This window comes from Crinia signifera, chromosome 5 (genome assembly GCF_055691185.1).
Source record: "Crinia signifera chromosome 5, ASM5569118v1, whole genome shotgun sequence".
Taxonomy (NCBI): domain Eukaryota; kingdom Metazoa; phylum Chordata; class Amphibia; order Anura; family Myobatrachidae; genus Crinia; species Crinia signifera.
In genome coordinates, this window is record NC_139221.1 from 304,547,560 (window position 1) to 304,619,648 (window position 72,089).

At 43.1% G+C, this 72,089-nt stretch overlaps 1 protein-coding gene across 1 annotated transcript; it reads right to left on the reverse strand.

Moving 5' to 3' along the window:
* Nucleotides 1–15,065: 15,065 nt before the first annotated feature.
* On the reverse strand, nt 15,066–52,796 carry COL1A2 (collagen type I alpha 2 chain). The gene is made up of 51 exons (XM_083189443.1): nt 52,584–52,796; nt 50,068–50,072; nt 48,694–48,729; nt 47,351–47,434; nt 45,860–45,913; nt 45,374–45,418; nt 41,687–41,740; nt 41,542–41,595; nt 40,865–40,918; nt 39,115–39,168; nt 38,282–38,335; nt 37,730–37,774; nt 36,868–36,921; nt 36,662–36,706; nt 36,355–36,408; nt 35,431–35,529; nt 35,289–35,333; nt 34,725–34,823; nt 34,576–34,629; nt 34,389–34,496; nt 34,000–34,053; nt 33,812–33,910; nt 33,446–33,499; nt 32,760–32,858; nt 32,574–32,627; nt 32,158–32,211; nt 31,775–31,828; nt 31,304–31,357; nt 30,555–30,599; nt 30,235–30,333; nt 29,228–29,335; nt 28,619–28,672; nt 26,227–26,280; nt 26,085–26,138; nt 25,938–25,991; nt 25,736–25,843; nt 25,438–25,491; nt 25,285–25,338; nt 24,499–24,660; nt 23,401–23,508; nt 22,181–22,288; nt 21,242–21,295; nt 20,655–20,762; nt 20,320–20,373; nt 20,109–20,216; nt 19,545–19,598; nt 19,324–19,431; nt 18,800–19,049; nt 17,695–17,879; nt 16,633–16,875; nt 15,066–15,729 (listed from the first exon to the last, which is right to left on the reverse strand). Exons 1-51 carry the CDS (start codon nt 52,651–52,653, stop codon nt 15,583–15,585), a joined length of 4,062 nt encoding a protein of 1,353 aa, XP_083045569.1. The 5' UTR covers nt 52,654–52,796; the 3' UTR covers nt 15,066–15,582.
* Nucleotides 52,797–72,089: the final 19,293 nt, after the last annotated feature.

Here is a 72,089-nt window from a genome sequence, read left to right on the forward strand (position 1 = left end):
ATCAATGGGGGGGATAACCATATGATTTTCCCCCATTGTTCCCCTCAAAAAGCAACTGAATAGGTTTTTTTCTCGCCCATTAAGGAAAGGATCACGGTGCTTAGCTCAGCCTCCAATCCTGCCACAAAGCCCCGCCCCAAGCTCTGATTGGTCTGCAGCAATGTGTATAGGAAAGAAGAGGCGACCATGCAGATTGCTGTACACCATCAATGGCAAACCCTTCATTATTGTTAACGATGGTGACCATCGATGGCAAACCCACTGATGGCCATCCCTACTGGGTAGAAATGCAGAAGCAGTCAGTCCCTTGCATGATGTGTGGGGCATACAAGATTGGCGCCCTCTTGTGCTTCGAGCAAGGACAATGAATATTGATTTCCACACTTCAGCATTAGTAGCTGAATAAGTCCCGTGGAGCACATTGGGGCAGATGTATTAAGCTTTAACAAGAGATAAATGCAAGGGTGATAAGGAGAGATAAACGTCCAGCCAATCACCTGCCAACTGCCATGTCACAGGCTGTGTTTGAAAAAAGTCAGTAAGGAGCTGACTGGCTGGACGTTTATCTCTCCTTATCACCCTTGCATTTATCTCTTGTTAAGGCTTAATACATCTGCCCCATTGTCTGGTATGTATGCAGCTGTAGTTTTCAGAGAGTTAGCCAAAGTGGATCGCGGTGGACCTGAGAATGTTGAGTTAAGATGGAGGACGTCTATGCTGATAAACAGGCAAACAAAATGTGCGCAAAATATTAGTAGGAGTAAGCAGTGCTGCTGGAAGGTCTGTCAGGCCCTGTTTAAATTTAGTGGGCATGGCTGAGTCGCGGGTGGAAATGGGGGGGAAGATTGAGTAAAAAAATCTTATACATAAAGTGGTTTATTCTAGTTCATTCTTTCTGACAAAATCCTTCTTAGATGGACAAAACCATGTGCACTGCAGGGGGGCAGATGTAACATGTGCAGATAGAATTAGATTTGGGTGAGTTATTTTGTTTCTGTGCAGGGAAAATACTGACTGCTTTATTTTACACTGAAATATAGATCTCACTTTGAAGAAAAACCCCACCCAAATCTAATTCTCTCTGCACATGTTACATCTGCCCCACCCGCAGTGCACATGGTTTTGTCCATCTAAGAAGGATTTTGTCAGAAAGAATGAACTAGAATAACCCCCAAACTGTTCACTTGCAGGTAGGCAGGTGAGTGACAAATTGATAACTTTATGTAAAAAAAAATAGCGTAAACATTGTGTTTACAAGTCTCAGCAAGTCTCTCCCAAATACTGGTATTTGGAGAAGCACATGTACCAGCATGCGGTGAATTAAAGGGGCCGCTGCTACTTGCAATTCTACAATCAAACAAATATTCAAATAAACACACAAACACCCTGAAACAATCACACCTTGAATGTAATTTTTTTTTTAAACACTCATACAAACTTATAAACATCCTTAACTATCTTGATGCGCATCCTTTTGGCCCCACTTGTCCAGTAGAGTCCATAAAAATACTGACCCAAATTCAGTGTAGGTTGGTCCTCTTCATTCCCTGTAGGCATCCATGGCCTAATTTAAAAAAAATGCGATTAGGACTCCCTGGGACTGCAGGCGTGGGCCTGCAGTCCCAGGGGAACTCCCAACATTTTTATGGGAGCACATAAAACGCTGGGAGTTCCCCCTCTGCCGCTCCCTTTCCAGTGTGAACGGCTCGGCGAATGTGACATCAGGGATGGGGATGAAATTTGACCCAAAAGAACTGGGGCCCTCTGTCCTCACTGGAAAGGTGGAGGGGTACCCACTTTTCAGGGGTGCTGGAAAGTTGTGTGTCTCTTGCATGGTCCGGGAGAGTAGGCAAATATTCCTATCTGCATTTATGAACCTGTTTTTATATATGTATCTATCTTTATTTCATTGGCTCAAAATTTGAGACCACAGTAAAATACGTGGAGCAGTACAAGCCCTAGGCCAAAGTCTACACTTTGCATAGAATTTTTTGAAGTACATTTCCTGTAGTAAGATTACAATAAAAATGAAGTGTGCAAGTTTACATTGTTGGTTACTTAATTCCTTGTCTAGTGTGTTCCTAGCCATTTTTGTCTGTATATGGCTGAAAATTCGTATTTTCTGAATTTTTCTATGGCCGATACATGGTCATTTGTATTCTTTCGACAGGTGTACATGTGCATACACCATCTGTTTGTAATATAGCCGGTAATTGACCCAAAAATACGGCAGGTAAATACTCCTCATTTTCCAGCCGTATTTGGCAGAAACCTGTCAGATCCATGCAATCTTCAGTGTGTAAAAATAGATTAATTAAATAAACAATTTTAAAAAACTACGTGGGGTCACGTCTGGAGCCTATACATTTTTTTTTTTTTTAATTCAGTATTTCTTTATTGAAAAAGATTTTTTCTTTTTTTTTTTCCATTAAAATTTACATATATAACATTTACAATATATAAAACATTGGACAGTTTACAAACATCTTCATAGATCTAGTATTCCAGCACATTTTTTACATATATATTTTCTTTCTGAAAATTCATCACAAATTGACACTTTTTATTTAATTTGTATCTAGGCATATCTATTACTTGTCTGCTTGCAATTACCCCCCCGCCCCCCCCCCCCCCCCCCCCCCTCCCTCCCTAATCCCTTGGGCTTTTTACAATTTATATTATAGAATAGCGAATTATTGGCAATGTTAGTCCCTTAAATCTACACCGTGTCTGATCCTTTTTTTTTTTTTTTTTTCAAAAATTATATTAAAGTGCAATAATATTTCGATTTCAACCATTTATCCCACTTCTTCAAAAATTTACTCAGCTTATCCTTATTATTAAAGTGCATATGTTTTTCGTGTATAATAGTGTCGTTCACCAATTTAATCCATTCTGCTTTTTTCGGGCAATCATTTGCCATCCATTTTCTTGCCATTAAAACCTTGACAAGTGTAATCAAACATTCAATCATATCTCCCTCCATCCCTCTTAGGTGGTTCATTTTTATACCCAAAATACATAGCCTACAATCTATATCCTGTTCTCTACAGCCTATTTCCTTTAATATATCTATTACCTCCTTCCAAAGTTTTTTTATTGCGTTGCATTGCCAAATCATATGAAAAAACGTTCCAGGGCTGTTCTTACATTTAGGGCATATGGCACTCCTGTTCCCATCATAGAGGTTAATTTGAACTGGAGTGACGTATGCCCGATGAGTAATGAAGTACTGAATTTGTTGAAATTTTATGGACTTGGTAGCTCGATTAAGTGATGATATTGCTTGGGCCCATTCCATATCGGTGAATCTACCCATATCTTGCTCCCATTTAGATCTAATATTTTCTATCTGTGGGACTGGTAAAGCGGTGATAAATATTTTATACAGCTCGGCTATTTTTACTTTCCTCTCCCTGCTTAATAATTTTTTAATTGGTGAATCCTGAATAATTATTTCCTTGGAGCAGTACAAGCCCTAGGCCAAAGTCTACACTTTGCATAGAATTTTTTGAAGTACATTTCCTGTAGTAAGATTACAATAAAAATGAAGTGTGCAAGTTTACATTGTTGGTTACTTACTTCCTTGTCTAGTGTGTTCCTAGCCATTTTTGTCTGTATATGGCTGAAAATTCGTATTTTCTGAATTTTTCTATGGCCGATACATGGTCATTTGTATTCTTTCGACAGGTGTACATATGCATACACCATCTGTTTGTAATATAGCCGGTAATTGACCCAAAAATACGGCAGGTAAATACTCCTCATTTTCCAGCCGTATTTGGCAGAAACCTGTCAGATCCATGCAAGCTTCAGTGTGTAAAAATAGATTAATTAAATAAACAATTTTAAAAAACTACGTGGGGTCACGTCTGGAGCCTATACATACTTATTCTCACCTACCTTGTCCCGAAGGATCGGTCCACTTCTCCAGTAGAATATCCATATGGGTATCTGCGGAAGGAAATTATACTCACCAGCTCCTCTGGCGAAGATCGCATCCTCTTTGCATCCGACACCAAAACGGACCGAGGAGCACCAAGTGTGTTTACACAGTGTGTTAAATTTTTAACATTGCCGCCTATGGAAGGAGCCGCTAATTGATCCTGACCGCAAAGTCAAGTGGAGTCCGCAAAGTGAAGTGACTTTCCCCCCATATGTTTGTGTTCTGTGTGCATGTGTATATATGTAAATGTATTACCTAAGATCAGGGCTTGAAGTGGTCATGCAGAGGTGGGGGAACTCATTTCTCTATACCACCTAATTACCCCCCTTCCCCTACCCCCATTAGGTAGAGACAGTGCCAGTGGTCGGGTTTTTGGCATCCCCCTGCAAACTAGAATGCTTTTCTATGAAAATTACTGTGCAGGGCCAATGTGGAGGTTAAAATGTTCCACCTCACCATTAGAGGTGGTGGAAATCAGTTCCAGCCCGTTCCCCATCACTTTAACCCCTGACTAAGATGACCATCTTTTACACTTGTATGTGTTAAATGTAGCTTTACCGCCATCTACTGGCTAAAATGATTGCAGCTTAGTTATGTTGATTGGACATGCCATATACTATATGGCATATAGTATGAAAGAGGAAAATCGGTACTTATGTAATATCTGGGCTCCCGTTTTTCTTATGAGACCGCGTCCCCTCGCGGGGCTCGCTGCGCTCGCCACGCTTCGGGCACGGTGGCTCGCTGCGCTCGCCACACTATATAAAATCAACTCCATGCGTAGTTGGATAGTAGGGGTATGAAAAAATGGGGTGCATTTAACATGGGAGCCCAGATAATACATAAGTACCGGAAAATCTATTTAGTTTAAAATGAAATGCTAAATGTGAGGTTGTTGGCAGTTGGCATGTAGATGTGTTTGTTCTTCTTGATGCAATAATGAACTTAATTTTTTTGTATCCAGTTTCTATTCTTTTAATCATGTCAGCCTTCATCATGGGAAGGGATTACTAGCCTACACATTTTAGTGCTATGATCCGCGGTGTAAATAAAATTTTGAAAAATCCTAAAAGCTCCCCCCCCACATTGTCAACAAGCAGAAAAAATAACAACTCAGACGTTGGCCCCCAAGCGGCCTGGTCCCATAGCAGATGCATCCCGTGTACCTTCTGGCTATGATTGAATTGTCTCCCGACCTATTGGAAAGGCATCATGTGACTAATAAATTGAGTAAGACCAGGATAATTAGCCCACACAATAATGAGGGCAATTAGGAGAGACTTTATTTCAGATAAGGTACTTTTTATAATACTTCAGCCAATGTAAAAGGCAGTAGGCAATGTTAGCGATTGCCTATTGTATGGGAATTATGGGTGACTTCTGGCTCGCACCTGAACAGTCCTGAAGATGGGAAGTTCTCAGGACCATCTTAGCAGCTGAGTTAGATCATACTTAAGGTGTGCACACACGGTGCAATTTGGATGCTCAGCAATTTTGTCTTAATATCTCTCAGCGACCATATTGCTCAGTCTACCGTTTTCATCAGCGACCAGCTATCTTGGCTGAAGCAATTCTGTCTTTAAAATTAAATTTTGACCAGAAATCGCTGGTGCACAATGCACTGTGCACCAGCAATTTCTAGCCATCATACTCCTGCGACCAGCAACCATTAAGGGCTGGCTGTGGGAGCGTGCTCCTTTGCGATTTACCTGTGGTGGAACAACGCCCCCATTTCCCCACTGCTGCCCCTCTGCCTGCAGGGAATAGACGCTGTGCGCATAGCGTCTATTGACCGCTGACAAGTGGGTGGCAGCAGGGACACTGCTGGCCTCGGGTGGGCCATGGAAACGTCCACAAAAACCAGGACGTTCCCATGGTAAACAGAACAGTTGGGAGCAGCAACAGACTGGGCCACCGAATCGGCCATGGCATTTGTGCATGCGGGCAACCTTTGTCACGCATGTGTACACACCGGCACATGCACCGCGCTTGTGCATGCTGCCTCTCCTGGCTTGCTGGAGAGAGGGGAATAGTGGCGTGGGATGCCCCCTCTCTCCTGGACCACAGCGGCGCACAGAGAGAGCCGACGCACCCACCGTGGTTCCAGCGGCTCTCTGTGCGTCGATCGGGAAGCAGAGCCTCCACCTTGCAAGAAGAAATTGGCCCACATGGCTATCGGCCCCTCTGGCATTTGCCAGGTGCCAGATGGCCAGTCCAGCCCTGGTTGGGAGGTATGACATAGGCAAAGTCCAGAGAGGGCATGCTGACAGAATTGTGGGTTATGCAGAGTTTGAAAGAAATATGTATTTCTGCAGAAAACTAAGCTTTATATGTCCACAAACCCCCCCCCCCCCTATATCTCCCCTGCTGGCCTGTGATTGGCTGCAAGCCACAGCAGCAATTAAGTCCAGGACGTACCTGTGCACACCTTTGGTCACATGGGTCAGTGCACAGGTCAGAGTGTCAAGGTCACAGGAAAATCATTAAAGAACAGAGTCATGTAATTGCAGGTGTCATGGCAGCAAGCAAGCGGGTAAGGAATGCAGGCGCGTGCGCAGATGCGAACGCACACCACCATTTCTGACACTACCTGTTTTCGGTTATAGTACATGCAAACCAACCTGCATGTGCAAAACCCACACTTCTCTGGTGGCAGCCAGGGCCGGCGCCACCACTAGGCAAGTCTAGGCATTTGCCTAGGGTGCCGGCCACTGGAGGGCGGCATTTCGCCCCCCATGCCACGGGGTACCTGTTGTGCCGTCTGGGGAGGAAGGGGTGTCTATTCCGGGATCTGACAGGAGCCTGCGCGGGTACCAGTCCTGCGACGCTTTGTGTATAAACCTGGCGGCGGCGGGGGTCCCTGCAGTGAATAATAAATGACTAGCTCTATCCGGATTCCGGCGGCGCGGGAAGCGCTTCTATTTTGAAAACACTTGCCGCACGCTGATTCAGCCAATCAGAGTGCGGCAAGTGTTTTCAAAACAGAAGAGCTTCCCGCGCCGCCGGAATCCGGATAGAGCTAGTCATTTATTATTCACTGCAGGGACCCCCGCCGCCAGGTTTATACACAAAGCATCGCAGGACAGGTACCCGCGCAGGCTCCTGTCATATCCCGGGAATAGACACCCCTTCCTCCACAGACGGCACAACAGGTACCCCCACACACACACACACACACCATGGCACCGGGGCGCCCCCACCCCGACTCGCCTGGGGCGCTCCGGTGCCTTGCACCGGCCCTGGTGGCAGCACATAAAAGCCATCTAGGCAGGGCTTGAAATGGTCATACAGAGGTGGGGCAACTCATTTCTCTATGTCACCTAATTACCCCCCCTCCCCCCATTAGGCAGATACAGGGCCAGTGGTAGGATTTTTGGCATCTCCCTGCAAACTAGAATGCTTTAATGTGAGAATTACTGTGGCGCTCTTTATTTGTACTCTATTTTTGTTATTTATTCAATGTTATGCCAAGCTTTGTCTCCCTGTATTGTTCCTTTGTATGGCGCTGCAAAACACTTGTGGCGCCTTTATAAATAAAATTATAATAATAATAATAATAATTACTGTGCAGGGCCAATGTGGAGGTTAGAATGCTCCACCTCACCATTAGAGGTGGTGGAACTCAGTTCCACATTGTTCCTCCTCATCTAGGGTTGACGATTGGACAGGGATGACTTGGCTTCCCACAGGAAGGTGTAAATCTACTTAGATGGGAGGTCTATTTAAGATGGAACGTTGCCCATAGCAACCAATCAGATTAGACTTCTTATTTATTTAGCACCTTCTAGAAGATACTAGATAAAATCTAATTGGTTGCTATTGCCAACATCCTATCTTCAGTAGAACTCCCATCTTAGTAAGTGTACCCCGAAGCGAGCTATATGCTGGACTGTCAGCCTCCCAATGGGACTGCTTGTCCTGTGGGTGACTGGCAGGTAGCACTGCCAATGGGAAGTCTCTGCCAGTAACAGACTGCAATTGGTTCAGCTGAGCTCACTGAGGTGGCGTGTTGTACTATGGGGGCTGCTGTGGCCATTTTCCAGTGATTCATGCATGTGCAATAGAGGTGGCCCTGGGAACACTGCTTGGCGCCATGTTCCCAGAGACGTGCTTATGGGCAGTATACTCATACAGCACAATAAGCCCAATCAGGGCCTCCCTACTAGACATAGAACACTGTGTGTAATTCCACACAGCTCTGGAGCATACTTGCCTACTTTTGAAAACTAGTTTCAGGGAGATTATAGTTGGTAATAGAATTTTGCCCAGTGCTCCATTGAGGGGGGGGGGTGTCATGCTCCTCCCAAAGGGCGTGTCTAGTTCCATATATGGAGAGATTGTGAAAAGAGATTGTGAACTTGGCTCCTAGAAGCGTGGGTGTGTACGGCTACATCTGAGAGGAATCTTTTAAAATGACTTATATACAAATGTAGATGAGCCCCAAAGCAGTTAGTAAGAGCTACTGTACTATACTTGCTAAAGTGCTGGCAAATGGTACTGATTTTATTTATTTACAGTTTCGTATATAGCACACCCATATTCCACAGCGCTTTACAGAGCATGTTTGAACATTCACATCCGTCCCTGCCCAGTGGAGCTTACAATCTATATTCCCTATCACATGTACACGCACACACAGATATTCTAGGGTTATTTTTTGTTTGGAGCCAATTAACCTACCAGTATATTTTTGGATTGTGGGAGGAAACCTGAGTACCCGCAGGAAACCCACGCAAGTACGGGGAGAATATACAAACTCTGCACAGTTAGAGCCATGGTGGGAATCGAACCCATGACCTCAGTGCTGTGAGGCAGTAATGTTAACCATTACACCATCCGTACTGCCCAAAATGATGATTCAATGTAAATGTATCTATCTCCCATTCCTTTTCCCCCCAAAATTTAATAGTGTAATGTGGGCTAGGTGAAATGAGGGAGATTGCTAGACTAATGAGGGAGATTGCTGCTATTTCAGGGAGTCTCCTGCAGAATGCAGGAGGGGAGGTAACTATGGTGTAACAGTGTAATGTGGGCTAGGTGACATGAGGGAGATTGCTAGACTAATGAGGGAGAGATAAAGATTGCTGCTATATCAGGGAGTCTCCTGCAGAATGCAGGAGGGGAGGTAACTATGGTGTAACAGTGTAATGTGGGCTAGGTGACATGAGGGAGATTGCTAGACTAATGAGGGAGAGAGAAAGATTGCTGCTATATCAGGGAGTCTCCTGCAGAATGCAGGAGGGGAGGTAACTATGGTGTAACAGTGTAATGTGGGCTAGGTGAAATGAGGGAGATTGCTAGACTAATGAGGGAGATTGCTGCTATTTCAGGGAGTCTCCTGCAGAAGGTAACTATGGAGGCACCAGATGCTCTCTGCTGGTACGTTAAGATGGCCTTGTGGTTCTGGTTTAAAAAACATTTCTGTAGGACACGATTAGGAAAACCAGGCATGAGCCCAACTTGCTTGTCACAAACCCTGGATCAGGCATTATTATAATAATGCCCTTATATGGGCACATAATACTGCTTCTGCTCAGGCATGTCAGGAACCGCTGGGATACAGAATCTTGTCAGAAAATTAAATACCTGCCTATCTTGTCTTCCCTGTACGGGTGCCTTGCGGGTTTTGTTTCATTATGACTGTATGTTCTTAAGACCCTGGGCTCTTTTAGTGATTGATGCATGTGCGTTTTCTTTATACATTTCCATACGGAACATTTTCAAAATCAGGGCCGGATTAAGCCTTGTGGGTGCCAGGGGCACTCAAGTCAGTGGAAGGTGGTGAAAATGGGTAACAGTATATTAGATTATGCATATCTCCCAACATGACGCCTACTAGTTCCAGCTCAAGAAACCCGATACTCTTGTCTCTCTGCTTGCACTCCATACTGCAGGGTTATCTACCTTCCCGAAAATCGAGTCCCCCTACCAGCTCCCAGAACGGTGGGCAACTCTCCCCGGTACCGGTGCCCCACCATCTCCCCCGTGGCAGCGATAATTTCCTTTGATTCGCTACTTTATGGGGGAGGGGTGGGACTAAACATGAAAACCATGTCATTTAGTGCCGCCCCTCCTAGAAAACACGTGAATTGCAGGATCTACAGTACTGGAGGGCAGGGCTTGATGACGTCTACATCAGGCCCCTCCCCCCAAAAGTGCTGCAGACAGTCTCCTCTCTGGGCTTCTTCATAATGTCCTCCTCACATATTTACTGCCTTACTGTGCTGCTGTATAAGAACGACAGCTATGGTTGTTGATGCAATTCAGCCAAGGGGTTCCTGAAAAAGGGACGGCCCAAGTTACAGTTTGGGACGGCCCAAGTTACAGTCTGGCTATGCTCCCAATATAAAGTGAATGCATAGCGGGACTGTACACATAGTGTACTTGATGCGCTGCAATGGGCATGAACCGCAGACACCATATAAAAGGACACGTCTGTACTGCACAGGTATTTTTTGTGTCACAGCCACCACTACTGTGAGCTGCAGCTGTTATGGATCCTCCTGCGACACCCTAATCCGCCATGGTGTACAAGTTGTACGATCAGTTGTATCTGAACCACCACGACGGACAACATAGGGTTGCTCAGAATGTCCGAAGTTAAATCGCTGCAGGTGTCAGTGGAACTACAATTTTTGACATAGTCCCGGTCACTGGCATGCCCTGAACGCACTGCATTGACGGTCACTCTTGTCACCACCCTGGAACAAACGCCTTTTGGAAATGCGTGGATTTCCCTGAAATGTCTCTCACTGGCTCGGACATATGCACAAACATAACACATCAGACACTTACGTAAATCATTAGTCATGGCTATGGAATATCTAGTTGTGGTCATCTACCTGTATTTGCCATATTTGAAAAACGAGATCTTTTAAAAAGATCTTCTTTTGTTTTTTATCTGTATTGTTACTATTTATACTGAAAATGCTGCGTAATAGCTGCCCAGACAATATTATCCTTTGCATATGCAGAACTTTCTTATATACTGTATACCCCCCCCCCCCCCCCCGCATAGGGGTTTGAATCATCAAAAACTGAGCCAAATTTGGACCAGTACGAATGGGTCTGAATTGGCCCCATTGAGAGCAGCCTTCTGAGTTCCTTTCTATCTGACTCCGTAACATTAGCAATTTTCTTGAACTTCTTTATAATCTCAGCAACACCGGCCAGGTAAATATCCCATGGATCTATCCCATACCCTCCAACATGGCCCATTCCATTAGGTACAAAATGCTCTGTTTCTGGACTTCCCTGCCAGTGGCAGTTGCAGAGGTGGGGCTGCAGCACAGTCCAATATTCAAAGAGGGGAGCCACCCCAAACATCACTGTCCTAGGCTCACTGGCAGTTGATGTGACTCCCCCCTCTTTGAATTTTAGACTGTGCTGGAGCCTCACCTCTGTAACTGCCACTGGCAGGGAAGTCCAGCAACAGAGCATTTTGTACCTAATGGAATGGGTCATGTTGGAGGGTATGCTATCCCCCTTTCTGTAAAATAAAGTCATTCTTATTTGGACTTTTAGTCTTCCCCCTCTAAGTGGTACATTTAGTAAAGCTTCTAAAAATGAAAAGAAGTGATGTTTCCCATATCAACCAATCGGATCATTTTCTAGTATGCAATGTAGAATTTGCCCCTAAGTGTGTCCCCTCCTACTTTCCAGACCCTACAATTAATGTATATACAGCATTGTCTGTCTGTATCACTTCGGTCTCCTCTCTTTCCTTCAAGTTTTATAAATCCCTCTCTTGAAGTACAGAACATTTTGTTATGCAGATTCTGGGGGAAATTTACTAAGATGGGAGTTCTATGGGATGTTGCTATCGGCAACCAATCAGATACTGGGGCAAATTTACTAAGGAGAAATGGCTACGAATACACCTATTTACTATGGCCGGTATATGTTCATTCGTATTCTTTTGACAGGCGTATTTGTTTTCCTATTCAGGCATACGAATGGATACACCACTGTTCTCCAAGGAGTCTGGGATAAATCCCCAAAAATGCAGTAATCTCCCGTAGATTCAGAGAGCATAGGCAAATCTGGAATAGCCTCCCCCTTTAGTGATGGTTGGGGCTGAGAATTTGGATTAAATGTGTCAAATTGCGTGTTTCTGCTCCGATTTTGGTCTGATGCACAGTCCGGTACAATATATTTATCGAATCCCGCAGCGCTTGTATGACAATTGAGGGCAGGGCTGGCGCCACCACTAGGCAGCTCTAGGCATTTGCCTAGGGCGTGGGCACCTGGAGGGCGGCAGTTCGCCCCTCACCCCCAGCGAGCTGTGGGAAAAACTTGCTGGAGCGGTCAGAAGTGTCTGTGCAGCAGTGGTACCTGCGGTCAGGGGTGTCCGTGCGGCAGTGGTACCTGCGGTCAGGGGTGTCCGTGCGGCAGTGGTACCTGCGGTCAGGGGTGTCTGTGCGGCAGTGGTACCTGCGGTCAGGGGTGTCCGTGCGGCAGTGGTACCTGCGGTCAGGGGTGTCCGTGCGGCAGTGGTACCTGCGGCGCCGTCATGTGTATAAAGCTGACTGCGGCCGGCGGGGTCCCTGCAGTGAATAGAAAATAACTAGCGCTATGCGCGCGGCGGCGCAGGAAGCGCTAGTTATTTTCTATTCACTGCAGGGACCCCGCCGGCCGCAGCCAGCTTTATACACATGACGGCGCCGCAGGTACCACTGCCGCACGGACACCCCTGACCGCTCCTGCACTGCAGGGACACCCCTGGCAGGGATGCCGCCCCCCCCCCCCGGCACCGGGGCGCCCCGACCCCGACTTGCCTGGGGCGCTCCGGTGCCTTGCACCGGCCCTGATTGAGGGACCTAATTTATTCAACTGCGGACATTGTTCAAATATCATTTATGTAGTGTAAAGGGTTTCCTAGTCTTGCAAATGCTGCTACAATACAGTAATACATGCCTACTCTTACCAAATGTCTGCATGCTTACCAGGAGAGCATGGAAGCCTTCTGGATCTCACAAGACGAGGCTTGATTCGACAAATTGCAACACAACGCAACCTACTTTTGCCGCCAGGCCGCAAACCATGGCATATGTGAACACATCTACACAATCTCATGGGGGGGGGGGGGTCTAATATTTTTGCCACTGTGTCTTATCTATAACCCCTGTTCACCAAGTACTGTAAGTCTCTTCTGACCTCTGTATTTTTCCTTCCCAGTTCTGCTGTCAAGACTGAAAAGTCATTGGGGGAAATTTACTAATGGAGCCCACACACGCACCGATCCCGGCGTGCGTTTTGGGCTTAACTAGCACACATAGCATCGCATCGTATGCCTTGTGCATACGATGTGCATGTGATGCGATGCTGTGCTAGAAAAAGCTAGTACAAAAAGTATGTGCAGCACATACGTTTTGTACTGTACGATGAGGTGCCGCGGGAGCGCGCACCCCATCGTACAGCATCGCACCGCCGGCAACGGTGCATGTGTGGGCTCCTTAAGATGTGTATTGTACTTCACATGTGATGTTGCTTGTCCTCAAGGCACACCCATAGTGCAGGTTTTAGTGATATCCAGGCTTCAGTACAGGTGACTTAATTAGTACCCCAGTTATTTTGATTAAACCATCTGTGCTGAAGCCTGGATATCACTAAAACCTGCACTGTTGGTGTGCCTTGAGGACCGTGGTTGGGAATGCCTTCTCTAGAAGATAGTAGACAAGATCTGATTGGTTGTCCGTAGCAACATTACATGTGAAGTAGAATACACAATTTAATTTCCCCCATTATGTTTTCTATTCAGTCATGGATGCCTCTTTTAATAAAATCCATACCCAAGTTTATGTCTGTAACATGCAAGTGATTATTTGTAGGTAGGGTAGGGGCCCATACTTACAGGCTTGGCCCTCCACTTGTGAACGGTTGGGCCCCTTGACACTGTAAATAGCATATACTGCTAGTACATGCATTATAATGTAGCAGATTATTAATAGCAATGGACTGTAGCATCGATTGCCAGATCTGGCAGTTTTCCAGCATTTCAAAGCAAATGGTCAACTGTCATTTGCTCTCATCAATTACCAGGTTTTTGTTCCAACCAGCCAGATCTGACAATTAATCTGTAGATGTATGGCAATCTTAATTCAAGAGCACAGTCTGGAACCGGATCCCTAGAGGAGGGGGAGGCCCCCCAGATAGCAGGCCCCAACGGAGGTTTGACCCGTAACCCTGTGGACCAGTCCGGCACTGCACAGTGTATCCTTAATTGTTCATTACAGTGACCATACAGTATACGGGCAGTAGTCTTCTATTACCCAACTCCATTCCTCAAGTTCCCCCAATAGGTCACGCTTTGAGGATTCTGGCAGTGGGAAATTTACTGACCCAGAAAAATAGATTAATTCATGTACATGAGTTAGGAAATCCAGAAAACATGACCTGTTAAGGGTACATGAGCAGTTGGGTACCCCTGCTCTAACTCATCCCTGCTCACTTTAATTGTTAATAGGATTTGATGCTGTGTCTCCACTGGTTGAGGGCAATAAAACAACTGGTATTCTTTTTAAAACTGGGGATTTAAAAATGGTTTTATAGATTGATATTTGAACAAAATCCTCTTTCTGCTTTAACACGGTAACTTTGTTCCATACTTGCTGACTTTGAGGCCGCTTCCACCAGAAGGCAGCCAGGTCGGCATTGCAGGGGTGTGGCTTGTCATATGAGGGCCATCACAACTAAAAAAAAATAGCTATTATCCATAGCATCTATTTTCTTTTTATAATTAAACTCGAAAAAATGATTTAAATCATTATTTTTTCTATAAATGTCCCCATCAGCAAACACGCGTTTCACCGCCATTCATATATTATAAAAACCAAGCAAGCAACTAGCCCGTTGAAAGCGAGAATCTTTACTTGCCAACATGATTTGGTGGTGGATATTAGACATGTTTTTTTTTTTCACTCACAATTTATTAAAATATCTCACATATACAAAACAAGTACAGATTGTCGAAAGAATGATGTATCTTTAAGCCCAATTGAGATGATCATTTTGAGATACTGCAAAAACACAGCGAACACCGGATTGAAAGCAAAGGCCCCAGATTCCACATACCATCTGTTTTGGAGACGTTTCCTCTCCAAAAAACCACAATACAACGTTAGATGGAAAAATGAGTATTACGCTTTATTAGCACCATTTTAATTTTGTTCAAGTACCTCAATTAGCACCACTGAGAAACCGCCTCCTTTTCTGAAAGCCATTTTTATTTGAGTACTCGCTGGCGAGGTGAAGACACTTTTGAATAAGCGTATGAGGTAGTTAAAACCTGTGGAAGTCGTGGTTTTAAACTTCCTCCGTGGAAGGTATTCAGAGGCCACAAATGGTGCAAGCTTTCACGGTTTTTATTTAGATTTTTGGATTTTTTTTTATTACAAAAGCTGACATTTTTTTCCCCATATTTGGTGGTTAAAATCGTGAAAAACTTCCATGTCCTCTCATTGCATAGAACAATGCTCCGTATTGATTTGTCTTTTTGTTTTGCCCAGGATTTAAGGACGTAAACGAATGGAAATAAAAAAAATGGAAGGAGTCAGCTTTTTTGTTTTTAAAAATAAAGAAAGGGCAAAGAGACGATGTTTCTTAAGTTAGTTTTTTGTTTTTGTTTAAATTGTTCATCATTTGAAACAGACTGGGCCAATGTCCAATCCGAACTCTTGATCTGCACCACCAATGTCCAAAGGTGCAATGTCCAGAATGGGTAAGCGGGATGGCTTGTTTGTTCTATATTCGATGACGGTTTTTCCCCATTCACCGGTGTGTTTCTGAAATGAAGAGTGACATTGATTAATTACGGCCTAAAAGTCTTCGTTATCAGCTTCTCAGAGCCAGTATAATTTCATATATTTATATATTTGTTTGGAAATGCCCTATTTTTCAATCATGGCCAACTGCCCCATAAGATTCTTCTTCTGCAGTATTCATAATGTATGTATATGGGTCTATTCAATTAGATGTGAGTTGTTCCATGAGACTTCACACAAATGCACGCACTTGAGAATTCTTCAGTACGCTTACAATGCAAATCGCATGCCAAAGATGATATGAGACGACTGCACGAAAAAGTGGGGTGACCTTCCTATACCCTCAAAAAGTGTCAATTTTCTTTGCAGAATCATACAGAATACTGTTAGTGTGCATGAGGAAAGGTTGTTAAATGGCGTATTGAACAAAAACAGTGATAGAAAGCAAACTTTCCTATGGTAAAAAAGAGACAAAAAAAGTGACTTAAAAAATATATTAAAAAGTTGATTGGGGTCATTTGAAGCTTTTGTTTTAAAGCCCAAAAATAACATGTAATTATAGGACAAAAATTTAATAATTGGAAACCTCATATAGCCTAATTAGGTGCGGGGGGGTGGGGGGGGGGGGGTACAATGGGGTTTTCATATTTTAAGTTAAAAATAAATATTTTCCCTACCATCTCTTACTGTTGAGGAAAGTGTGAAAGAAAAAATGCATTTCTGTCTGGCTTAATGCAAATTTCTAATTGGATTGCAAAATTAATTTGCAATGTGAATTTGCAGAGAAAATCACAACTCGCAATCTGCTGCCCACCGTAATTGGATTGCCCACATTGTGTTGTGTTCTGGAAATTATTGGAGATAAGATACTTTAAATGACTTTAAAGAAATCGCAGTTCAGAAAGTTATCAGCCCGTTACTTACCGTGCAGCTGTCCTCAAGGACGCTGAAGGTGAATCTGCTGTTGCCCTCTGCCCTCAGTTCTACATCGTTAGATCCCTGCAGAAGGATGGCCTTCTTCAGGTTGCCAGTCTCTCCGTCCATGTAGGCAATGCTGTTCTTGCAGTGGTAGGTGATGTTCTGAGAGGCATGGTTAGCCAGGAGGCGCATGAAGGCAAGTTGAGTGGCCATGTCCTTGGAAGTGATTCCTTCATCATTGTATTCAAACTAGGGAAGGAACCGAACATGACATGAACTTTATATTCTAGAGGAACATAGTTTACTTTAATAATAATTTTAGCGATGCAATTATTTTTTTGCAGCAGATCAGTGATCACATATATAATATGGTGGTGATGACTTTTCTGTTGTATTTGTGAGTGAGAACCTACCACATCCACCCTACGAAACTGGGTGTACATGGAAGAACATGAAAAAATATCAACAGCACCCACTAGTAGCCAATCGAGTATTAGAATATTGACAGCAGCATGGAGTGTCAGTCAACTCCTACATGACCATGTTTAAGCGAGTTTGAAGTGGGAGGGGCTTGGGCAAAATGTAGCCAATCAGGTCTTAACATTAACAGCAGCACAGAGTCCTATGGATCTGCTGCAGGAAGGCTGCACTGCCAGTGGCGTAAGTTCGTTCCAGTTGCACGGAGGCAAGATATATATTGGTGCCCCCCCAAACACACACACAACCCTATATAACCTTATAAAAAATATATCTTTATTTTAATAAATATAGATAGAGATAACTCAGCCACAGAAGCAATATTGTTGGCTTTTAAATAACTTATTTAAACTTGCAGGGGGAGGAGAGGTGCCCCCTTGGGAGCAGGAGCCCTGCAGCAGATGACTCCATTGCCTCCCAGAGTTCTACCTCTGTGCACTGCCAATTAATGCTCTATATGAGTTTCTTTTAATTAATGATAATTAGAATATGAGACTATTTTGTAGAGGAGCCAAGTATGAAAGACATATTTTGGGTTCCCTTTTTGGGGGTTGGTTAGAAGATGACAAAGATCATTGCAGGACTAGTTACCTGTGTGCCACCGTTAATGGTTTCTCCGAACCAGACGTGCTTCTTATCATTGCTAGATGTGTACCAGTTCTTCTGTGAAATGCTGTCAGGGTTGGCGTGGATGCAAGTCTCACCAGTGGAGAAGTCGCAGAACACTCTGATGGCATCAGAAGTGGAGCCTTGGTTGGGGTCAATCCAGTAGAATCCTAGAAAGACAAAATAATAACAATTATAAAAAAGAATCCTCATCTATATATTATTATTGCAGTGGTTTCTCAGTGCCCTCCATTCATTTCGGTTTATTGCTTCTGTGGGAATGGCACGTGGTGGACATGTAGTACACCTACGGTATTATTGGTAGAGCCTAAGCCTAAACTAGTGTCTAAATAGTATTTCAAATACATTTATTTTCTATTATACATCGTTTTATTTTTTTTAGAGAAACAAAAAGTATAGGTTACAAGTCTGAAGGTGCCCATACACGGTGCGATCCTTTCATGTGTTTTAGACTACATCGCATGCAATTTGTGTGCGATGCGATCCGAAGCTGTGCGATGGGATGTGCACACAAAAAATGCACCATGTATGGGCACCTTTAGGAGAAAGCATGAAGAAAGAAGACAATCTGCGGAAAGATCTGTCTCCTCTTCCAAAAAAAAAATGGAAGGTCAATGTACAGTATAGACTAAATGTGCTACCCTGATGTGATGGCTATCAGTGTGGTCTCCATCGATGGTCACCGTCAATGACGTTGGTGTAAGTGACCATCGATGGCAGCATGCTATGTAATGGATGACCATAAATGGTCTTTCCTTTTCTTTGGCTAGGTCACTGTTTTTCTTGTTTTGCTCGTTTATATATTCATATAAATATAGAATAATGATAATAATAATAATAATAATATACAGTGTCATAAAACAGAGAGTTGGATGCTGAAGATTAGGCTCTGGTTCCCAGTATTGTTGCATATGCAATACATTATATTAGGATGCTCCCCTTCTGAGGTCTTGAAACCATGGCAATTTGGGTGCTGGGTATCACCAGCTGTATATCTAGCTATATGGCATAATTTTCTCCAATGGAACGGCATTAAAATGAAAGATTTGGTTTGGAGAAATGTTCTCACCGCTGCTCCATTCGGGGTGGCTGAGTCTTAAGTCACGGCAGGTACGGGCAGGGTGCTTCCTTGAGCCTTCTGGTGTCAGGATGGTCTCAATTTGGTTATTCAAAGATTTCAGGGTAGAATCGACTTCATAGTCCTTGGGTCTGCGAGCAGGCTGGTCAGCTCTGTAGTATTCACCACCCTCATGACCAAGATCATATCCACCTCCAGAATTACCAGCGTGGCCAGGAGGACCAGGAGGACCGGGTGGACCCTATACAGTGCAAATGGTGAACAGTAAGCATGTGCACAAACTTCCAAAATGTCAAATAAGCCTTCAGTCAAAAGTAAACTTCTAATATATGTAATGGGCAGTAAATAATGGAGCTGTGAAATAAGATTAAAGATCTGAAGATCTGCTGAAGTTAAACCAATGTCCACCTTGTAAAGTTATTGTTAAACTTGTAAGTTCTTCACAAGCACCAATACGAAAATATCCGCACAATATGTTTAATGAAAGATACATAAATATTTTCTTTGTTACTTACGGCGGGACCAGTGAAACCAGGGGGACCGCGAACACCAACGGGACCAATGGAGCCAGGGTGTCCAGAGCGACCCTCTTTGCCTGGAGGACCAGAGGGACCTGATGGACCCTGAAACACAATAATAATTTCTAAATGATCAATACCACCGATAAAATGCCTAATGCCACATTAAATAACAATTACATTTCCATACATAAATAATAACAGAAAAATTTACTTACACGTGGACCGGATGGACCAGTTGAACCAGCTGGGCCAGTTTCTCCTGGAGTACCCTGGATGTAAAAGACAGAAAATTCTTCCAATTAATATCTGCTTATTTATGAACATAAATAACTACTTACAGCTTTCACGCTCTGACATGGACATCTAATAAAAACATGCTTTGGTATGATAGAGACTAGATAATGACATTGTCATCTACAGATAACATCTTCATTTTAGGATAAGGATTATCGTTATTGTGCCGTTTAAGAGATTGCTACACATTTTTGTAAATAACTAGTTTTGGTCTGTGTCTACGGCACAACTAGGATGCAAAGTCGCTATTCTACACCACTCTCTGAGGCTCACTCGCCCCGAACAGTGTATTCAGGATTGTTGTATGAGGACACATTTGTATTGTTAGTAAATTCAAAACAATAACCGTTAGTAGTGAAATACACTTATTAGTGTGGCACTTTTTAATGTTATCATTTTTGCATAGGGCAAAAAAAATAAAATACTAGAGTGTGTTAATTTATAATTATTTATAAGTATTGTATTGTAAGGACTTTTGTACTTACAGCAGGACCGGGCAGACCTTGTAGACCATTATGTCCCTTTCCACCATCACGACCTCTTGCACCAGCGGGACCAGCTTCACCTTTGTCACCACGAGGTCCTTGGGGACCCTAAGAAAGAGGAAGAGTGGTTGGATTAGCTTGTGGACTGATTGGCCAGTCTTAATGGGCCATCCCTATGCTGGAAGTGATGCAAATTAACTGAGATACTTACAGCAGAACCTCTAGCACCAGCGGGACCAACGGAGCCAGAAGGACCGTGAGGGCCCTAAAGTACACAGGAACAAGGGTAAGAAATACAGACAAATGGTTTCCCTAAAGTGGACATGATATCCATTATGTCAGTAAAACTATTACATTCTTGGCAATAAGAGCACTTGGCAATAAAGACCCAAGTTAAAATTTTAGCATGTTACCAAAAATGAACCAGTTTTATTGGGTCTAATAAAAAATTGGTAAGTAGTCATATATCCATATTAGACTAGTATTAATTATTACTGATTTGCTCAAATGAATGATTAAATAAAAAAAGACAGAATGCCAACTTACAGGCTCACCACGGTTTCCAGATTTACCAGCGGGACCAGTAGCTCCAGGAGCACCAGGAAGTCCAGCACCACCAGCTGAGCCAGTGTTACCAGGGTAACCACGTTCTCCCTACAAATTAATTTTTTTTACATGTTGTTAGTTATACAGTACGTCCTAGAAGAGATGGTGGGAGGCCAATAGGCCTTCATTTATGAAGCGTGATGTAGCAGTGGTGCTGCACAAAATCCTCCGTGGTGATGACACACGTCTTAATTTGTGCCGTTTCACCTTGAATTCCAACGACCTTCACCTATTTATACAGAAAGATGGCGCCACCTGCTGTAGAACAGAAGTTGGACTTCTGAGAGGGAGCAACAACTAAAGTACAGGCCAGGGGCACCAGTTTGCCTTATTTTGCAGAAAAGTGCAAACTTTAGATTAAAGACAGATGAATGGTCAGGAATTGGGGGATGGGAGTAAAATTTTAAGAGCATTTATTACATTGTGGAAAGGGTGTTGTCTATAAATACTGGATGATAAGCCTTTACCTTGACACAAGTGAGGTTCATACATGAGGTCCAGTGCAATGTGTGAGTTGAGACACTTACCTTAGGACCTGCAAGACCGTCACGGCCAGGGGGACCATCGTTTCCGGGGTGTCCCTAGAAAAAAAATTATGTTTATTACTGTCTGAACTTTCTGTAAGCACAGACTACATTCTATACTTCAATAATAAAGTCCAAATGCAGCCGCGTTTAACCTGCACCAGGATAGGTAAACAGAATTTTCCATGTGTTACGGATATACATTTTGTTTTGGATGTGTTTAAGGATTGGGTTTAGGACTGGGAAGGATGGAGGGCTAGTAGAGAGTCTAGGGAATTGCATTTACTTTATAGCATGCATAGAACCACTACAACCCAATGTTTACCCAGAGTCCTCCTGTCGGGGGGACTAACACAGGAGATGTAAGGTGACGAATCATGGGTGGAGTGGAGGATGCATTTTGAGAGTATTGTATTTGTAGCTGAGATTACATATGATGGTGGATGAGGAGCAGTGATTGGCTGGAGTAGGGTTTAAAAAATTCCAACTGTATACAGACATGGAGGCAAGAAACTGGCCCATCTACTCTTTAGAATACTCTACTCATGTGTAAATAGGACGATATTGTTTAAAGTGCAGCGAAAGCCTAATATGTAATTGGTAAAATATTAAATATAAATGTAAAATGAAAGGTTATATTTGATGTTGACCTACCACAGGTGTTTAGCTAAGGAGTACAAATATAATGGAGTATTCTATCCTTCTCCATCTAGATCAGTAAAAGACACATCGGCTCTAAAAAAAATGGCTAATGCTACATATCACCGTGGGAACAGAAATGTTTATCTTTTTGTGTCATCCATCTTGTATCTCAGGACTTTGTTAGAGCTACAGTATAATGATGTCCAATTTAGTGCCAGTCCATACAGGACAATCAGTGCCCAAGTTTGTCTCAGTGTGCTGCTTAAATAACATGGCAAAGACTGTTCTTAATGTACTTACATCACGACCAGCTTCTCCAGCATGACCAACGGGACCAGGAGAGCCTGCAGAGCCTGGGGGACCACGGGGGCCAGAAGAACCAGCCAGACCAGAAGGACCAGGTTCACCCTATGCAGTACAGTAGGTAAAAAGTTATTTTATTTACATTCAGTTATATATAGACAGTTCTTAGTTTTTAAATATCCACACATAAACCACCTACACATTTAAACCTGAGATGGAAATGGCAGATAGAAATGATACACGTCCGGTATGTAAGCATCTAAACATCTGGTTTTAAAACATAGTTGTTGTAGACATATAATGGAAGCCATTTTGTGAGCAGTACCATGAGTCATGTGGCTGCAGCCAATCAGCTCACTAGCACTAGCTATATCACACACTGCCTCACACTTGTGCAGCCTTAGGCGTGTGCAAAAGAAGACACAGGTGTGCTGCTCTGTATGTATCTACTTCTCGACTTCCAACCATTCAATAATTACCCTTGGAAGGATGTCAAGAAGATTTAGCATGCCATAGATATTATCATGTCAAACAAAATATCTGCCTCAACCTTGGTCACCATGCTTCCGAGCTTCTACGGATTTCTCCGAACCGTGCTTTTAGCTCCTCAGGTGACAGTTCCAGTTTGGTACCCTTTGTGGCTCATTTGCTGTACACTGTAGAGCCGTAACTAGGGGTGAGCTAGGGGGTCAGGCGACCTGGGCGCAGGATACGAAGGGGCATTAGAGGAGGAGTAAGTTGTCTTGTGCTCTGCTGTAGGACCCCGTGCTACATTCAGCAATCCCCGTCCCCCCACAGCAGGCAAAGAGTGAGGCAGCGATAGAAGGCTTCCCGGGTGGCAGTAACCGCGACAGCAGAGGGGATAGCGTGGGGTACCAGCAGTGCAAAAGCAATGGTGGGGAGGCATAGAGGATGGCAGCCACACTTAAGTAAATCATATTATGCTGTGTATTATAGCTATTTGCTGATTGAGCGGCTTGTATAATGCAAGCTCTAGAGTACATATACCAATGGGTAGATGCCGCTCCTGTGTTTTTTGTGGGGGTTTTTTTTGGTGGGGGCACCAAATTCCTTCCTTGATCTGGGTGCCGGAAACCCTAGTTTCGGCCCTGCCCACTGACCAGTCTATTAGCCAATTATATTCAACACAACATTCTGTGCATTCTGTTTTAGAGTGCTATTTGTTTGTTTTTCATAGTGCTTAATCGCATGCTTACATTATTTCCAGCACCACCAGGAAGACCACGATCTCCTCTTGAACCGGGAAGACCAACAATACCACGAGCACCGAGAACACCAGATGGACCAGAAGTACCTGGGGCTCCCTAAACCAGGAGATAAACAGAAGATTATTATGACAATTTTCCATACTAGATAACTAAAACATGTAGCATAATTACGTAGGGCATATAACCAGATATCTCATTTATATATGGGGGTATAACCAGGAGCAAATACAGAGATATAACCAGATAACTGGAGCATATGGCCAGATAAACGGAGTATATACAGGCATATAACCAGTTGACCATAGCATTTCCAGGGATATAACACAATAACTAGAACATATTCATGGATATAACCAGATAACGAGAACATATATGGGTATATAACCAGATCACCAGCGCTTATACGAGGATATTACTAGATAATTGGGGCACATACGGGGATATAACTAAATTACTAGAGCATATGCGGCCATGTAAACAGATAACTGCAGCATATATCCAGAAAACAATGCATATATGGGTATATAACCAGATTATCAGAGTATATACTGGCATATAACGAGACTACCAGAACATATACGGGCATATAACCAGATAACCGGTGAATGTAACTCTATTTACAACCAAAAAGAGGGTTATATGTCATAAAAAACCTGCAAGTAGGTCTAATGCAATATGCACAACAATATATGCATGAACAATGAGTTCTAATGTCACAAAACCCCTCAATAATTTATAATATGCTTATAATGTACAGTGGTGAGTACATTATTTTTGTATAATAATTAAAGCGTAACTTGTTCAAGACAGCATTTATAACAAAGCTTCTTAATTATCCAGTGAAATGAATTATACCATTTCACCTTTTACACCAACAAAGAAGTTCTATTACAAAAAAAGTTTAAAAATAATACAACTATAAAAAATCTATAATTGCACTGTTGGATTGTCAAAGGTACAGTGAAATTGTCTACACACTGTGGGATCATGTACAGTTTTAATCTGATGATAATCATGATGGATCTCTCTATGTAGATCATACATGACCCCCTCAACTCGAGCACAAGTTACTATATTGTCACTTACAACTTGGCCAGCTTCTCCAGAGGGACCTTTATCTCCAGCAAGTCCTTGTGGACCACCGTGACCTTGCTCACCAGGGCGCCCAACTGGGCCACTGTCACCACGTGCACCTCTTGGACCATCTTTGCCAGCTGGTCCAGTTGCACCAGAAGGACCGACAATGCCCTACAAGAGAAAAATTCAACATGTAGCTTGAATTGCATTAAGATGTGACAAAGGTAGACGGATCATCAGGAATTCACATAAAAAAAAATTAAACTCATTTTTAAAACTCTTATCAAGTGCTACAGCTGTATATTTCAGTAAACATGTTGTGTGTGTGTAGGAGTACAGAAAATGTTTTGGAAATTCTTCATACGGATAAAAAGAACTTGGAGCCATAGTGAGATTGAACTGTCCTCACCGACCTCCAGCAATTCTTTCTATTTGTATATCCACATATTTTTTTGCTATGTGTAATTGTAAAACTGTTGCTCTAAAAAAAAAAAATCACTATTTTTGTATCATCTATTGTTTGTCTATCATCTCTTATTTTCCTCTGATCATTGAGAAGATTCCAAGAAGCTACTCTGGAAAGAAAGTTGCCCTCACGGATCGTGTGACTAAGTTCATGTGACTATACACCTACTTCTGAATTGCCGAAGCCATCTCTTCTGAGAACACCAGTTGACCCACTGGAGTGCCAGAACAGACATGGGTCAATCACCGAGACAAAATCCCTAGATATAGATGGATATGCCTAGTCTAGGCCTAATAGGTGTAGAGAAAAAGGTCACAAAATGCACTTACAGCTGGACCGGGGGCTCCTGCTCTTCCAGCAGCGCCAGGGAATCCAGTTGCACCCTGCAGGTGAAGAAAAAATAAAGGATTGAATGAGATATCAAGCTAAAACGTGGCACCATACAGAGGACAGAGTTATTGAATATCGATGTGTGGACTTACGGAGGGACCGTTGTCACCGCGAGCTCCAACACTTCCGGCAGGACCGTTGGGACCCTATAAAAAACAATAAAGACCAGTTAGTAATAGAAAAGGATCTAAAGCACTTACTTCAGGGGACAACTGAGACATAGCCAAAACGGCAACTCTACAGCCAGGTCATTTGTAAGATGGAAAATCCCATCAGTTTTGTGCAGCGACCAAATGACCAAGACTAGGGAATGTTTGAACATCACAAACATCTTATTACATGGGACCAGTTAATATATTACATTGGGAAAAAGATCTGAAGGTAACTTACTGCAGGTCCGGAGGCACCAGATTGACCAAGAGCACCAGGTCCACCAGCTTCTCCTTTGGGTCCCTTGGCTCCTCTATCTCCCTTAGTTCCGGATTGTCCAGCTGCACCCTTTTGCGAAAAAACATGACGTCTGTTTACTACATTTTATTACATTAATTAGAGAAGGTTGAGGTTTTTAATACCAAGAAATTGCACTACTTACAGGAGGTCCAGCAAAACCAGTGGAACCAGCAGGACCAGCTTCACCACGTTCACCCTGTAAAGAGAGAAATTATTAAAAATTAAAATCATTGCTTCGTGCTTTTCAGCTATGCCAATTTATTTTAATTTCATAATGCGTTTCACTTACAGGAGTACCACGAGAACCGGGGAGTCCGGAAGGACCACTGGGACCAGATTCACCCTAAAGAGTAAAAACAAATATTAAGGCAAAAGTTTCATCACAATTCTGAGACGGATTGAAGTTTTATGTTTTAGAGCAAGGTCCTCACCCTGTCTCCAGGACCACCAGCGGGACCAGGAGCACCAGCAGCACCAGCGGGACCCTATGGGAAACAAATTAAAAGAACATAGACCGTGTCAGGGGGGAGACATTAAACTTGAATGCACCTGTAAGGAAATAAATAAAAGATAAAGATTTGGGGTGGTTTCTGCCCTTTGTTAAGGGAACTATAAACGTCTAAACAAGCATATAAAATTTTTTCAAAAATGTTGAAGTTCCTCCAAAAAGTTTGTTTGTAAATACATTCCACTATAATAAAATAAGAGGTTATAGATTATGGACAAGATGTAATGAACTCCGAATTGAGGATGCTGGCCCGAATAATTCTAAAATAAAACATGGTACAATTCAGAGATGATCCTAGGCCCTAGGGCCATCTTAATGTATGGGCTCAATGGACAGCTGCCCAAAGGCCTCCCAATTCTAGATGCTTTCGAGCTATGGCAGACCGGCTTGTGGGCATCTGCTCCCTGGGCATCTAGGGAGGCAGAAGAGAAAGCTGCCTGGTTGCTCTTATTGTGAATCATAAGCATGTTCTTCCTTCTTCCCAGCCCGCAGCCAGACAGTGACTGGCTTTCCACATGCTGATTGGTGGACAGCTGGGACTATCCACCAACCAGAGTGCTGATAGCCGTTCAGTGTATGGAAGCAAGTGGCGAGATGGCATAGGACCACAAGAATGGATGTGGAGGGGTCCCAAATGCATTGCTTTTGCCTGGGGCCTTCAATGCTGTTAAGATGGCCCTGTATGGTGCTCCAACTTACAGAGATATAAACCTTATATGTAAAACCTAGGGTTGAACATGGTTATTCCAGTCCATAATTTTGCTCTTGAGAGATTTGAAATGTAGATTAAATTGGGTGCCACTGGGTCCGTCTATCACAAATGTTGTACTTAATGCAGGTGGCCGCTGGAACTTCTAAGATCCCAACTCCACATGTACACTTAAGGTTCTGGAATGCGGGTATTGGTGCCAGTGTGGGATGAAGGGGGTGCACTACATCGAAGTTTTGCCCAGGGTGCCAAAAAAACCTTACAACGGCCCTGCACCTCAGTAGTGACTGAACACTTATAGAGTGTTCTTATATATTATGGCATTACAGTTGAGAGTACAAAAAACTCCAGTTCTTCTTTTAAATTGTATGACTTTTTGTTATGCTATATATTACATATAACAACGGAGAGATAATGTGGAGAGAAATAAAGTACCAATTACACATTTTTAAAACACAGCCTATAAGGGGAGTTATTCATTGTGGCTTGTTAAGCTGCGTAAATTTGCTGCTGACTGAGAGGTTAGATGCCACCGGCCAGGCAAACTAACTCATGCCCCCCTTCCCCGAGCCAATGGCCGCATTTGAATGCCAATGGATGTGTACTCGCATGCGAGTGTACGGGGGAAGAATCATTCGATGGTCGGCGACTATCGAATGATTGTTCTACTCCTTCACAAATAAAAGTCAGTCTAGGCGGACTTTTATTTACGTGCACCTGGACGATGACCGGGTGGGCGGCTGACGTCCTGTGACATCCTGTGGCACCAGGCGCCTGTGCTGAGCAGGCAACGGCTAACTAGTGTCCTCAGGGGAACATCCAGCGTTTTCATGGGGACGAACCATAATAATAATGAGCGTTCCTCTGCTCTGGGCCGATGTCCACCCCCCCCTCCCTCCCCTACCTGCGTGAAAGCCTTGGCAAGTGTGATACTTGCCTAAGGCTTTTGCACTGCGGGTCTGCACATGCGAATATTCACCGGTACGCTTGCACAAATGCAAGCCAACCTGAAACACCCCCCCCCCCCCAAAGTTGCAGATGGATGGTAATTGGTTGATAATTTATGTCTCTCAACTTTATCTAATAAATAAATAAGAGAGATAGAGAGAGAGAGAGAGAGAGAGAGAGAGAAAGATCGCTTAGTGTGGTCTGTTCATGGAGCAGTGAAAAAATGGAGAAATGAGCCAGCGGAGAAGTTCCCTACGGTAACCAATCAGCTGCTATGTATAATTTTATAGAATGCGTTTGATAAATGTTATTTCAAAGCTGATTGGTTGCCATTAGGACTCCCCTATTTTCACTGCTTTGTGAGCAGCTCACATCTGTATTTCAAAACTTTACAAAACTGTTATGAAAATATGTATGGCGATTTCTAAGAGATACAGTAGTTTCAATATAAAAGTGTGTGGTAATGCAGATCCTTGACTATACAAGGTTATATAGTGTTTATTACCAAGAAGAAGAAAAACATGTTAATGACAGATAATGGAATTAAAGAAAATGAATATATTGATGTGGGTAAAAGGAAATGGAGGAGTCAAGAAACATTTAACGCTCACCAATATCATTCATTAACAGAGCGGAGTAAGAAATGCAATATACTTACACGAGCGCCATCTCTTCCTGGGCTACCATATTCACCAGCATTGCCATTGTCACCCTGAAGAGCAGAAAAAAAACAACAAATTAGGATATCTGCATATCTTGATCATAATTTCATGTAATGGGATTTATGCTGCGTAGCTGGAAATGCTGCAAGACGAGCACGAGGAAGCCAATCACATTGTTTCTTGTAATTACTATATATTTGAACAAATATAGAACATAGACAAATGCATATGAAATAGTATACTGATGGCTATGGGCTGGATGTAATAATTATGGGTAAGTCTGGTGGCTGTGTTGGATGCCCAATTTTTTTTTTTTTTTAATGGGCGGTCATTTAAAAGGTATGACTTTGCCTTGGTATGGCTTTGCCCCTCACGGCTGTCCGATTCACAAATCATTACATCCCGCACGTTATCTCATAGTATTGGAGGCACTTATCTCTCCGCAGATACTAAGAGACCAGTCTAATTAGGACATTTGTCCGCAGCTGCATTCACAACCTGCAGAATTGTCCTGCAATGTTGTGATTGCTCATCTATGGAAGAAATTGGCTAAGAACAGACATTATTATGTATATGTGCCAAAGAGATATGTCCAACAAATTTACCTTTTCACCTTTGGGTCCTGGAGTTCCAGCTGTGCCTCTCTCTCCGGGAATGCCACCAGGGCCTGGGGGTCCGACACCTCCGTTCAGGCCAGCAGCACCAGGCTCTCCCTAAAAACAGAGGAGTCACATCATGTTACCTCTCCAACCGAAAATCGAAAGTATCATAGACGATGACATGGTTGCAGTTCCTATTTAGTACTATTAGAACTGTACTAACAATGAGCTAGTAATGATCATCGTGCTTTACCACATGATAATCACACACTAGTACCATATAATTATATATCAATCCCTCTTAGTCATAAAATTATTTTAATTACTGGACCCCTTGCTTTCAAGCATTTGTAAGTTGCTACCTATTGTCTCCCCCTCTTAACAGCTTATCCCGCGGTTGACCACTAGAGGCTCCCTGTTTATCCAACTCCCTACCCAGCATCATCGGAGTCTCCTTAACCTACAATATCTTTAAAGTGTTGCCCGTTTATCGGCACATTCATTTTTTCTCTCCCAAGCAAGTCATGTACCCATAGCCAGCTATATTTGTCATCTCTCCACTTAATGCCCCTCCCTTCTATCAAAATTGCCTCAATGTCAATGTACATTGCTTCCTGTTTTGTAATTAATAATTTACAATATTCAATGAATAATACGACATTCCTAAACAAAGAATATTATTAAAACAGTAGCAATGAGAATATTTATAATAACTGTGAGTATTATCGTGAGTATTATATTATCACATAATTGTCACTGGAGACTATTGCTGAGTACTATCCTGTTTGTAGTCTTGCTTATTATCCACTTTAGTGCAAAATTCGTGGGTCCTCAAAAAGATCTTTTGATCACTTCTGAGTATTATTCAATTTTTACTGTACTACAAGTAATATCAAGCAAATATTATTTGTTACTACTAGTGGATGAATGCTTCGGACTGACCGTGACACCCAATTACACTAGTGCTCTGCCTATTGTGAATTTTTTATAATACATGACAATGGTAAAAGTACCTTGTTTCCATCTGGACCAGGAGCACCAGTTGGGCCGCGAGGTCCAAGAGCTCCTTGGGGACCAAGTCCACCACTCTCACCGGGAGCACCACGTTCACCCTAAAAAAAGATAATTTCATAGTATTAGCACCACAGTGTGCACAATGAGACAATACAGCATTCCAGGAAAGCACTGTGATTCATGTCCACAGAGATCTTGCCGTTAAATTAATTAATTGAATCAAAAATTCTAGTGGCCTAACCAACGTGGACATTTAGAACTTGTTGTGGAGTGCTCAAGGACAATAATTTATGTACAATGTATTTAAAGTAATACTTACTCTTACTCCAGCAGGACCAGAAGCACCAAAGTCACCAGGGCTACCCTAGAGAAAACAAGAAGAGGTACTGCATAAGTTTTTATGAAGTTAAAAGAATAAAGGGGCTACTGGGTTATGTCAGAGAATGTCCTACTTAATATTAGCTTGGACAAAGATTTGGTCAATGTACACGAGTGATGACAACATATTCGGGCCGCATAAGTTGCTTGTATTTAAGCCAATATCCTGGCAATTCCCTATTCGCCACTGAAAGTCTTCAACTCGCAAAACTTGTTCTTACGTACAGTAGTTAAAAACTATTGAAGAATACATATTACCAGGACAATGCTCCTTACTTGGATCATAGGAGGAAGTATGGGGCAGAGTTTAAGACCTGAGTAAATTGGGTCACATAGGATTACTGGATTTTGTCACATTAAAGTCATGACAGTCCTATCGTGATTCCACAAGAGGCCACACATTGTGGTTAGAGGTCACATAGTGATAATTGGATTAACAACAGAGAGAGCGTCCGTACCGCCCCAAAAATTTAGGTCATGCCGGTAGACATCACCATACAGAGATGGACTAACGTGCTACATTAGACTTCAGTAACAAGGCCCAATATGGGAACACTTGTGGAAAGGGTTGACAGAACACACTAGAGGGCTGCATTGGGCTCCAGATTACAAACATTGATCCACTAAGACCAGTCTGTCAACTGTGATATCTGGCAGTTAATTAATACGACAAGTTAACTTGCTACTTACTCTTTCACCGGGTTTGCCAACTTCTCCTGGAGGACCGCCGGGACCTGGCAGACCCTAACAAAAATGAATATAAAATTCTTAGACAAATGTATTGAAAATAGGGAACAAATGTACAGTGTATGATGCTAATAAGTTAATTGTTCTATATGTTTTCATGACTCTAATGTTTGAATATTGAGATGGATCAAAACTATTCCACAGGTCGATACCATAAGACCGACCAACACTGATTTAGATTTAGGTCAGCCAGAGTCTGGAATTTAGAACTCTATCACAAAACATACATTGGAATCATCAAAATTGTGTCTGTAGAAAGTGCATGCAACCAGGATACTGCACATTCTGAGTATAAATACTTATATGTAAGTAATACAGTATAGAAACAATGACTCGTTTTACAGTATATCTACAACGATCGTCAGTCTCTCGATATTGTGTATCGGTGAAGTGGACAGTTGTGTAAAATCTTACCTGGAAACCTGGGGCACCAGATGGACCTTGTTCTCCTTTCTCTCCTTGATTACCCTATGGATCAGTCACAGGGAATATATATTAGATTTTATGCCTTTTCTGTTGCAAGATGGTTTTTAATAATTCATTATTTTTGGACATCTATGTTGCAAGTGTACCAAGCTGCTATACACAGTTGAGGGAGGAAATGTTGTGGGCTGGGCAACTACCTATGAGAACGCAGTATTAGTTCCTTAGGCAGCAGCGCCAATGACGTCACTGGGTGAATTTGCGATCAGCCCTCTGAAGAACATGTCATAGTTCCGCACACAAAACTTCTGCCCCAACAGTGTGCAGTGGATCTGTGCACTCTCGTAATAAGTTTTAAAATTAAAATGACTTACGCCAAGACCTGGGGGACCTTGGGCACCATTGTTTCCATCAGTACCAGGAGCTCCCTGAAAGCAAACATTAAAAACATTTAAAAGTATGTAAAAGCAAGTACCCATTAGATTTTTATCTAATTGAATAAAAACAATTATCTATGTTTAACCGTTAATACTATTTAACAATAACATACTGTAGCTAAGAGCTCCTTTAAATAATATCATTAGGAGCAGTTCTTTTTTGAAGATATTCACTCCCCTAGCTCAATTATAGAATCAGTTATGCATCTTACCCATTTAAATGAATATATTGTTGATGACATCTAGGCTACACTTAAGTTTACCCCTTCTGTAGGTATACAAGCCTCTAGTTGCAGGTATCCTTGCCAGTCTGAATTCATGTCCTACAAACCATGATCATAGGTCATACTTACTCTGTTTCCAGCAGAGCCTTGGCTTCCCCTCTCTCCGTTCTTGCCAGGTTCACCCTAAAAGAGGAACAGATAAATAGCATCAACAGAAATATTGGCTTCGCCATAGACAGGTTTGACCATTGTTCGTCTTCCAATTGTGATACATTTCTGCCCAAGCTGGACAGCAGGTTTACTACTTCTACTTACATTTGGCCCTTTGGGTCCGGGGAATCCAATGCTGCCAGGTTCACCTCTAGCGCCAGCTGGACCAGCAGCACCGGGGCGACCCTCAATACCTTGGGGACCCTGGAAGATAAATCAAAAAATGTTAAGTCACAGTACAAAAGGGTTACATTAATGGTATAGATGGACACAGGTTGCAGAGGATATCTATTAGGAAAAGCCGATTTTGATTTCAGGTAGCGTTTAAGGTTTGACCTGGCTGTACATGACATAGCTATGCCTGGACCACAAACCATGTGACATAAGATCTGTTCTAACCACTAGCCATTAGCCACAGAGCAGAATAAATAATGGGTAGAGCCAATCAGTTGTCTTCTCTCATTCTTATTTGCTGATGTAAGAACATGGTATTGCCTATACGTGGCATCTCTATCCTTGCCACCTGTATGCCATGCCTGCTATACCTAATGGCAAATCCTGCAGTCCGTTAAATGTGTGTGTCTATATGGCATCTTTTGCAGTGCAACTTTGATATTCATGTTGATGCTGTATGCAAAATAAATTTGTGTATTTGTTGTTTTATCTGACTAGCGAACCAGAAATTCTAACCACTAGACCATCATCTTATTGCTGTCGCCCAATCAATGCCTGGTTTTAAAACAAACAAATGGTAAAATATTACGATACATGTAAAATTGTAAACAACTTACAGCAAGACCTTCTTTTCCGGCAGGGCCAGTACTTCCAGCGAAACCGGGTAGACCCTAAGAAATAATATTTGTTTAGCAAATGATAACTGCTATTTAGCAGACAAGTAACTCTAAACATTAAGTATTAAAATAATGGTTATTTTAACAGTATATCATTGATATCTACAAATTCTGAACAAATCACTAATTGACTAAGTTCCATCATATTGCCTAATTATCTCTTGATAACAAGTATAAGAAATGCATCAAAGATCTCTTTTGCAGAGATGCTCTCACATTCTATTAGATAGAGTGATGTTTTGTATTTTAAATTCTTATTGAATGTTATTACTGATTGTTTCTTAAGTTATAGAGAACTTTACTTACTCTTGCACCAAGAAGACCAGCCTCTCCTGGGCGGCCGGCATCTCCATTTGGTCCTCTTGCTCCGGAGGGACCAGAAGCACCACGGTTACCGGGTGCACCCTATTAAAGGTAAAAATATGGTTGAAAACCTGTTTCGGCAGGTAAATAAAAAGTTGTAGCAAAGATAATTTTCAACTGAACCAACTTACACTTCCACCAGCTCTACCATCGGGTCCAGGTAGTCCACGAGTTCCAGGAACACCCTACAATAGCCAAAACACTAATTAGGAAATGGAGAGCTACATTTAATTTGACCAACAGCTTTTTCTAAACAATATATCTTTAGACAATTTTGCTAAATTAGAAAACTGCAGTTGATAGCCGATTTTGAGTTTTGATCATCACAGAGGCCATCAAAAAAAAAACCCATGAAGATACACTGTCCATGGTCTACTGTCATCCCACATAAACAGCTGGAACTCTCTTTAAACAAGCCTATTGTAATTGTAGAACCTCTCTTGAATATTTATTAATACTTTAAGAAGCTTATAATAGTAATTCAGTTAGGCAGTGTCCAGAAAAGTTGGTGCATACATACTCTAATTCCAGCACTTCCAGGAGGGCCAGATGATCCAGGTTCTCCGTTGGGTCCTCTCTTTCCTTCTTCTCCATGAGGGCCAGCAGAACCTGCAGGTCCAGAAATACCCTGCGCAGAAGATAACCCCGGATGAGTAACAGAACAAGCTATGGTGTGAAAACCAGTTGAGATATCTAGTGATACTTACAGGTTCACCTTTAGCTCCAGTGTCTCCTTTTCCACCAGCAACACCGGGGTCTCCCTGTGATGTAGGTTGTATTATTAGTTTGGGTACTTTAAGAGTAGGAGAGTTCACACATTACACATTATGCAGCTTGCTATGACCATCTTACTTACAGCAAGTCCTCTACCACCAGATGGGCCAGCAGGACCAGGAGGTCCAGGAATACCACGAGCTCCAGGCAAGCCAGGGGCACCAGCTACACCGGGAAGACCCTTAAATGACACAAGATCACATATGTCATGACATATATATTAAAATACAGTGTAAAGTAATCTTTCTGTAGTCATTGGCCTACGACAGGAGACAGTCAGTTTCTCCTTCACCCCACAATCCTGAAGCCTCAAACAATGGCTGTCTGAGGAGTTAATATTGATTTTTACTATGGGGTAACTGAAGGCCAGAATGACGATGGAACAAAGAATTCTATAAGCGCCACCCATTCAGAGATTTACATGCAGCGGTTATCAGGAAGAGCGTTCCTTATGGCGAAATGTCTTGTGGAGCTTTATGTTTGCAAATGAATGGCTTATAAATCTATGCAATGTTTTTTTGTTTAGAAAACTAGCATTGGGTTTAAATACTATAATATTAATATTATAATAATATATAATAGACATGTTTTATTAATGGGTGGAAAAGGGACTTGGTTAATAGAATCTGGGTAAATGGATACTTACAGCTGCACCTTTAGCTCCGTTCACACCATTAGCACCAGGATTGCCCTATAAAAAAAATAAAACACATATATAATGATAATTATCAGGCAAAACTGTTATCTACATGTCCGAACTTCTTTTGTAGAATCCATGGAACACTTACAGCGGGTCCGACTGGTCCCAGAGAACCAGGGGGTCCGGGTTCGCCTCTTCCACCAGCAGCACCAGATGGGCCAGTACTTCCTGAAGGTCCTACTTCGCCCTTAGAGATAAAACAATAATAATTGTTATTGCACATAAAAGCAATGTCAGGAAACAATCATGTGAGCTGAACATATTGACATTAAAATGCTGCCTATGAACTTGCTAAAAAAAAAAATTAAATGATGTCACCAAACTGCCCTGATGTCACATTAGGGGAATTGGTAGGCTGTAGTTCATGAGACTCTTGATTCTAGCCCAAATGTAAGATATAACATGATATAAGATATAACATGTTACAAGAAGTAAATAATTAATTATGTCGTTGTATAAATATATGCTGGTTCTCAATATGTTATATTTATCTGAAAATAATAAAAATGAACAAATCATTTTCTAAATTTAGAGGCTTATTTACTAACATCATGCTAAGTGCTGATAACACCAAGGTTCTATCTAACATTTTTCTGAAGTAGAAAATCAAATCAAACATTGAGTTAGTTGTTACTGGTTACAGCACAATTCAACACCCAACACTGTTTTCCCAAATAAAGCAAGAAATGTGTTATATTAATTAATATATCAGGTTCAATAAAAATGCTAAAACGGAATATGAAATTTTCAACTACATATTTACAAACAAACTAGAACTAAATCGGTTTACTAACTATGATAGGAAATTAAATTAACTTTTTCAATGTAAATATTGTTTTTTTGGCCTGTAAATCATCATGATTCCAATAGTTCTGTATTATTAGGTGACTATATTTTAAAATTGTAACATATTTGTAGAAAAAAAATGTTTATTTTGGGGAAATATAGTAAAGTCTACTTCTGTTATAGTCATGTTGTGTAACTTAAATCCAGACCGAATTGGGCAACTTACTTTAGCACCAGGAGCACCGGGGAGACCGGGAGCACCGCCTGAACCGATTGGGCCCTGTAATGACACAAACAAAATAATTAAAGATAAAAAGAATCAACTTTGTTTCCTAAACAGTTTTAATCAAGAGCTCCGCCCAGTACTGATATTATGCAATAAGATTTTACAATTATAAAAGACCATTGTTTTACTTCAATTATATGAGTATTTTAAACTATTGTATATAATTAATGCCAAATCTAAAATATAATTGATGCATATGTCTATATACAGTATATAATCGTTATAAAATATATAAGTGTATACTTACAGCTGGACCGACTGGGCCAGAGCTGCCATCACTTCCGCGAGCACCCTAATTAAATAAAATGTTCATGTTACTCATACAGGGCAATAATAAATACATATTACACATAAATCTTAATGTCTATAAAAAGTTTGATTCAAAATGTATAAATTATTGAGTATTAAGTTGATGATCTCAGTGACTAAATGGGATTTTTTTGATCCACTTACAGCTGGGCCAGAGGCTCCAATGCGACCTCTCTCGCCGGGGAGACCACGAGCACCCTGTGAAATTAAGAAGAGGCATTAATTAATTATTATTAATAATTATTATTATAGAATGTGCACAAAGAATGGTTGGTTGGTGCGCTAAATGGCTTTAGTGGAGAATAAAAACAAACAGAGTCGAGAATCCTCAGCCAAGGTTGCACAACCAATGGGCATGACTTTAGCAATAGGGCCAGGTGGCATGCTAAGTACCTATTTGCCTTACTTACTGGACCTGTTCTGTACCTGATACTGGAGGGAAAGTCCAAAAGACTAGATGACTGCATTACATCATCAAGCCCCGTCCACCATTGATAGATGGCGCACTACATTCTGGTATGCCAATTGCATCATCATGGCTAAACATTCCACTTGATTAACAAGTAAGATAAGCGGGATGTCTGGAGAGAAGGCTAGTATCACTTACTATGATTTTACTTCTTTACAAGTTAATCCTGCCATCTATATGATTTGTACATGACTATAGATAATTTACGGTATATATCAGATTAAGTTATGAATTGTTTTCTCATTCTCCCTTGTTTTAGATCTTTATACTGTATATAAAGAGGACAGTTATTGCTTTTATTAACATGTGATATGTGACCACAACAGCGGCAGGAGAATACAGAGAATAGACTAGAAAGGAAAATTCTAATTAGCACAAATTAAAGGGAGGAAGTCACCAGGTGGATAAGCATAGAATTTATAACTATCATATTATAGTCTTGCGACCACAGATTAGTCTTGAGAATTATGTATGAATAAAAAAAGACAGAACAATTTCAGACAAACCCTAATTATAAATAAACAAACGTGTACTTACAGCCTGGCCTGGAGAACCGTTTTCACCGTTAGCACCATTTTCACCCTGTAAGAAACAACAATCGCAATTAATGACATAAATAAATAGAAAAATAAATCCATGTATGGGTAAATCAATGAGTTTCAGCTATATAAATCTCATTGCATGTTATACATGGAGTGTCGGTCAACCGGCTCCCAATTGCCATTTTTCAAACACATGGCAGTTGGGGGCTGATGGACTAAAACATCATTTATCTTATGCAATGAGTTGTAAATAGCTAAAGGTCATTGATCAATGAGCCCCATAGTCTTCTAAACGAAAGCTCAAAGGTATCATGTCATCTTGTCAAACATATATCAATAGGTTGAATATATTTACCGGAATATTTGAAACTAGATGTGTCCTTTCATTGTGTACCTTTGGTTTGTATAGTAACTTCAGTGTGTGCATGTGGTTATGGCGTGCCTATTTGTGGGGGGGTTCTGATGCAACCATGTATCAGAATCCCATGCATGGCACTTAGATCACACTGCAGATAGGCAAGAGAAAGCTTATTTGGGCAACAGTTACCTTGACACCAATAGCGCCATTAGCTCCCTTTTGACCGTTATCACCAGAGTGTCCCTAAAATAACAAATAAAGACAATTAGATTACATAACAGCCAACAAGATACATTCTGTTCAGTAGAGATCACTAAGACATTAAGCTGGCCCAAAATGAGCCAATACGGGCGAAGCAGCTGGCCACTACTAAAAGTATGTTTTTTTGCAACCGATTGGGGAAGACCTGGTCATTTGGCAACGTACAGTATAATATGACCCATCATTGTTCTCAGAGATAGGCGTGAGTTGGGCACTTTATGTTAACAGTCTAATAATGTCAACATTTCACTTGTCAACCTTTGAAGAATATCAACCTGATGCCTGATGACATTTTAACAATGTCAACATCTTAACTGTTGACATTGACATTATGAATTTCAACATTGTTATTGTCAACAGTTATATTGCTATTGGACTACATCCGATAGGGGAGTAGACTTATTAATTATGGAGGAGGAGCAGGCGCAGCTGGACTGATCTCTAAAGCCTTTTGCACATTCCAAAGTCAACAAAACAGACCAGGAAGTTGCGAAAGGTCATGTGCACGTTATACGCGCTGAACAGCAATACGCACAATTGCTCAAACCAAGGGCGGGATATAATATAGTCTACCTTGTGACTGCCCCTTTAAGATAACAGCCAGCAACTTGCACATTTGCCAAACTCTACTTCATTACACCCCGCCTATATTGAAATATTTGGCCCCGCCTCCCCCTGGTTTCTCTTCGCAACCCATGTTACAAATAGCCAATAATATTGCAGCACCTGCAGTTGGCAAATATATGTAGTCTGACACTCACTCTAATGCCTTTGAATCCGGGGAGACCGGGAGTTCCTGGGAAACCGCGAGCACCCTGAAAAAGTAATCAGAGGGTAAATTATTAGCCACAGAATTTACAGTCAGATATGTGACAATCTTTATATGCATTGACTTGTTTATATGCATTTTGTGTTTTATATATTGTATTCATTTACCACCACTACCAACATTTTGTAAATGGCTTAATGGCTTCCATCACAGTCCTCAATAACACAAATAACTACTCTCTATTTCCATGCTCTAGATTATTTCTTACAGTGATATGCCTTAGAGCAGGGCTGGGCAATTGCGGCCCTCCAGATGTTGATGAACTACACATCCCAGGATGCTTTGCATTAGTTTTGCTATGTGGCCATGCTGAAACTGATGAAAGGCATGCTGGTATGTGTAGTTTATTAACATCTGAAGGGCCGCAATTTCCTTAGTCCTGCCTTAGAGCGTTTCCACTAAACATGTTATATTGCATATATACTATAAACTACGGAGGTTATTCTGGTTTATGTGAATTTGCACGCAGTGCTCTTTTTGCTCATTCCGCATTCGCATCGTCCGCAGTGCGCATGTGCAGGTTTGATCACGCGCGTGCACCCTTGGGAACAGAAATACGCTTGGGAATGAGTCCTACCAATGTAGGCCTGATGTGGGTGTTTCTGTGGGCGTGGCCTTTAAAGAGGGCAGAAATGGGCGGAAACTGGGGTGTATACAAGGGTGCTGCCCACAAGTGGTGGGTGGTGGCTTCGCAGCACTGTGCGAACACTCGCAGTGCTCGAGCTCAAAATCATTCGCAAGAAAAAAAGTGACTCTCAGGCCTCACAAAGCAACAGCTTAGCGGACCAACGTTCACAAAAGCAATAAACAGGAACAATAGCTAAAATACATGCACCTACACACAATACTCACCCATGCACCATACATGTACCTGCACACAATACTCACCCATGCACCATACATGCACCTGCACACAATACTCACCCATGCACCATACAAGTTCCTCTCATTAACCAATTAACTAACCACATCTACACAATGCAGGCCAACGGTAAGCACACTAATGCACTTCATATCTAATATATATGTGTGCATATATGTAACACCTTAATATAATTTGCATGTGGACACTATCATTTGGAAAAAATTTTAAATTAGCTCCAATAAACACAATGAAATGAGGCACATAATGTCATTAAATAATTGGTTGATAATGGTTTGGCTGCGTGCGTGCGGGTGGAGTTGCGAATGGATTCACCCACAGAGGATATTCGCATGCACGCATGAACAGTGCCTGATCTTGCGGGGACGGCAATGTGCTTGTGAGCACACAACTGTGCGGGTAGTTTGTGGCCACTCCCATTTGAATACCATTGCTAACACTCACGTTCACATGTGGTGTGGGCGTTGCTTCGCAAACTTCATGCTGCAATTGCCGAATGTGCATGCAAACGAATCAACCTGAATAAGATCCTATGCGTAGTATTGCACAACGCCTAATGGTTAACAGGTAATCAGCATCTAGATAGCCTACAGTAACTGCTGATTATAATATGCTGCACATATGGAGACAGATACATATCAATCAGTGTGTGCGAAATATGTCATATCAAGGCGGATAAAATTATTCTGTCTTTGCAATGGCTAAGCAAAATATGCAGTGATATGTCTGAGTACACTGCTTATACCCTTTTGCAAGGCACATGTTAAATCTCAAACACACGTGTAGGGTGCTGTCATACCTGAACGCCAACTATGCCTCTCTCGCCAGGTCTTCCGGGTTTGCCAGGGTGACCCTAAACAGCAAAACCAATAGCTTGGTTATAATCACATAAACAAGTAAAACATTTCTAAGATATATTTACATCGTAAAGGCTGATTTAAAGCAATAAATTTATGATGCAGACACAATAAAGATAAATGTATGTAGTATTATTAACAAAACAGCCATAATCAGTTGGTTATACCCATAATGGTCTGCAATTAGCTCTATGCTACACCTATTATATTTTTAATTTGTTGTGCTATATACGTGAATGTCCTTATCAACTTGATATGTATACAGTATATATGTGTGTTTTTTTATTTTGTGGCTTTTTTGGGTTACATAATGATATAATTGTATGTGATAATAATTATATGATATAATAGAATGCTACATTTACATAAATAGTTATATAGGATGTGAAGGATAATGATATAAAATCTGGTCTCTATTTGTATCCGTATGCAGGTAGCGGGAAATGTTTATGCTATAAACCAGGTGGTGCGATGAATCAATTCTTTGGGATCTGTTGAGATATCTGACTGAGATATCTGACTGAGCATAGTATAGTAGCACAATATGGCTTATGGGGTACAGGGAAAATTGTCAATGTAGTAAATTTATTATGACATATTTACATGATAAAAAACTTACATCTTCGCCTTGTTTTCCTGCAGGTCCAACGGGGCCTCTGGAGCCTAATGGTCCCTAAAATTATAGAGTTATATTGAGTGAAGAAAGTCATGAGAATTTTCATCTATAAATTGTCAAAATGATAACTCTATTAATGGGATCTTACAGTTTGACCGGGTTCACCAGGCTCTCCGGGAAGTCCTTGGAATCCTTGAGAACCCTAAAAGAGAAAATAAAAGATTACAATGTCAATCACATATAACAAAAAGAAGAAAACACCTATACAGTACTTCAACCCCAGGTTCTAGATGATATCATCCCTTATTCTGGTATTACAGTAACCTTTATAACACAGCTACAGGTATATCACCCCATTTTCCAGTGCTCCATCACACTTATTTAAGTTACATCACCCTATATTCCATCATTTATTATCCTTCTTATCTGAGAGCTACATCACCTTATATATCAGAGCTACATCTCAGTGCTACATCATGTTATATCCCAGAGCTACATCATCTTATATCCCAGAGCTATATCACCTTATGTCCTAGAACTATATCCCCTTATGTCCCAGAGCTACATCATCCTATATCCCAGAGTTACATCATCCTATATCCCAGAGCTACATCATCCTATATCCCAGAGTTACATCATCCTATATTCCATCATTTATTATCCTTCTTATCTGAGAGCTACATCCCCTTATATATCAGAGCTACATCTCAGTGCTACGTCATGTTATATCCCAGAGCTACATCATCTTATATCACAGAGCTATATCAGCTTATGTCCCAGCTATATCATCCTATATCCCAGAGTTACATCATCTTATATCACAGAGCTACATCATCTTATGTCCCAGAGCTATATCACCTTATGTCCCAGAGCTATATCACCTTATGTCCCAGAGCTATATCCCCTTATGTCCCAGAGCTACATCATCCTATATCCCAGAGTTACATCATCCTATATCCCAGAGCTACATCATTCTATATCCCAGAGTTACATCATCCTATATCCCAGAGTTACATCATCCTATATCCCAGAGTTACATCACCTTACAGTATATCCCAGAGTTACATCATCTTATATCCAAGGTCTACATCATCTTAAATTCCAGAGCTACATCCAGGGCCGCCATTAGGGGGGTGCTGTAGGTACAACTGTCCCGGGCCTAGCCTCCCTGAGAGAGATGGAAGGGCTCAGGCAGGTCATTTTGCCCACCACACCCCACCCCCCTGACTGCCTCCACTGTGCTGCCTGTGCTGCGCTCATTGCGCTAAACTAACCAAGTCCCGGAGTGCAGGCTTCTTCAACTCAGGATGCCGGTGGCCAATTAAAGTGCTCCACTGGCTTTTGAGCCAATCAGAGCTCATGTACCATTACCCAATCAGAGCAGCTGCCAGTACGTGAGCACTGATTGGCTCACCAGCTGCTGCAGAATTTTAATATTCCCCAGCATCCTGAGTTGAAGAAGCCTGCGCTCCGGGACCTGGTTAGTTCAGCACAATGAGCGCAGCACAGGCAGCACAGTGGAGGCAGTCAGGGGGGTGGGGTGGGGTGCGGTGGGCAAAATGACCTGCCTTATATCCCAGAGCTGCCTCACCTTATATCCCAGGGGTAGCAGTTGATTTCCCGACAGTTGGGATCCCAGCACTCTCAATGCAGACACTGATATCCCAACTGTTCAAATGTCCGACAAGGATTCCAATGTCGGTATACTAACCATCAGGATCCTGGCCGTCGACAAATAATTCTGAACCCTATCCCAGGGCTACCACATCTTATGTCCCAAAACTACATCACCTTTTATCCAAGAGCTACATCACCTTATATCCCAGAGCTACATCACCTTATATCCCACCTTATAACCCAGAGCTACATCACCTTACAGTATATCCCATCTTATATCCCACAGCTACATCACCGCTACATCACCTTTTATCCAGGAGCTACATCCCCTTGTATCCCAGAGCTACATCATCTTATATCCCAGGTCAACATCATCTTATATCCCAATGCTGCATCATCTTATATCCCTGGGCTACCTCACCTTATATCCCAGGGCTACCTCACCTTCTATCCCAGAGCTACTGTACATCACCTTATATCCCAGTTACATTATCTTTTACCCCAGAGCTACATCATCTTATATCCCTGAGCTACATCACCTTATATCCCAGAGATACCTCCCAGTATATCCCAGGGCTACTTTACCTTCTGTCCCAGGGCTACCTCACTTTTTATCCAAGAGCTACATCACCTTATATCCCAGAGATACATCACCTTATGTCCCAGAGCTACATCACCTTATATCCCAGAGCTACATCACCTTATATTCTAGAGCTAAATCACCTTATGTCCCAGAGCTACATTACCTTATATTCCAGAGCTACATAACCTTATATTCCAGAGCTACATTACCTTATGTCCCAGAGCTACATCACCTTATATCTCAGAGCTACATCACCTTATATCCCAGAGCTACATCACCTTATATCCCAGAGCTACATCACCTTACTGTATGTCCAAAAGCTACATCACGCTAATGTCCAGGAGCTACATCACCTTATATCCCAGAGCTACATCACCTTATATTGCAGAGCTACATCACCTTATGTCCAAGAGCTACATCATCTTATGTCCTAAAGCTACATCACCTTATGTCCCAGAGCTACATCATATTATATCCCAGAGCTACATCATACTATATCAGACATATAAATCACCTCTTATCTAAGAGCTACATTGCCCCAAACCCTAGAGTTGCTACAGATAGAGCCGCTCTTGTTGTTTCCTCCAGCTCGCCATATCGGGAAAGCTTTCAGACGGCGGAGTCACGTGTGTGCCTCACACGCTGCCTCGTGCGCATGCACCCCATTCTTGGCGGACCTGGCACATGGTGGTAGTCGCGCCGAGAGCCACTCCAATGAGAGCGTCTCCATCTGTACATCATCTTTTATCCCAGAGCTACATCACCTCTTATGCAAACCCAGAGCTACATCACCATATATCAGAAAGCAATGTCACACCTGGGGTGGGATGCACTAATGGGGAAATGTGGTAAACCTAAATTTTTTAGGTTTTTACCGCATTTACTGATGCACTAAACTCCTCCTTTCAGTCGGTTACACCAGCTATGGCTGACATAGCCCTATAGAAGCCTCTTGGCCTTGCATAGTGCTGGGTGAGGGATCCAACACGGATCCCTCCTAGCATGCCCTGCGGCCGCCGGCGTCACTGTGTGCATGCACAGAGGGACTCCCGGTCAGACTCAGAAGTCCGGTTATGGGAGTGCATGGCAGAGGACAGCTCTTATCAGTAGAACTGTCCTTTGCGGTACATTATGATTGGTATGTGAAACCCATGCAATGTGTGGCTGGATGCAGCTGCAGAGTTTAGTGCATCCCGCCCCTTGTGCCAACGCTACATCACTCAATATCCCAGAGCAGGGCTGGACTGGCCACCTGGCACTTCCGTCAAATTCCAAAAGGACTTACGGTTTGATGGGTTGGTCTGCCCTAGAAGCCTGGATAAGCAGTGCTGCTTGGCCTCGTGGGCAAACAGAGACACTGAGGCCTGCTGCAAGGTCATGTCCCCCTTTCGTGTACGCTCATGCAAGAGCTATTATAGTGTCCCAGTGTGTCTCTGTACCAGTGCTACTGGATATCACCCCATACCCCGGAGCTACTGTACATCACCCCATATTGCAGGCCTATATTACCTCATATGTCAGAGCGACATGACCCCATATCTCAGCTACAGTACTGTACATCCGCCACATTCCAAAACAAAGAAATTATACAATCAGATAAAAAGTTTTGAGTCCAATCGAGAGTAGTATACTTACAGGGGGTCCTGGTGGTCCTGGAGGGCCTCTTGGTCCCATTATACCCTAAAAAAAACAACAATTATTTAATGATTTGAATGCGTGAGTACCCCTTAGCCCTCTGTATCAGCTCGTTGCTTCCAACTCTATCCTACAGTATTATCCCATTGTAACTTTATTCTGGATATACTTTTATCTGACTTTAATGAATGTCTGCAGTATACTGTAAATACATCCACCACCTTAATATAGCGGAGGACACAATTAGAACAAGGAGAACATAGCCTATAAATTCAATAGTATCATGGAGGCTTCAGTGCCTCGTGCCTCAGACAGACACTAGTTCCCAGGAAATTGATAGGCTACTTTCTTCTGATTAATGGAACATCTTGCAAAACAGTCTCTGCCATATAAGGAGGTGATAGTTTCAATGAAATATTAAAAACTAATATATTGATGCTGATCTCTTCTATAGATGTTTATTTTACCGTCCATACACCGACTCACCTGTGCTCCCATTTCACCGCCTGCTTTGGATGGATCGTATTGAGCAGCAAAATTCTGAAAAGATAAATATGACAAAAAATTATTTAAAGAGAGATTTTTGCATTTATAGAAATTAATCTTACAGTTATTTAAAGCACTATGGGGGGTATTCAATGTGGGATTCCGACTGTCGGAACATCTCAACAGTCAGAATTCCGGGCAGTGTTTAGCCAGCTCGCCTGCGACTTGACATGTTCCGCCTGTTGAGTGGCGAAAAGGGGGCATGTCATCGAAAACGGTCATGGATTGTGGAGAAACAGGCATAAATTTGACAATCCAGTCGTCAAAACAGATCTGACTGGTTTTAAAGTCGGATCTGTTTTGTCAAAATCCGCCTTCAATTATGTCGGGAAATGGCAGCATTGAATAGGCACAGAAGGCGCTAATTCCCCCGTCGGAAATGGAGACCGCGATTGAATACCGGCCTATGTAGTAAAGGTGTAATTTCAAACTAACTGAATAGTAGCTTTTTTCCCTCAGATGCCGCCAACATCAATACAACACGTGAATGAAAGTGAAATGTTATTTCAAGGTATTCTACAATATATATCCAAGGTCAATATTACTAAGTATTCAATCTAGAAAAATAATATTTTAAATTATTGCCTAGGATAACCCTATTAACATGCAAGAAACCTAGTTATCCAACAAAACTAACTGTCAAGGAACCCGGGTAACCAGCTAACTAATTAACTGGCAAAAATCCTGGCTAACTACTACTGTATATGACTATCTAACTGGCAAGAAAATGTGTAAATATCTAACCAAATACTCAACTGGCAAGGAACAAAAGATACCTGGGTAACTCGATAAACTAACTGGCAAGTAACCAGGTTAAATAACTAATTACTTACTAATTACTTAACTAACTAACTAGCTGACTAACTTAAGTAATCTGGGTAACTAGTTACCAAACTTATTAACTTATTAACAAGTAGACTGGGTAAATAGATAACTAACTTATTAACAAATAATCTGGGCAACTAGATAATTAACTAACTAACTAACTAACTAACTAACTAACTAACAGAAACCTGGGTAATGAGCTAACTCACTGGCAAGAAGCCAGGTTTAACTATATATATATATATATATATATATATATATATATATAACTGAAAAGAATCCTGGGTAACTAGCTAACTGGTGCGAAATATGGGTAACATGACAGGTGATTTACTGGATAACTAAGTAACTAGCTAGAAACATGGGTCACTAGTTAACTAGTTAACTAAAGAAACTAACAAGAATATCCTGTAACTAACTAGCTAAGTAACTAATTAAAATTCAAATTAGTGGAAGTTTCGGGTTAACTGAAAAAAATATATAATATACATGGGGATTTAGGTCATAATAATAAAGTAAGAAAAGTAGAACATTAAAATGTGCCAAACAATGCATTAATGTACATTTACAGTACTTGGTAAAAAAAAAAATGAATATATCCCTTACTCCGCCAAGTCCAGGTGGTCCGGGAGGGCCTGGTGGGCCGGGTAAGCCGGGGAGTCCGTCTGCGCCATCTCTGCCAGGGGGTCCCTAAATGACAAAGATTATAACTTATAACTTATCACACTGTAAATGATAGCAGTTCTCTGCCCAAACGGTGTTGTCACCGTTATATGTACCGTAATGTGGTAAATACCCTACTGAATGCTCAGATCTTTGGTAATATTGCTTACATATTATATACACCATACACTAATGTATTAGGTATCCCGATCTATGCTCCCTTTAAGCACAGTAATCTAGAAGAGGAAGCTCTGATAAGAACCCCAACACTCCAGGCTAAACTGAGAATCTGCTGTTCACTGTAACCCTGCACAATACATTTTCTTTCCCACACGGTTCATAGTCTCACTCTTCCATTTTTACATCATTCATTTGGGAAGATATTTATGAAATGTAATGGAGAGATATAAAATACCAACCAGTCAACTTCTGTCATTTTACAGGGTGTGCTAATAAAATGACTGCTAGAAGCTGATGGTTGGAACTTTAGCTCTTTCTACATTATCGCTTTCCGATATTTGATTTGATAAATCTCCCCCATACAGTGAACACAGTATTGCACTAATGGAAGGTCTGTATTCTTGTATTGGGCAAAATCATCAGGTGCAACTGTTGAGGTATATTATACTGCATGTTTCAAGCACCCTTTAAACCCCCTCTTAACCCTTTGGGTGCCAAGGGAATTTGTCAAAATATGTGCGAAAATTGGTGAAAATTGCAAAGCAAATCTCTTTTACTCATCATAATGACCGGTAGTATTTACCTTATATAGGAAATATCTTTATTTACACAAACATTTTTTATTTGACTTTATATAACAAATGTGAGTGACGCTGGCATTTTTTAGTGGGTCTTTGAACATCTCTCACAAAGATTCTGGCACTCAAAGGGTTAAACATGCAGTAAAACTGTATTCATCAATAAGGAACACAAAAGATTCATCTTGTAGGACCATTCTCTACCCTGAACATGACTGGCCATTATTAATGCGCATAATACTTGGGGAATAAACCTGTTTCATTTAACAATCTTTAAGACAACATAAAAGATCATTTAAAATACAAAACTATCTAAAAAAGTTGGATTATTTCATGTCATTGTTAAACTAGGTGAACCAATGACCTTAAACGAGCACCTCCATTAATCTTCTTTAGTTTATTATTTTTTTTATTTTAGGAAAAAATACTAAATATCTGGCACTTGACAGTAAATCTTGTACATATGACGAGCCAATGGCTGAGCGCAGCGATAACTAGTGTAATATGAGAGTAGCAGGGACTCCTTACCTGATCTCCCCGTGGGCCTTTGTCTCCTCTGGGGCCCTGTTAATGAGGATATGCTCAGTAAGTATACAGTACGCACGTCATTCAGCAGAATTAGTATGGCTGCCTTTAGCAGCAATACTCCAAGCTATACAGCGTGGAATCAATAAGCACAACCTCAACGGTGACAATATTCCCATATATGCCGTATATCATCTTTACACCTAAACTTTAATCAGATCACACAAACACTAATTACTCAAATCAATGCCAAATAAGCAATCAGAATGTAAGCTTTCCGGACACACGTTATCGTAACTGCCCCAGGATGTAACTGCCCCAGGATATAACTGCCCCAGGATGTAACTGCCCCAGGAAAGACATCAACCTAGAAAAATCCACTGGTTGTAAACCAAGTTATGTGGCATTAAGTATTCATAACTTACAGAGTTGGTCAAGTCTATGGGCACTAGAAATAAGTATATATAATATATATATATTTATATAGAGTAGTGCTACAATAACGCAACTGCAGCCTGTTCAAAATCATCTGGCAAAACCTTTAGAATGCTGATAAGGCCTGGGGCCCCATAACGCCCCCATAAGCTTACACCTGTCGCCCAAGGTTCTAACATTCCTGCAACCACAGTACATACACCTGAAGCTACACATCTTTGCAGAGACAGTACAACACCCAGTGTGTTCTCAATAACAGAGTTATCTTGCACTCATTCTATTGCTGCTGCTGCTGCTTTTCATAGCATTATACTACAAATACAAATACAAGATACAGATACAAGAACAGCCTAGTATGCATAAAAGCTAACAGCAAAGATTAAAACTACCCCAATCTCCGGTAACATGTATGCATGGCTGTGCCAACAGATGCTTTCCATTACACTTTATGACTTTTCCATATGACTAATCCCCATAGCAACTAAGAACAGGAAGCATACAGCGTATCCAACATATTGTTTCAATATATCCAAAACCAAGACTCTGGGACCAATTAAAAAAAATAGAAAAGAAGTTTCTGAGATTCAGGGGTAAATAATTTCCATCCAGTTGTCAGATTGTATCCACACCTGATCCCGTCTGTCGGAAACTGTGCATGGTCGGGTGGTATAAAAATCCACGTGAGATTTGACTTAGCTCGGTTCCAGACTCCCCATCGGATTTATACAACTGGGCCATGTTGCCCCCTATATGCCCGAAGCCCACCGGTAAGCCAGCCCTCACAGGAAGTCAGGGTGTGCTCATGCCTCCTGCAAGCCAATATGTAGTATCCATAGTCTACCCTCTATTAAGGCTTCAGATAGCTTCCCCATTGGTTTAGCCTAAGCAAACATACAAGTGTAGCCAATGGGATTGGGGGAAACAAATTTAAAAGGTACTGACCTCATCTTTAGAGGAGAAATGCAGCCATGGAGATAAGAAGAGAGAGAGGAAAAAAAGAAAGAACTCAATTAAAATAAAATAATATAAATGATGCTTTGCAATGATAACAAATGTATTAAAGGCTAATTAACCCAGTGCTCTCTCCATTAATGCCCAGTTGTACCCAATGGCAACTTAGTAACTGCTGTTGGAACGTATTTACCGCCATGCAGTGGTCGAAGTGGGGCGGTATACGGGGGTATGCCATACCGCCACTTTAATCTGAAGATAAAAAAAAAACTTTTTTTTCCCCCTCAGGATGCTCTCTGATCACTCAGCAGCGCATATTGTGCTTTTGTAATACCCCTGTACAACGGGGCAGTCTGGCAGGGGACGTTGATGGACAGGGGGGTGTCCGAAGGTGCGCACTATATTCACTCTTTACTTTTCCATACCCCCACTTTAAAATTTCCATACCCCCACTTCAAAATTTCCACTTCGACCACTGCCGCCATGTAAAACAAACAGCAAATAGCAGTCACTGGCCTAATAAGTATAACACGTGTTATATATAATAGATTTATAATCAGGTCAGATAATGATTAATAAGTAATCAGTACAGTTGTAATGATAATTAGTAGTGAATTGATCCTATAATACAACTACCAATTAGCAATAATACTGTAAGGTAAAGTAGAAATAAACATTTGCATAATTGGATGCTAATGAGCAGGTGGCTGTACACCCAGGTGGCAGCAATGGCCGTCATGCAGGGACCTGCAGTGGTTTTGGTTGTTTTGTGGAGAATGTCTTTTTGCTGTGTTGTCGTAGATGATGAGAAGGGGATGAGAGTTTTTATCATATAACCTCTGTTATTTTAAAGTAAAACAGAACTCAAAGCTATTTCTACTTCTTGTGCCATAAATCATAGTAAGTAAGCTTGTTAATGAAAACTAGCAAATTATAGTTTATATATGTGCTGATATGGGAATAATAATAATAGTAGTAGTAGTAGTAGTAGTACCATAGTCCGACAGTGTTGTGGTATGGTAAGCAGACACTAGGGGGAGCAGGAATGCATCTCCCAGACTTAAGCTGCATTCCTTAGGGAACTAGTCTGTGCTTGGGGATGCCTAGAGGCTGCTGTGGGAAAATTCACAAAACACAAAAATTCATTAACCCAATCACAGCCGAGTGCAGGATCGGCCGTGTGCGGTGTCCATCTGTCATCCACGGCTGACAATGAGAGCTGGTATAATTAGCAACCAACAGTGTGACAGCTCCTGTGAATTAGAGCTTTGCAACTTGCTGAAAGAAGGAATATATATATATATATATATATATATATATATATATATACACACATGCATACATATACTCATCCTTATGCATTGATGTACAAATGTCTATCTATCTATCTATCTATCTATCTATCTATATATATATATATATATATATATATATAATATATGTATATATATGTGTGTGTGTGTGTGTTATAAAACCCCATTATATTACTTGTATATTAAGGTGAGTTAGTTTATTATGCTGAGTGCTGAGTAATACAGGGGGTATTTGTATTAACTAGAGTGTGTGGTCACAGGCCACTGCACCCCAACCTGGGAAGTGTGGGTGCTGTTTGCATCCCATTCGTAGGAATGGCAAGTGCGGTGGTACTGTATCTATCTATCTATATATCTATCTATCTATCTATCTATCTATCTATCTATCTATCTATCTATCTATCTATCTATCTATATAGCGAAGCGCCATATAATCGGAATGTGCACTAACGTGGCACTTTCTGTAACAATGAGCTAATGCCCTTTATGATTGGTTCACATAATTGCTATATTTCCTAGTCACTATAGCATTAGCCGGAATAGTTTCCTACGTGATGTAATGTCTAAAGTTCCTAGAATCTGTATTTGCGACGGTGATGTTAATGTCTTGTTGCATTTAACTACCTGCTAAAGCATACAGCAGTTCACTAATAATTGGGATATAACTTCATGTATAATTTGTAATAATCTTTTAAATTCTAATATGCCTTCTATCTATACTAGCAGTCTAAAATCCATTGTGTTGAGGTCGTCTGCATTACCCAGCTACAGCCACAAGATGGCGCTGGTTGTACAGCCTGAGCAGCAGACAATACCTACAACGCCCTTCACTTCCAGATGTGTCAAGTACCAAAAAAAAAAAACCAACCCCTTTTGTTTTCTACATCGCTAAACTTTGCAGGAAGAATAAAGTAAAGCCAAACATGCAATATGTGCTCTTTTCACTGCTTTCAATGTACAAATATAGTACAGTACATGTCAGAGAATGCACTTTAAATGAAAAAGAAACTTTTGGCTGATTGCCATATTCTCTGGATACAGAAAACATCTGCTCACTGTTTCCATGATGCAACTATTCTAGAACTAACAGGACGGATGAGAAAGTCTCTAGAAAGCACCCAACTTGCTAATATCCAACCCAAAGTCAAGCCCTGCACAAGTCCCAGGAGAATAGTAATAGCTGGAGACACTTACTTTGACATGTTACTAGGCATGAAGTTACTGCGAGCAGCAGCAGTATCCGTATATCCACAAAGCTGAGCATGGCTATTGTCTAGACATGCAGACTCCTTGTGATAAGAGCTGGGGATGCTGGTTAGTTCCTATGGGTTGCTGTCATGCAGTATGTGATTGAGTGACTCCAAACTTAGCAGGAACCTGCCGCCTTGCTAAGGTGATAAAGTCTGGTCCTCCCAATTTATACTGCAGGAGGTTCCTTCTGCACAGTGTCATCAAGCCCCACCACACCAATAGGAGGCCTGCCCAGCCCCATGTGCTCCTTCCTCTCTGCAGCCTTTCCCAAAACTTTCTGGCAACAAAGGAGAGGTGGCGCACTGTTGTTAAATTACTTCCATTCTTGAAGACGTGGACAGTGGGGTTTAAAAAGTTCTTTTCTTTTTTAATTCTTTTTTTTATCTCCCTCTCTCTCTCTCTAGAGTCTCCACCCTCCCCCCTCCCCAATGAGGAGATGCTGATGTGTCTTCTGGTGGCATCCAGGTAGAAGGACCAGGTGGCACTGAGCAGACACAACATCCTGACCGTAGCAGGTGCCCATCTAGAGTTTACCTGTGTTCCTGAAGGCCGTTGTATTTTACTCGCCGTCTTTTTTCGATTTTGGCCATCTATTTCTTCTTGTTGGGCATGCTGGGTCTTGTAGTCCAACATCACCCAGAGAAGGCCGACTCTGCACCGCACTCAGCAAATAGTTGTTAAGTAAATACGTGGCAACGTTTTTTTTAAAAACATTTTTCTAGATATTGTAATCTAGTGCCAGGAATTCCGGTATAGGGTGGAAGATACAATAAGTATATCTAGAAACATTTATTTCTTAATCATAAGGAAATACTCTGCTTTCTTTCCTCTTGTTACTTAGTTTTTTTGGATTGTATTTTATTTAATATTTCGCCATATTGAAGACTCTGCTGTTCCAACCACAATAGTGGGGGTGGGAGAGAAGGAGCTTTAGCTTGGCAGCTGGGACGTGGTTTTCCAGTGTGATGATGTGTTAGATTGTTTAACCCCTTTTGTCCCAGAGGGACACTGGATACGGGCAGGAAGGAGTTAAAATAATGCTTTCCATTTTTAAGTTTTCTTTTTTTTTCCTTTCTAATGTCTTGCAGCTTCATAAGCAGCCTGCCTCTGCCTCCCCTTCACAATTGATGTGAAACATATGTTTTGTTGAGTGCATCTTGCAGATACAGGTTGCAGCCCCAGATCCCCAGCCCCCTCAGTTTAGGCAGCTGTGTCACATTTTCCAGTAGAGTAACCCAGCCTTATTATAAGGCCACATCACACACTAAAGAACACTGTATATCAATGCTCATTTTATTCAATTGTTTGTAAACCCAATGGACTTAACTTTTATATAGAGAGAAAACAGAGAGAGATAAAGTTCCAATCCGCTTCTAATTATCATTTACATCTGTGTTTTAAAAATGACAGAAGCTGATTGGTTGGTAGTACTTCATCTATCCCCACTTTATTTCTCTCCAAGCTTTGATAAATCTCACCCATACAGAAGAATGTTTTACTAGTGGCAACACAATCTAAATAAAATGTGCAAAAGTGGCAATCTGCAGCACGCAAGCCTTTGTGGAACTACAAGTGCCAGCATGCCTTACTTAACAAAAGCAGACATATTGCTGTCTAACTTTACTCTGAAATAGAGAACAGGTGGCTTCCTAGTTTTTGAAGAACTGCAAGTATAAGCATGCCCTGGAAAGACAGCCAGTGTGTGACTGTCAAGTTCAAAGTTGACTTTGTACAGTGGCTGTGGAACTACAAGTCCCTGCATGCCTTGCCAGCGTCTAAAGAACCACGTGCTTTAATGCAGAGAGTGACACTTTGAACTTGCTGTTTCTCAAAATTGTCTTTAACAGAACTGTCTTTTAGAGTGATCATCATTCTTTTATATGACAGGGAGAGGAGGGTGGGGGGGGGGGGGGGGGGGTGCAAAGCAAGAAGCCAGGGGATCAAGACTTTCCCTCCAGCTATAACTATTTTTTCTTCTGTCACAAATTCCTGTCCAGACAGCCAGACCTGCAGGAACACGTCCCCTCTCCACCGCGCATCACCCGTGTGCATAGGACGTGGCTACTCAATAGATTTTACTTTGCAATTAAAGTTCTTTGCAATATTTTATATATCGGAAAAGTAAGACAATTCATTTTGAATGATGGAAATTTGTAACGGTTGAATAATCCAAATTCCAGGATACTGAATATATTTGTGACGGTTTCCTTTTATACATACAGAGTAAACAGTTTAGGGCATATTTACAAATACTGAGGCCAGATGTACACTAAACAATAACAGCCAATAAGGACTTTGCTCTTGTCAGACCTGCTCTACACAGATAAAACCTATTAGTTGATTCGTTTCTGATGACCACAACATTTTGATAAAGAAGTCCTACCTAAATTGCCAGTATTGTCATTTCAAACATCTAAAAATACCCCAAACAATTAAAATACAGTAGTAAGTAATAGCAATGATGACAAGGTTTGTGTATATTTTGTATGTGGCCTATCTAAAGGATGGATATTACAGTGTATGACATGGTGTAGTATGATATCAGTTGGGGTACTTTTTTTTAACTTTCAAACAACTTTATTATATTGATTTGTACGTTCCATGCTTAATACTACATTTATTGAGGAGCATTCATAACTGTAGTAAGGGAATGATATAAGTTACAGGGTTGGTGCCCAGTAGAGCAGCCCACTTATAAAGAATAAAGCAGGTGGCGATTCTTCTTAAACCAACCAAAGGTAAGAATAACCACCAGGCTCAGACCGGCCCTGCTAGGAACCAGAGGATTCACCGGTGGGTCCCGGTGATTTATGACCCTGCTTACTTTTTAGGTGGGTACGGCCAGACACAAACATTTACAAAGTTATTGCCGCTGGGCAGTCATCCGCCTGACTTGGCGGCTACAAAATTACTCTGTTATCGATGCCGGGCAATCATCCGCTATAATTGAATACTTAAAGAGCATACATACTGTGAGATATGCACTATTTTTCTATTTGATTTTGCTTATAGAAACAAAAACGAATAGAAAATCAAATGGGCATCGAATGGTTTTTCTACATTCGATGCAGATTCAGGGCGCCACCACTAGGCAAATCTAGGCATTTGCCTAGGGCGCCGGCCACTGGAGGGCGGCATTTCGCCCCCCCCCCCCTGTGCCGCGGGGGTACCTGTCCTGCGGCTGTGTATATAAAGCTTGCGGCGGCAGCGGGGGGGGTCCCTGCAGTCAAGAAATAACGAGCGCTATCCGCCTGGCTACGCGGAAGCGCTTCTGTTGTGGAAACACTGGCCGAATGCTGAATCAGCGTGCGCCGTGCGGCCAGTGTTTTCACAACAGAAGCGCTTCCGCGTAGCCAGGCGGATATCGCTCGTTATTTCTTGACTGCAGGGACCCCCGTTGACGCCGCCGCAAGCTTTATATACACAGCCGCAGGACAGGTACACCCCCCCCCCCGGCACCGGGGCGCCCCCACTCCGACTCGCCTGGGGCGCTCCGGTGCCTTGCACCGGCCCTGTGCAGATTCGATCCCAATGCGGGCTCCCGTGTAGTGTAAATCTAATAGAAAAATAGTTTGGGCAGCCAAGACTATATAGTGGAAATCTAATAGTAGATAGTGCAAATGTAATGTGTTCACTGCAGCATTCAATTCAATGTCCATCTCTGCCTGAAGCCAGTCTAATAGCAATTCTAATAGAAAATCCAATGCACATCGAATGAAAAATCGAATAGAAAATAGTGGAAATTGAAAAGGAGTAAATAAAACTTCAGAGCAGGTGGAATAGTCCATATCTAATAGAAATCTAATCAAAAACAGATTGAACCGTGTGTACGCACCTTTAGGGGGAAAGTTAATAGGATGAGAGAATCAGAAAGTGAGAGATTTGGTAAGAAATCTCCAGTTATTTTAAAGCGACAATCATTTACACTGCAAAACCATTTTTATTTTGCAGTGTAAATGATTGCCGCTTTAAATTAACTGGAGATTTCTCACCAAACTGTCACTTTCTGAATCTCCGAATCCTATTAAATTTCACCCTAAGTACTGTATTGATCATTCAGCAAATTGTTGTTTTCTGGATTGATTTTTTTTCAAGAGTTTAAGTAATGCATTTTCCAGGGTGTTGTAATTGTAAATAAGCAAATGACAAAAATCATGTAACAAAAACCCTCAAACAAAACAAAATAAATAACATGTAATACCACCACCTAAATCACGTGTATTTACAGTATTTTTCATAAGTGGACAATAATAAACAACACACACACACACACACACACACACACACACACACACACACACACACACACACACACCACATTATATAATTATATGTATGTATGTATGTATGTACCTGTGATGTCAATGATCCTGCTAGGAGGGGGAGTCAGCAACAGAATCATAATCAACAGCTTTCAATCAGCTGATTCAAACTTGCAGGGAAGGAGAGTTGCCCCATTGGTAGCAGAAGCCCGGTGACAGATGCCTCCATTGCCTGGGCTGAACTAATATTGGCACAGGTGCAGTGCACTGAGGTCCCTGAGGACCCACTGTTGCCCCTGTTACCCTCTCCCTATCACCCACTGTTTTCTCCAGTCACACTCTGCCTCCCCCTGCCTCTCCCTGTCGCCCTTTGCCTCTCCCTGTCACCCACTGCCATGTTGCATATTGCGAACTTGAAGTTCCGCCCCTGAACAGAATAATAATTACATTAGTCACCTTCCTCTTTATGAGATAACTTGGAATTATTTTATTACAGCAGATAAGGCTTATTTTACTGTAATCTCGACAATATTGCATAAATATAAGCATACATGGGAGGGACTTAGATAGATTCAGCCAGTCAGAAGTGGTTGCCTGTCCTCGTCTTCATCAGTTGGCGGCCACCTGTACCAGGTTCGGAGCCCCTGCAGGTTACCCACCTCCAAACACATGGATATGTGTCAGGATGGGTTGTTCTTATGAATGACTGTAGGCAAGTTGCTGGCCACAATCTCATACATTGTACATGTTATCCGGCCCTGGCCGCCTGCACTGTGTGAGGACTCTTGCTCCCAAGAAGAGGTCCAAAAAGTTGACAAGTATGGTCTGATCATTTGCCAGATACACTCTCTACACAGTGCATCGAACACATTTGCTATGAGCAGACTTTGGGCCTAATTCAGAGCTGATTGCAGGGCAAATTTGTTCTCAAAATGGGCAAACCATGTGCACTGCAGGTGGGGCAGATGTCGACATTGGGGAGGTTGACAGTCAAAAGGACGACATAAGGTTTTCAAGTGGTTTGTCCAACATAGTCGTCAACAGTCAACATCTGAGTGTACCGCGTTCTCGTGCATGGCTCGCTGCGCCAAATCTAGGGATGCCAATCCTGGGGCATTTTTTCAATCTTTTTTTCATTTGTGTCCGTCAATATAATGACGAACCTTAATCCCCTTCTGTCCCCCCAGTGGTGTTCAGGGGCCCGGCGGCTTTGATTGTTAGCCAGGTGGGGGTGATCTGGAGGCAGGCAGTGGTGGTCAGGAGCTGGGCAGCGGGACTCGGGAGGCGGGCAGCGGTGCTGGAGACAGGCAGCAGTGCAGGGGCCGGGCAGCGGTGATTGGGAGCTGGGCAGCGGGACTCAGGATGTGGGCAGCGGTGCAGGAGATGAGCGGCAGTGTAGGAGCCCGGAAGCGGTGGTTGGGAGGTGGGCACTGGTCATGGCGAGCTGACGGCGATGAGGTCGACTCGTATACCGGGCAGTGGGTGGGCGCGGAGCAGCAGACGGACTACGCAGCATGACCTCTGATATCAGGTCACGATGCGTGCAGTCACAGAGCAGCGTGCCGGGGTTTGGGAGCAGACATTAGGCATTAGATTTGCGCAAGCTCCAATTCCGGGATTCATATCCCGGCATTTTTAGGGCCAAATCCTGGGATCCCGCCGATCCCAGAGATTGGCCACCCTACCCAAATCTATCTCTCTCTGCACATGTTACATCTGCCACACCTGCAGTGCAGCATAGTTTTGTCCATTTTGAGAACAAATTTGCCCTGCGATCAGATCTGAATTAGGCCCATTATTTTTTTGCTGCAGTTAAAATAAACTGTTCGTTATTCACATTTTCAAAGATACTGATATCCAAGCAAATCTTTGTTTTAATTGGCTGCAATCTATTAACACTGGTATGTCATGAAAATACTGTCGTTAATCATGACGGCAGATTTTGCATCCTCATTCCAAAGTATTATTGAACCTGTCATACTACATGGATGGAAATGATAAAAGGACACTGGAGATATACAGCATTATATACAGTAATGGTTGCAGGTGAGTGCGCACAGACCAACTACTAAAGTCATCTGAATTTGGACACCTTTAAATGTTGGTTTTTCAGGCATAAGGCAACAGAAAAAAAAAAAAATAGAAATGTTTTCAGATCACTCTATTACCAATTAGGTGTCCTATATATTAAAAGTACTACTCCTCAACTCTAGGGGGGGAATTCATGGCGCCTAGGAATGCCAATTTTCAGTCCTGGGATTCGGGATTGAAAAATGCTCCTGGTATTGGCATCCCTAATAAAAAAAAAATGTAAATGGAAAAGGGAACTGCCAATATTAGTGCATATCCCATTAGTTTGCATTTATCATGCAATTATATAAGTGTTGCTTATATTAGTGACACTTATGTATATAAATAAGTGTAATCAGCCCCAGCTAGTTTGCTTTAATGGCTGCCTGCACTACTAATTACCCATCTCTAATAGTTTATTTACTGCTCAGCAAACACTGCAACAATCATGTAAATGGGCCATGATAATAAAATACACAGCGCACTCACACACACACACCACCTCCCCAGATATTGGCCCCAGAGCCCGGCCCCTGTCTCCCTGCTCAGCATAACTGCACTTCAGATAGGATGCAGTTAAACTGTGTCTGGTTTTGCCCTTCTGGCTGTAGATTTAAAGGAATGTAAAGAAGGAAAGGGGAAGACGGAGACATGAGTCAGTTAAACTCTATTCCAGCTGCACTGGATGGGAGGAGAGCTTGCTGCTGGCAGGAGAGATTACAATTTGAGAAGTAGAATTGTTGGGGAAGGTGAAGCCACAAATCACAGACTGCAGCTTCTACCGTCCATCCTGACCAGGGATGCAAAGCTCTTTAACTCCATCCCTGTCTCCCTTCCTTCTTCAGTTAATTCTTAACACTGCACATTCCACTCAACTCTCTTAAAGTCATATAGTATAACATTCAGGACCTACTGCACCCACAGACATATATCCACTTTCCAGAACTTCAGGTGAAAGTGTGGAGCTGGCATGTTAGAAGGTTAACACCTGCCATTTGCATTAAGTTCAACAAGGACGCCTCTCTTAGAGTCATATTTAATATTGTGATAGACTCAGGGGTTCCCCCAAGATTCTGGAGCCCCAAGGAAACAGGTTACCAAAAATGTCCTTCCTTGCTCGTGTGTATTTCCACGGTAACTATAAGTGTCTTAGTGGGGTATTCAATTTGGGATTCTGACTGAATTTGGGAACATCCGACAGTCGGAATCTCTTTCTGTTTTTGTCTAATCAGACAGTAACTCGACAGTCAGAATTCAATGTTTCGACTGTGGAGTGTTGACAAAAAGATTGGATATCCAAGAAAGGATATCGAAAAAGTCTCCCGGGTGGGGCACAGCCTTCTATTGAAAGTAAATGACTGTTAATACAAACTTTATTAGTTAAAACATGGCCCTAAAATAGGGTCTGACAAGGACATAAGACAAGGACAAACAGATAACACTAATGGACAATATACGTGAGAAAGTAGTGAAATATTATTTCGTAATACTTATGTCTAGGATTATAACATGGAAGAAATCTTCCAGATATCAGTGGCTGTATGTCAATATACTGGTTTGAAATCCTAATAGACAGTAGACACCTCAAATAACAATGCGTGTTTAGGAATTAATATCAAGAAATAATTTGGCCACAATGTTTCCTGTAGGTGACAGTGTGGTCTTAGCTCCAAATGTCTGAGTATCAAGATGGTAGCAGTAAGGTCGAGATATAGGGATACCCGAGTTGTGATTTGCTAATGGAGTCGCTGCTGCCTGTGCATGTGACGCTTGTCAGTGAATGCGCAGTTGAGCGGACCCCGAGAGCGTCACAGGTATCGGAATATAGATGAGAGAGTTTCTGCTGTTCCCAGGGGTGACCTGTCTGGCTCTGTTATACAAACGACAGTGCAGAGTCGGATCCCGGGTCTCCTAGGAATGAGAGAACCCTGAGTAGGTGTAGGATATAGATTACTCCTTCACTCTATCCCTGGTGTATGCTGCTATCCTCTGTGTACAGAAGTAACTGTAGTGAACAGAGGTTGAGCGATGCCACCCTGGCGGTGAGGTGTGGAAGGAAGTTAGGTTTGCACATAGATAGGTAGTGGTACGGTTACCTAGGTCTCGTCCTGTTGTCAAATAAATGGCATTACAGGAAGATTGACGCTTTGTATCCTATCATGGACTGCTGGGATGCTGTGCAAGAAAGAGTAGAATCAAACAGGTTTTGATTCAAACTAATACAGTACAGTAGATAGATCAACTGCTTAAAGCACATCTAACTAATCACTAGACAATACCTGCTTAATAATTGTTGTTTACGACACAAAAGTCTGGGTCCCACCCCCATCCTCTCTTCAAAACCTGTTTGATTCTACTCTTTCTTGCACAGCATCCCAGCAGTCCATGATAGGATACAAAGCGTCAATCTTCCTGTAATGCCATTTATTTGACAACAGGACGAGACCTAGGTAACCGTACCACTACCTATCTATGTGCAAACCTAACTTCCTTCCACACCTCACCGCCAGGGTGGCATCGCTCAACCTCTGTTCACTACAGTTACTTCTGTACACAGAGGATAGCAGCATACACCAGGGATAGAGTGAAGGAGTAATCTATACCTTATACCTACTCAGTGGCGGAACTCCCGGAGGCAATGGAGTCATCTGCCGCCGGGCGCAAGCCTTAATGGGGGCACTGGCTCCATTGCCCCCCGATGTTTCGCTCACTTAAGTACCCTGATAGTAAGCAGCGGCGCTGCATGACCCCCGTCCCCCCGTCAGCTGGTTTGCTGCAGCAGCAGTACTCACTGAGTCGGCTGGGAGACTCGCAGCAAGTGCGGCACAGGTCAGGTGACACACAGCATATGAGCTCCCGGCAGCCCAGCCCCGCGCAGCGAGCTTCAGCCAGCTGTCAGTCTAGCCTCAAGTCACCGGCTGCCGTTGAGGGACCCCAGATAGAAGCCTCCCCACTGCGCCTTCCAGACATCGGATTTGCGGTGCAGCCTACCCCCGGCCCCCTCTGCCCAGAAGTACATCTGCCACCACCCGCGGGGAAGGCAGAGGCCGCTCTACGCTCCTGCTGCAGCCCAATTTGAAGCCTACACTGCCAGCAACATCAGGAGAAGCCTGTGAAGCAGCAGCTCAGCGACCCTGAGGGTATGGAGCTAAAAGGAGAAGGTACCTGTCACCCCCAAATCCTTCACCATCACCTCACACCCAGGCGGCCCCTGCGTTGTGTGTACCGTCCAGAAGGGATCAGCACCACAGTCGCCCACCTCCCACTCTAGCCCTGAGTGCCTGCATCCAGGCTGTAGCAGCACCAGGCTTGTGCCCAGTGCCCACCAAGCTATCTTTTCCTACCTGACACCCTCCTATATCTCCCTCCTATACCCTCCTATACCTCCTTCTCTCTATCCCTGACAACCTCTTGACACTCTCTCGCTCTCCCCTCTCTATCTTTATTTGACACTCTCTATCCCTGACACTATCTCGCTCTCCCCTCTCATTTCCTCACTTTAGCTATCTATCAATGGGGGGCACCAACTTTATTTTTGCCTCCGGGCGACATGGACGAACTTACGCCACTGTACCTACTCAGGGTTCTCTCATTCCTAGGGGACCCGGGATCCGACTCTGCGCTGTAGTTCATATAACAGAGCCAGACAGGTCACCCCTGGGAACAGCAAAAACTCTCTCATCTATATTCCGATACCTGTGACGCTCTCGGGGTCCGCTCAACTGCGCATTCACTGACAAATGTCACATGCACAGGCAGCAGCGACTCCATTAGCAAATCACAACTCGGGTATCCCTATATCTCGACCTTACTGCTACCATCTTGATACTCAGACATTTGGAGCTAAGACCACACTGTCACCTACAGGAAACATTGTGGCCAAATTATTTCTTGATATTAATTCCTAAACACGCATTGTTATTTGAGGTGTCTACTGTCTATTAGGATTTCAAACCAGTATATTGACCTACAGCCACTGATATCTGGAAGATTTCTTCCATGTTATAATCCTAGACATAAGTATTACGAAATAATATTTCACTACTTTCTCACGTATATTGTCCATTAGTGTTATCTGTTTGTCCTTGTCTTCTGTCCTTGTCAGACCCTATTTTAGGGCCATGTTTTAACTAATAAAATTTGTATTAACAGTCATTTACTTTCAATAGAAGGCTGTGCCCCACCCGGGAGACTTTTTCGATATCCTCCCTTGGATATCCAATCTTTTTGTCTACATTTACCCTACTCCCTGGGAGCACCTCCACAATTATATAACGTTAATATATACTTCATTGTATTGATTGGAGCATGCCTTCTCATCTTTTGTCATTATAGCCCAGTGCCCTTGGCCTCCCCCCTTTCCCTTTCCCCTCTTTTTGCGACTGTGGAGTGTTGGAAGGTCTGTGGATCAGCAAAAACAGACGCAGATTGTCGAAATTCGGCTGTGAATTTGACAATCCGAGGCTGTTCCCCAAAAAAATAAATCCGACTTTAAAAATGTCAGATCTGACTGCCATAACGGAAGCATTGAATAGGCGAGTGCCTACACCCCAAGAGTATAGGCACTTCCGTGCGAGTATAAAACATTTCCAAGATATTTGTCCAGACTGTAGGATGAGGTCCTGGCAATCAGTAAATGCCCCCACCCAAGTACCATAGAGAAGATCTGTCCGGATGAGGTGGATTCTAATCAACTTCTAAAGAACGCTGTTACTGTTCAGATGTTCTACTACGTCTTATGCCCCATGACCTTGGGCTCAGTGGCGTCACTATCTGGGTGCAGGGGGTGGGGGAGAGGTGCCGCTGCCCCTGAGTGTCTACCTCAAAGGGGGTGACACAAAAGTTCCTGCACTGAAGACACTCCGGTCTCTGGGGGCACCCAGCCTCTCCAGGGATGTTAGAAATACCCCTAGAGTGACAAAAATGTGGGTCCCTGTGAAACCACACCCTTGCATTAGGCCACAGTGTTTTGGACAGTCACTCCTCCGCCGCGGCGGGGGGTGACAATAGAGAGTGAGCACCGGGTGTGTCCACACCTGGTGATGCCTCTGCTTGTGCTCCATCTGGGTGTCCAGAACCATATTACGAGAGGCAGATTTTCTGTGCATTCAATTTCGGTTACACTTACCTGGGTTTTCTTTCAATTACTGTACAATGATAATTGTATATATTGTAATGCATTCTTGAATGTTCCATTTGGAGAAACTTGGTGGTGTGACCTGCCCTACATTCTTTTATTACCATTGTCCTTACTTTACACTCCATTTTGTACAATGCTTATCACAGGCCTCTGTGGGATTGACCCCAGCATGGGACCCCATGGAAAAGTTACTTTAAGTATCCCCTCACAACATATCCTCCACATAAGATGAGACTTCACCAGAGCCACATTAAGGTCCACTTGGGCGAGGAGCTGAAACTTATGAGGGGTCTAGCACTGTGGCATTGTTACTAATTATGCGGAAGGCATGACCGGTGCTCTGGGAATGTGGTCGTCATTGGGTGTGGACGACACTTACCTTCAACCACATCAGTCTCCCTTCCCTCTTCAATTATATAAGATAGATATGTTACACCTTAACAGAGAGGCCAGTGGTTCCCCAAACTTAGTAATAGACACAATATAAAGTTATAATTACTTTATTAGAAAGGAACTCTTCATCAATGTGAGTCCTTTGGTTGTACCTGAATAACACTGAATGCTACAGTACTACAACCGATAGAATAATACACATCTTATATACTCTTTACAGAGTTGTGTTTATACATTTTTATCACTTATATCACTATTTATATGAACTAATTGATGCTACCAGTAAGAGAACAGACACTAAGGTACTAATTCAAACCTGATCACAGAGTTACGAATTAGCAGGCTGGACGATTATCGATAGACCGCGCAGCGTACAGCCCGTAGTACACATGCGCGAGACTGTTCTGCAATAAAAGCCTGCTACTTTTTTTTTAAAACCGCTGGCCGTTTGCAAGGTGACTGACAAAAAGCCGGCGTTTGCGGGTGGAAACCAGCCATTTTCTGGGAGTGTCAGGGAAGACGGAGGCGTGCCCAGGGAAAGTCATGTGATGCAAGCTCCGGCCCCGATCAGCCTGTTTCTATCGCAGCCGCCAAATACGTCCCGGGCTATGCACAGACTGCACACACTGGGAGAATCGTTTGATGGGGAGTGTCTGGCAAATAGATTTGTAGCGATTCACGATATTTTCCCCTCGCATGTGGCTGCTAGCAGGAGAAGTCATTCGATGGTCGATCACCACTGAAAGATTTCTCCTAGCTTTGGTAATAAAAGTCAGTCTAAACTACAGTTGTTGATCGCTGCTGAAGAGGGGGCGGGCATTGACGTCATGTGACATCAGCCGCCCAACCCAAGCAGAGAACGCCACGCCTGGTCACCAGATAGTACTTAGGGCATAAGAACTATGATACTGTACTGTGCTGCTTTAGTAAGTATCTCTATAACTCACAGTAACTAGACGCTCCGAGGATGTTACAGTTCAGTTATTCTCTAAGTTGTCACTCCTTACCTCTGACCAATGAGGATAGATCTGAATGTCTCAAGGGGTCTCTTGATAAAGTTTACAGGGACCAGTGGCGGTTTTTACCTATGGGCTGCAGGGCTGCAGCCCAGCGGCGTAGCTTTGTTTGGGGCACCCCCCCCCGCCGTTAATGGGGGCGCCCCCCTCCCCGCCCGTCCGTCCGGCCCCCCGTGTCTGCCCCCACTCCCCCCATTGCCGCATGCTTACCTGTCCGCGCATCCCGGCTCCCCTCCTGGCTTCAATAAATTCTATGCAGACGGACCACGATAAAATGGCAGCCCCCATACCGCAGACAGTTTCAGAGAACAGTCTGCTTTATGGGGCGGCCATTTTATCGTGGTCCGTCTCCATAGCGTTGATTGAAGCCAGGAGGGGAGCCGGGACGCGCGGACAGGTAAGCATGCGGGGGATGGGGGGCGGGGGGCGACCGCGGGGGCTGCGGTGCTATAGTTATGCCACTGCTGCAGCCCCCCCAGGTAAAATCTGCCACTGTCTCTGCCTAAAGGGAAGCCAGATGCAGTCTGTGAGACTATTCTGGCTTCACTGTGACTGGCAGTGACTTCCTATTGGAAGTCCGACCTGCCAGTCACTCAAGGCATCCCATTGGGAGGTGTTCCCTCCCTCCAGGATGCCTCTCTCTGCGCAAATTCGCGGCAGCCCCCAAAACGGGTTCTGCGCATGTGCAGTATTGCAGACCATACTACGCATGCGCCGGAACCTGGGAACGTGATCAAGCCTCCGGGGGCTGCTGCACAGGCAGCCCTTAGAGGCTTGGGCCAACGCATGCGCAGTATGTATGAAGTTACTGCGCAAGCGCTGGCCCCATGCAGGGGACCAGCGACAGTGGAGCACGGCGGCGGTGGCGGTGACAGCGGCAGCGGAGGGGGGGGGGCACATTGCGGCAGCCCCCCTCCTCCAAAACAGTAACAGCCTCCACTGAGGGACAGAATAATAAGTATCACTAACTGCGCTACTAACTCCTATCTCAGCCCTGTATGAGTGCGGTAAGGAAGGTAGTGCGCTCTATTAGAGACAAGAACAAGTGAGGGCCAAAACGGCACGAGAGGAGTTAAGAATCCCAGGTTTTTTTCTATAAGGTCAGGTGACAAGCTTGTCACTGGGACCGAACTGGTTAAGTTTGGTTGTCTGTCAGTGGGGTAGCAATCCTGGTCAGGGAGGGGAACCTTGGAGTTAGGGTATATATTGGTGTCCCCAGAGGCACAAGGTATCTTGGGAAGTGATTCTCACAGAAAACCGTTTTTTGTTTTCCTTATTGTCGCTGCTTAATGTTTGTGTGGAGGCGCAGCAGGGCGGGGGAATTCTGAATTTTTTTGTGGCTTTTAGGGCGCATATGATCATTTCGGGGCACCTGCCCTCGAATCAATGTCAAGTGTGTCCTGCCCTGTGTGAGGGGACCTGGGCGTTACTTGTGCGGTTAACGTCCGTTCTGGTCCATGAGTGTTAGGTGAGCCCCCGTGATGATAGGTGCGTCAGTTTGGGGAGGATGTTTTAGTTGTCCTCCAAGGCATGGCCGGAAAAAAGAAAAGCTAGGGCACGAATGCAGCGTCCCCTGTCCACCTTTCCATTTCTTAGGGCAATTACCATTGGAGTAAAAAACTGTGACCTTTTTTTAAGCCACGCTGTACCGTGTCTGTGTCATTATTTCACACCTACATGAGCTTTACACTGTAAGATCTATGGTTGTCTCATTTAGGTCATTGGCAATTTAGTTTAATTAAGGTTATGTGTTAATTACTCAAGGTTGAAGGTTTCTCGAGGAATAAACTGATGGATCTCTTATGCCAGCAGGGTATAGGTGGCAAACAATTTATTTTGTACTGTGCCCAGGTTAATGCAGCATTGTTGGGAATGACAGCTCAAGCTGTCACTCAAAGGAAGCTTATATTCTTCATTCACTTACTTTTCATTATTCTGTATTTTAATTGTTTGATTGTGACACCTCCCACATAATTTGTGGGTGGGTACCACATTTCTAATATTTTCCTATGGGATAAAATAAAAGTTCATTTTTATTGTAAATATTACATTTAGTGGAACCTTTAAGCACCCATAGAGTCTCTTTCTTTTTTCTTTCTTTTGATTGTTGGATATACAACTAGAGACGGGCAGCACCATCCTCAATACATAAAGGGGAATATAGGATTTTTTGAACAACACCTGAAAGATAATAAGTGGGATCTGTGCGGGTCTACACAAAACCCCAATTAGTGTGATGCTAAGTGTGCCTATCAGCCCAGTGTTTGTCCCGCCCACTTGTGTCGCTTAGTCATCCAGCTACCTCGGTGCAACCTTTTGCCCTAAAAACAATATTGTGAGGTGTGAGGTGTTCAGAATAGACTGGAAATTAGTGGAACAGATCCAGATCCAAAACGCTGCCTGAGATACAGACCCAAAACGCATTTCACGAAACACGAAAAGTCCCCGGTGCACATCCCTATAAATTAATGCAAATATTGCACTCACCTATTTGTATGGTAAAAGCGCATTACTGCGCTGTTGTCTGTCGGTGGTGGTCCCTGACGTGAAGATTTCTACAAGGTCCTTGTTCATTTATCTAAATGCTCCTTAAGAAGAGATACAGAAATGTATACCATACCATAGAGCAGTGGTTCTCATCTTGTTGGTTTTCATCCTTGGTCCTCAGGACACCCCCCCCTCCCCAACAGTTCACGTTTTCCAGATCTCCTCACAGAATCTCAAGTGAAGTAATTAGCCCCACATGTGTCAGTGAGTAATGAATGCACCTACCGGGTGACCTGGAAAATGTGAACTATTGCGGGGTCCTAAGGACAGAGATTGAGAACCACTGCTCTAGACCACAGGTTCTCAAAGTCGGTCCTCAGAACCCCACACAGTGCATGTTTTGCAGGTCTCCTCACAGAATCACAAGTGAAATAATTAGCTCCACCTGTGGATCTTTTAAAATGTGTCATCCAGTAATGAGTGCACCTGTCGTGTGACCTGGAATACGTGAACTGTTTTGGGTCCTGAGGACCGAGGTTGAGAACCACTGCAATAGAGCAAGTGTATTCAATATGTGGCTATTCCAAGTGCTGCAGAACTACAAATCCCAGCATGTCCTGACAGTTTTGCTGTTCATGCATGGGAAAACCATGACATCATGGGGGACATTTACCAAAATGGATTCGTAGAAAAAAGGTGTATTCTTAGGGAAAAATACACCTTTTTTTTACGAATTTGTATTTTCGGGATTTACAATCCCAAAAATACAACAATTCGTATTCCTAAAGATGGAACATTTGTATTTGTATTTACAAATACGAATGTCTACACCATCGATAGGATACGACAGAAATCACCATTCAAAAGAATGGTGGTTTCTGATTTACTAAGCAGCCGTACTGATAATACGGCTGCTTAGTGGTGTAAAACACCCACGCAAATACGACAGGAAAATAGAACACCATTTTCCTGTTCTATTTGCTTTAAGCCTGCACGGATCAGTCAGATCCGTGCAGGCTTCAGTGTAAAAAAAATAGAAAAATTAAATAAATAATAAAAAAAAAACGGCGTGGGGTCCCCCCCACAGCCGAAACCAGCACCAGGCTGACAGAGCCTGGAGCCGGTAATTAAAAATCAGGGAACCCGACAAATAGGGGTGCCCTGATTTTTAACAACCAGCCCCAGGCTCCTGCTCTGGGGCTGGCTCCCAAAATACGGGGGACAGAATGACTAGGGGTCCCCCGTATTTTAAGAACCAGCCCCAGGCAAAACCAGCCAGCAGGGTAATGCCACAGCCGGGGGGAGACTTTTTATGCAAGTCCCCCCGGCCAAAGCATTAACCCTACCGACCAGTCAGCCTGGCCAGGGGCCCTGGGGGAGTGGGGACCCCCCCAATAAAGGAGTCCCCCCCCTCCAGGACTTACCTGACCAGGCTGAAGCCTGGTGCTGTCCTTGATGCCCCTGGGCGGTGGGCATCGAGCTGATAGTGGTGTAAAAAATAGAACAAACTATTGTTTTTTACTGTGGCACTACAAGTGCCAGCAAGCCGCCCCAGCAAGCTGGGACTTGGAGAACCACAAGTCCCAGCCTGCTGGGCATTAAAGGGCCCGCTGGGTCTTGTAGTGCCACAGTAAAAAAAATAGTTAAATAAAACACACTGACACCCATTTTAAATAAAAGTTTAATACACACATTACACACATACTGATACTTACCTATCTTGATCCCGTTGGTAGGTCGCTGGCTCCGGTGTCGGCGGCTCCGTGTCGGCGGCTCCGTGTCGGCGGCTCCGTGTCGGCGGCTCCGGGGTCGGCGTCCTGTCCGAGGATAATCCATGTTGGACCTGTGGAAGGAAATCCTACTCACCCAGGTCCTCCATGGATGGTCTTCTTTCTTCATCTGTCGACATCCAGGTCTTCTGGCAGCTGCTGACGACTTCCAGCAGCTGCCGGCATCTCCCGCGATGCTCCCCGGCTTTCAGAGCCGGAGAGATCCTTCCTCTTCGGCGTCTGGGCTCAGAATGAATTCTGGCCAATCAGGAGCCGCCTAGCCGCCTAGCGGCCAATCAGGAAAGACCTTTCCTGATTGGCCGCTAGGCGGCTCCTGATTAGCCAGAATTCATTCTGAGCCCTGACGCCGAAGAGGAAGGATCTCTCCGGCTCTGAAAGCCGGGGAGCGTCGCGGGAGATGCCGGCAACTGCTGGAAGTCGTCAGCAGCTGCCAGAAGACCTGGATGTCGACAGATGAAGAAAGAAGACCATCCATGGAGGACCTGGGTGAGTTGGATTTCCTTCCACAGGTCCAACATGGATTATCCTCGGACAGGACGCCGACCTCGAAGCCTCCGACACGGAGCCGCCGACACGGAGCCGCCGACACCGGAGCCAGCGACCTACCAACGGGATCAAGATAGGTAAGTATCAGTATGTGTGTAATGTGTGTATTAAACTTTTATTTAAAATGGGCGTCAGTGTGTTTTATTTAACTATTTTTTTTACTGTGGCACTACAAGACCCAGCGGGCCCTTTAATGCCCAGCAGGCTGGGACTTGTGGATCTCCAAGTCCCAGCTTGCTGGCACTTGTAGTGCCACAGTAAAAAACAATCGTTTGTTCTATTTTTTACACCGCTATCAGCTCGATGCCCACCGCCCAGGGGCATCGAGGACAGCACCAGGCTTCAGCCTGGTCAGGTAAGTCCTGGAGGGGGGGGACCCCTTTATTGGGGGGGTCCCCACTCCCCCAGGGCCCCTGGCCAGGCTGACTGGTCGGTAGGGTTAATGCTTTGGCCGGGGGGACTTGCATAAAAAGTCTCCCCCCGGCTGTGGCATTACCCTGCTGGCTGGTTTTGCCTGGGGCTGGTTCTTAAAATACGGGGGACCCCTAGTCATTTTGTCCCCCGTATTTTGGGAACCAGCCCCAGAGCAGGAGCCTGGGGCTGGTTGTTAAAAATCAGGGAACCCCTATTTGTTGGGTTCCCTGATTTTTAATTACCGGCTCCAGGCTCTGTCAGCCTGGTGCTGGTTTCGGCTGTGTGGGGGACCCCACGCCGTTTTTTTTTTTTTTTATTTATTTAAATTTTTTTTACACCTTGCAGCCTGCACGGATCTGACTGATCCGTGCAGACTGCCTACAAATAATTCGTATTAGCAGCCGTATATATGGCTGCTAATACGAATTCCTACGACATTGGAGGGTTACAAAGCAGTCGTATATGACTGCTTTGTAAATCCCCCTCCGGAACACGACTTTGCATACGACTCAAACAGTCGTATGCAGTCGTAGGGGAAATACTAATACGAAAAACTCGTTTTTTTATATTAGTAAATTCCCCCCCATACCTACAATATTCATTTATAGTATATTGATACCCAGACATGGCCCACGTTCACCAATTTATTACTCACAAAAAGTTGGATTCACATCCGCTCCATGTAGCATCCCTGAATCTTAATATAACAAAAAATATCCCACTTCTGCTCCTCAGGGAACCCCGTGGCAAATGAGAGATGTGAGGGCTGCAGACCATAGCAATGAATGGGGCTGTGCTGATTGGTGAGACTGTGGGAACTGATGCAGAACATGAACTGTTAATGGTCCTTAAGGAACGAGTTTGGGAACCAGTGCTCTAGAAGGTTACGGTCAGACTCCAATGACAAACCCATGAAGTAGCGGCGTAGCTACCGTACGGCAGCCACCGCGTCTGCTTGGGGGAGCAAGCGCCAGTGGGGCACCGCCGGTGCTCATCAGGGCACACTGCTCAGAGCCGTCCCCCTTACCCCCCATATGCCGCCGCCGCATTCCTGCCTGGTCCGGCACCGCAGATATCCTCCTGTCGTGTAATGAAAAATTACACGGCAAAATGGCTGCCCCCATACAGCAGACAGTTTTTTTTAGGAATGTTAGAGGATGCGGCGGCCTCCTCTAGCATCCTTAAAAACGTACTGCTATTAGGGGGAAGCCATTTTGCTGTGTAATTTTTCATAACTGCAGGAGACGGAGCCAGGAGGATATCTGCGGTGCCGCCGGACCAGGAATGCGGCGGCGGTAAGGGGGGTCTTAACTTTACTTGGGTGAGCGGGG

Bases quoted from the DNA above. Each gene is read 5' to 3' on its own strand.
- COL1A2 (XM_083189443.1), bottom strand. From the start codon at position 52,653: ATGCTCAGCTTTGTGGATATACGGATACTGCTGCTGCTCGCAGTAACT. The intron at 39,169-40,864 runs GTATGACAGCAC...TTACTTTTTCAG, and splicing joins GAGGCATAGTTGGCGTTCAG to GGTGCTCGCGGTTTCCCAGG. The intron at 26,281-28,618 runs GTAAGTATATTG...TGTTTCCCATAG, and splicing joins CAGGAAGAGATGGCGCTCGT to GGTCCCGCTGGTGCTGCTGG.